Source organism: Schistocerca serialis, unplaced genomic scaffold (assembly GCF_023864345.2).
Source record: "Schistocerca serialis cubense isolate TAMUIC-IGC-003099 unplaced genomic scaffold, iqSchSeri2.2 HiC_scaffold_849, whole genome shotgun sequence".
Classification (NCBI taxonomy): Eukaryota; Metazoa; Arthropoda; class Insecta; order Orthoptera; family Acrididae; genus Schistocerca; species Schistocerca serialis.
The window spans coordinates 10,546,283-10,618,371 of NW_026048462.1; positions in this window are offsets into that span (position 1 = coordinate 10,546,283).

The following is a 72,089-nucleotide window of genomic DNA, read 5'->3' on the forward strand; positions in this document are numbered from 1 at the left end:
AGAAGGTGAAGTCATAGAACCCATACCATATCATAGCGACGCAATTTCTGTGTTAATTCGTCAATGTGATGGAGCGACTGATGAAGCACAGAAGGAACAGTGCATCGGAAAGGAGATACTCGCCTCTCATAAGAAAATCCTGGCGTTTCCATCGAAACGTTACTCCATTTAGAGGGAGAAGGCATAGAACGAATAGTATTTCATAGCGACGACATTTCTGTGTTAATTCGTCAATGTGAGGGAGCGAGGGATGCAGTATAGGAGGAATAGTGCATCGGAAGGGAGATACTCGCCTCGCGAAAAAAAATCCTATCGGTTCCATAGAAACGTAATCCGATTTAGAAGGAGAAATCATAGAATCCATAGTGTAGTGGGACGATATTAAGCGTCAGCCATCCACCAAAGTCAGCCCAGTTTGCAGGTGACTATAAGTTTAATTTAGTTTTGTTTATGTGTTTTTCTTATTATTTGTAATAGATGTGAATTATCTAAAAGTTTGTATTTTTTTTATGTGTTTCATGTACGGAGAGGGCGGCGCAACGAACGGGGACAGTATCTTCGTTGCCCCGACCAGAGAGGAAATTGCTGGCCGCTATACGTCGCGGGTCGACAGCCAAGGAGCAACAGAAGATCCTGGAACCGAGTTGTTGCGTCGTGCTTCTAAAAATTAAAAATGAATTTTTATACTCTTTTTGTACAACAATGACGTCACATAGAGCTTAATCTTATTGAAAAGTCAGTCACTAACTCTCAACGCTCATGTTCACATCTGTATGTGTAGGAAGCTAAGAAAATAGTGTATGCTATTAAAGTTGAAACACGTGTCTTGTAGATTTATTTATGAAGAATTATGTGAACGGATTAATAATATATTTGACAAGATTAGTGATTCTTACGGCGTTCACCGAAACTTTGAATCTCAAAAGTTTATTTAATGTGTGATTCTGATATCGATTAGATCAAGATTACGTGTGTCAATATAATTTCTGAGGAGAAACAAACGAAATTTAAATCGAAAAAGTTACAAAAACCAATTGGCCCAGGTGATGTAATTCTTTGCATACGACTCAACTGATGTTTTACAGTTTCGTTCAAGAACCACTCTATGACAATTTAAAAGGCATATAAATCATTTTTGAAGTGGGTTGTAACTGACGTAGGTGACGAAGTCTGCACATGGTCATACATATATATCAAACGAAAAACTTGCGTCGTTACACTACACCGTGGCGACATTAGAAACAGGACTATGTGTGCAACTAAGGCACACAGGTACGAAACAAAACATGAAGAGTCCTTCGGAAGTTAACGCGAGTTTTCGTGGAGCCTTCACCAGCCAGCGGCGACTTCGCGGGTGTGGGCATCTGACGGAGCGCAGCCAAGCAGTACGGTCACGCAGTTGTTCCACGAGAAGGCGCATCTGTTGGGCAGCAGCTGAACGCTGCAAAACCCGACAACCTTTTTTCTCCCTAAACTAATAGGCCCAGTACGTCAGCTGCGGGGTGTTCCTGCGGCTGGTATTAGAGGTGTTGCTGAGGGCTTCGCCTGTCTACGGCGGTGCCGGGCGTGGTAGCAGCCAGTGACGTTTCCGGTGTTCGACTCAGCGTCCTGCCGGTTGCGGAAGCGGGGTCGCGGCATCTCAGCGGCTGCATCGACGGCTGTTACGTCTGCAGCCCATAGCAGCACACTGATCATCGAGAACTACAAATTACAATATTAGTGTCCGGTGAGTTTGTTTCAAGTTGGAAGTGGAGTGTTGTATATAGGGAGTGTGTTTTTATAGGATTGTTGATTACAAGTCTGCGTGTGTAAATAGTTAATTTCTTACAATAATGTCGGGAAGTGAAATGTCAGACGAAGAGCATTCTATGTCCGATAGGAACATGAGATCCCTTTTTAGAGCGATCGCTAAATTAAAACAATCTAACGGGGATTTTCTAGCTGAATTGAAACAGAATCTGCTGCTAGATTGAAAGAGGAACTAAAACAGGAATTAAAACAGTCTAACGAGGAATCTACTGCTAGATTGAAAGAGGAACTAAAACAGGAGTTAAAACAGTCTAACGAGGAATCTACTGCTAGACTTAAAGGGGAGCTAACAAAATCTACAGACAGGTTACAGGAATATCTTAATGAAACCAGTCGAGAATTAAGTGATAAAATAGAGTCTTCTAAAGTTGAAATCCAGGAAAAATTAGTAGGACATAGTAATAAGATTGCTGATAATTGTAAAAGGTTAGAAGAACATATCCAGGAATCGCGCGAGGAAAAAGCTCGCATGCGAAACGATATTACTGACTTAACCGAGAGACTAGATAGTGTCAATATCTTAGTTGTAAATGAAATACAGAAAAATAACGATATGTTACGAGATGAATTTTCTATGCAAACGGAAACTGTTCGTAGAGAATTATTGGAATCTATTAAAGAGGTCTCTACCAAACCTGTAGAGATTTCTTCAATAGATAATGTAGAATTAGAGATATTAACTCATCAAGTAGAAAAGGACCATACCGAAATCGAAAACATGAAGTTTTTAATTACTGAAATATGCAGTAACCTTGAGACTGCCAAAGATAATAACATTGACGAAGGTACAGAGCGTTCACATCGTGAACACAGTGAAGAATCGATATTAGCTAATCGCGTATCCAATACAGAAATGCGGACACAGGAAATTACTAAACGGTTATCGGAATTAGATAATAATGAAAACGTTTCAAGTAGCAGAGGTAATAACATAATCAGAGACAACAGTCGCATCGAATTTGCTAGCTCGGACGACAACAATATGAATAAAGCAATCACAGCAAGCCAATCCGATGCAACTCCGTCTCTGAAATCAAAACAAAATCCGACTATTTCTCTCGCAGAATGTCTGGATGACATAACGACAAATTCAAATGTAGCAAGTCGATTTCCTGTATTCAAACCAGGAGGCGAACTTCACCCTATAATCTTTATAAAAACTTTTGAAACATCATTATCTCCTAAATGGAGTAATGAAAAACGCATTCAATTTGTAATAGGACATTTAGAAGCAGAAGCTGCGGAATGGGCAGTACTGCATAGAACTGAATTTAGGGACTGGGATGATTTTGTTAAGCAGTTTAAACAAAATTATTGGTCAAGAGGAAAACAACAACACTTAACTTTAGAGTTGTTAGACCCTCCTCCATATTCTAAACGGTGGGGAGGTTATAGGAATTATTTTGAATGGCATTTAAACCGTGCTAAATTAATTGAAGAACCAATTATTGAAAGTCATTTAATACGAGTCCTAATTAGTAGGTTATCGTATTATGTAAAGGAAAGAATGACAGAAAGCGAATGGTCACAGCCGTGCGAATTATTAGGATATTTAGAGCAGTTAGATATACTTAATAGAGAAAAGGAAGACGAGAAGTTTAGATTTGGTAGAAATGACAATCCTCGAAATAATAATAATAATTCAGAACCACGAAAAGCTAATAACAACAATCATAGCCGGTTTTGTTATATAAAGCGTCAATCTAAAGATAAAGAGAGCCAACAAAATCATGGTAATAACTCTAAAGTGCGGAAATTACACAATAAAGATCATGAGATAAATCATCCTCAAGTAATTAATGAAGGTCAAGTGGTAGGTGGCGTCATCATAGAAAGTTCGGAAAACTAGTAAAGTCCTTTAGTACGGGTCAACTAAAGGGAACTGATAGTCAAGATTATACAAGACCCAATTGCAATTCATCATTAAGCTGCCAAAAGGACGGTGACTGGCAACAAGATTTACTTCAGGAAGACAATCAGATAAGAGAGAATATAACTTATAAACCCGTTATTAAAGGTTATGTTAAAGATACCGAAGTAAATATTATAATTGATTCGGGTAGCGAAGTAAGTATTTTATCCAAAGAATTATTTCAGCTTAAAAGAAAATATTGGAATTTCCCAACTTTACCTGTAACTGGGGTGAAAATTATAGGAGTTACTGGTAAAAGAAGTCAAAATATTACTGAGGAAGTTTATGTAACTTTTGAAATTGCTAAACGATTAATTGCTCACTCTGTACTCGTCGTAGCCAACTTAAATGTGGCCATAGTTTTAGATATAGATTGGCTGTGTAAATATAAAGCTATATTAGATTTTAAAGACTCTTTCTTAACTATCCATAAGGAGGCATGTGCTTTTAAAGTGAGGTTTTCTAATAATCAAGTACCTGAAAATTGCTACGAATCCTTACAGATTAAGTACGCACCGACCATGAACCTATTAACAGATTTTAGTGATCTTGAGTATGCAGTATACCAATGTCAGGCTAGTAATAGTATCGAAACTGAAGTGAAAGAAAAATGTTATTCTACGAATTGTCTATCCGAACAAGAAAAGGAAGAGTTGGAATCTTTGATGTTAGAATTTAGAGCCGTCTTCTCAGATGTACCGGAGAGAATTAAAGATTACGTTTGTAAACTTAACATTAAAGATAAAAAACCATTCTTTAAGAAACCTTATCCTATTCCAGTACAATTCAAATAACCGGCTAGTAGAGAAATAAGTAAGATGCTAGAACAAAACATTATCGAACGATCATGTAGCGCTTTTAACAGTCCGTTGTGGGTAGTTAAGAAAGCCACTGGTGGGGTACGACTAGTTCTGGATGCTCGGGAATTAAATAAAATTATAGAGATGGAAAGAGACAGACCTATTCCTATGGAGGACGTACTTCTTAAGATTGCTGGTTCTCGTTATTTGAGTACAGTGGATCTAACCGCCGGCTACCATCAAGTAACATTACACCCGGATTCACGGCAATATACGGCTTTTCTTTTTGAAGGCAGATCATATCAGTTACAAGATTTACCTTTTGGACTTAATATATCAGTTTCAACTTTCATTAGGGCATTAGATTCTGCTTTGGGTCAGCAATTGTTACAAAAGATTATTTTATATGTAGATGATATTTTGGTAGCTACTAAAACGTGGGAAGAACACGTAACGATATTACGGGAATTGTTTAACCGTTTAATTGACAGAGGAGTTACTTTAAAATTATCTAAATCTTACTTCGGAAAGGAGGAAGTGAGATTTTTGGGGCATATAGTGGACAGTAAAGGTATTAGGCCAGACCCAGCACGTATTGAAGCTATTGCTCGCTGCCCGAGTCCTAGAAATCGGAAACAATTGAAATCATTCTTAGGAATGGTAGGATTTCTGAGAAGATTTCATCCAGGGCAGGATATTGTTAATCCTAAATTACTAGATTTATTGAAAGAGAAGTCAGTATGGCTCTGGGGACAAGAGGAAGAGGAAGTTTTTAATAAGATAAAAGGAGCGTTAACCGAAGCCAAAATGTTATACCACCCAGATTTCAATCAGGACTTTTGTATGTGTACGGATGCCTCTGATTATGGTGTGTCTTGTGTAATATTCCAAGGTGATCTGACCAATGAAGAGGGATTATATCGGCCTATTGGGTTCGCTACTCGAACTTTAAATAAACATGAAAGAAATTATTTTGTATCCGAGAAGGAAGCACTCGCAGTGGTATGGAGTTTTCAACGATTTAGAGGATTATTAATGGGAAGAAAAACAATTGTATATACTGATCATCAGGCTTTAATCTTTTTGAACAATTGCTGGTTACTTCACCGTAGGCTATTACGTTGGGTATTATGCTTGCAAGAATTTCAGTACGAAATTAGGTATATAAAAGGATCTCAGAATGTAGTTTCAGATGCTTTGTCGAGGCTTCCCGTAGGAATGGAGAATATTAATATTGCAGAAGAACCAAGAACAAATTACCATGTTTATTTCCTTTTAACTATGGAGAACGAACGTAAGGTTAAACGGATAGTAACTGCTGTTAGATGCAATCAAAGAAACGACGATCAATATAGGGACCTTATACAAAACTTTAATAATGGGGACGAAACAGTTAACATCCGGCGTGTGTGGTTATATTTTAACGACTGGCTGTATTGGAAAGCACAGAGGGAACACCAGAAATGGAAAATCTGCATTCCGAACACTGTTGTGGACGAGTTAATTACTTATATTCATGAAGGTTACGGGCATTTTGGAATTCATAAATGTATTAAACATCTAATGAAGTATTATTATTTCAAAAATATGTCCCGTATTGTGAGAAGTATTATTAGGGCTTGTGAAACCTGTCAAAAGGTTAAAGTTAATAACAAATCTAAGCGTTATAAATTATATGCAGTAATTCCTCGAGGTTTGTGGGATCTACTGTCATTAGGTTTTTTCGGCCCTCTGCCTCGTAGTTCAGGAGGATTAACTTATGTGTTTGTTGTAATGGAATGTTGGTCCAAACATGTGAAGCTATACACTTTGAAACGAGCGAATACAGCAAGCGTTATACGCTGCCTCACCCGAAATTACTTTCTTAACTGGGGCATTCCTAAACGACTTATGTCTGACAACGGTAGTGCCTTTATTAGTCAAAGATTTCAAGATATGATAAAACAATATGGAATCAAACATATCTTAATTTCGAAATATCACCCTCATAGTAATTTAGTAGAAAGAGTCATGAAAGAATTAGGACGATTATGTAGAACTTATTGTGCACATAAACATACTCGGTGAACCAAACTAATTTCTGAATTCGAAAAGATATTAAATGAATTGCCTCACCTAACGACGGGATTATCATCTATAGAAATTTTAGGCAAACGAATTATAGGTGAGCCTTTACTAGCTGCTCTACCTTGGCCACCAGTAAATGAGATCCAACAATGCATTCCAGACGAAAAAGTTTGCGAACAGATTGTAAAAAATGCCGAACGGAGAATTAAAAGTTACAATCAACAGGCTATAGAACCCTCATTTCAGGTAGGAGATCTTGTGTTAGTACTATCTCATCCTAAAAGTTCTAAGATCGGTAAGGAATGTAGAAAATTCTTCTTTATCTTTGAAGGTCCATATGTTGTACATAAGATTGTACATCCCAAAGCATTACTTCTTATGGAACCTTCATCAGGTGTAATTAAAGGATTATATAGTGTTGATCAAACGAAACCCTTCATTCCTAAATAAGTTACTAATTAGTATATGTTACACACGGAAGAGCGTTCATAGTTTATTCATGTGAAGTTTTTCGTGATAGTTACGTATTATTTTAAAGAATGAAACAGAAAGCTTAAACAAGTGTTCTACAATAATCTACTGGTACTTCAAAAAGAGAAAGATAACCAAAAGGGGGATTTATATGGAAGAAATTTTGCTCTTAGGTCAAAAGGAATTTTGCGTATTTTAAATTTACTCGGATAGTAGGAACCAAAGGGGATGGTTAATAGTTTTAGGGACCATGGGCGTCCAGAGCTATATGGCTCACGAGAACATAGCAGAGTGCCTTTCATAGAGGTTTGCAATAGTGTTAATATAGAACACACCAAACGGGGCTCTCTCGCTTGTTTCTCCTAAATAAATGGCCATTACCCAACAAGGTGTCCGAAGGTAAAGAAAGCCGTGCCGAGATTCTAAAGAAAGTTTTGCTTGATTTCCTCTTGACCTCAGGCATAAATAAGGCATTAGGGAAGAGAATGACGTAAAGTAAATAGTACTATTAGTTATTGTGAGAAACTTATTAGTAATATACATTCTTGGAAAGAATAACTCTAGTAAACAAATGAAACTGAAACTAATCTATCACAATTTGAACGCTCTGTCCTAATGTAACAACGTTAAAGAACGTACTAAATTAGTATTTATTAGCAACTATTAAATGAAGAGGAGCAATCTCCCTATATTCGGTTACGAATTACCATAATAGCACAATTAAGAGTAAATGATAAATAGTCACAACAATATCGTATTAAAGATACATCTATCTAAGAGCAAGGACTCTAGGTTACGTAAAATGTGAGGAAAATGTATTAACAGTTAAATATTGTATATTGAAAAGTTTTATTTTCGGTTAAAACCTGACAAACTGAGCTTGTGGGTGGGGTATGTAGTGGGACGAAATTAAGCGTCACCCATCCATCAAAGTCAGCCCAGTTTGCAGGTGACTATAAGTTTAATTTAGTTTTGTTTATATGTTTTTCTTATTATTTGTAATAGATGTGAATTATCTAAAAGTTTGTATTTTTTTTATGTGTTTCATGTACGGAGAGGGCGGCGCAACGAACGGGGACAGTATCTTCGTTGCCGCGACCAGAGAGGAAATTGCTGGCCGCTATACGTCGCGGGTCGACAGCCAAGGAGCAACAGAAGATCCTGGAACCGAGTTGTTGCGTCGTGCTTCTAAAAATTAAAAATGAATTTTTGTACCCTTTTTGTACAACAATGACGTCACATAGAGCTTAATCTTATTGAAAAGTCAGTCACTAACTCTAAACGCTCAAGTTCACATCTGTATGTGTAGGAAGCTAATAAAATAGTGTATGCTATTAAAGTTGAAACACGTGTCTTGAAGATTTATTTATGAAGAATTATGTGCACGGATTAATAATATATTTGACAAGATTAGTGATTCTTACGGCGTTCACCGAAACTTTGAATCTCAAAAGTTTATTTAATGTGTGATTCTGATATCGATTAGATCAAAATAACGTGTGTCAATATAATTTCTGAGGAGAAACAAACGAAATTTAAATCGAAAAAGTTACAAAAACCAATTGGCCCAAGTGATGTAATTCTTTGCATACGACTCAACTGATGTTTTACAGTTTCGTTCAAGAACCACTCTATGACAATTTAAAAGGCATATAAATCATTTTTGAAGTGGGTTGTAACTGACGTAGGTGACGAAGTCTGCACATGGTCATACACATATATCAAACGAAAAACTTGCGTCGTTACACTACAATAGTATTTCATAGCGACGCAATTTCTGACTTAATTCGTCAGTGTGAGGGAGCGTGGGATGCAGTAAAGAAGGAATAGTGCATCGTAAAGTAGATCTCGCCTCCCAAAAGAAAATCCTGTCGTTTCCATAGAAACGTTACTCGATTTTGAAGGAGAAGTCATAGAACACATATTATTTCATAGCGACGCAATTTCAGTTTAAATTCGACAAAGTGAAGGAGTGAGGGATGCAGTAAAGTAGGGAAAAATGCATCGCAAAGGAGATACTCGCCTCCCAAAAGAAAATCCGGTCGTTTCCATAGAAGCGTTACTCGATTTAGAAGGAGAGTCATAGAACCCATAGTATTTCATAGCGACGTAATTTATGTGTTAATTCGTCAATGTGAGGGAGCTAGGGATGCATTAAAGAAGGAAGAGTTTATCGGAGAAAAGATACTCGCCTCTCAAGAGAAAATCCTGTCGTTTCCAGAGAAACGTTACACGATTTAGAAGGAAAATTCATAGAACACATAGTATTTCATAGCGACGCAATTTCTGTGTTAACTCGTCAATGTGAGGGAGTGAGGGATGCAGTAAAGTAGGGAAAAATGCATCGCAAAGGAGATACACGCCTCCAAAAAGAAAATCCGGTCGTTTCCATAGAAACGTTACTCGATTTAGAAGGAGAAGTCATAGAACCCATAGTATTTCATAACGACGTAATTTCTGTGTTAATTCGTCAATCTGAGGGAGCTAGGGATGCATTAAAGAAGGAAGAGTGCATCGGAAAGGAGATACTCGCCTCTCAAAAGAAAATCCTGTCGTTTCCATAGAAACGTTACTCGAATTAGAAGGAGAATTCATAGAACACATAGTATTTCATAGCGACGCAATTTCTGTGTTAATTCGTCAACGTGAGGGAGCGAGGGATGCAGTAAAGAAGGAATATTGCATCGGAAAGAAGATACTCGTATCAGAAAAGAAAATCCTGTCGGTTGCATAGAAACGTTACTCGATTTAGAAGGAGAAGTCATAGAACCCATAGTATTTCATAGCGACTCAATTTCCGTGTCAATTCGTCAATGTGAGGGAGCGAGGGATGCAGTAGAGCAGTAATAGTTCACAGGAAAGGAGATACTCCCCTTCCAAAAGAAAATACTGTCGTTTCTGTGATACTCGATAGAGAAGGAGAAGTTATAGATTCCATAGTATTTCATAGCGAAGCAATTTCTGTGTTAATTCGTCAATGTGAGGCAGCGAGGGATGCAGTACAGAAGGAATGGTGCATTGGAAAGGAGATACTCGCCTCCCAAAGGAAAATCCTGTCGTTTCCATAGAAACGTGACTCGATTTAGAAGGAGAAGTCATAGAACCCATAGTATTTCATAGCGAAGCAATTTCTGTGTTAATACGTCAATGTGACGGTACGAGGTATGCAGTAAAGATCGAATAGTGCATCGGAAAGGAGATACTCGCCTCCCATAAGACAATCCTGTGGTTTCTATAGAATCGTTACTCGAGTCGGAATGAGAAGTCATAGAACCCATAGTACTACATAGCGACTCAATAACTCTCTTAATTTGTCAATGTGAAGGAGCGAGGGATGCAGTAAAGAAGGAATAGAGCATCGGAAAGGAGATACTCGCCTCCAAAAAGAAAATCCTGTAGTTTCCATAGAAACGTAACTCGATTTTGAAGGAGAAGTCGTAGAACCCATAGGGGTCATAGCGACGCACTGTCTGTGTTAATTCGTCAATGTGAGGGAGCGAGGGATGCAGTAAAAAGGAATAGTGCATCGGAAAGCAGATACTCGCCTCTCAAAAGAAAATCCTTTCGTTTCTGTGATTCTCGATTGAGAAGGCGAAGTTATAGAAACCATAGTATTTCATAGTAAAAGCAATTTCTGTGTTAATTCGTCAATGTGAGGGAGCGAGGGATGTAGTAAAGGAGGAATAGTGCTTCGGAAAGGAGATACTCGCCTCACAAAAGAAAATCCTGCCGTTTCCATAGAAACGTTAGTCGATTTAGAAGGAGAAGTCATATAACGCATAGTATTTCATAGCGACTCAATTTCAGTGTTAATTCGTCAATGTGAGGGAGCGAGGGATGCAGTAAAGAATGAATAGTGCATCGGAAAGGACATACCCGCCTCTCCAAAGAAAATCCTGCCGTTTCCATTGAAACGTTACTTGATTTAGAGGGAGATGTCATAGAACCCATAGTATTTCATAGCGAAACAGTTTCTGTGTTACTTCGTCAATGTGAGGGAGCGAGGGATGGAGTAAAGATGGAATAGTGCGTCGGAAAGGAGATACTCGCCTCTCAAAAGAAAATCCAGTAGTTTCCATAGAAACGTTACACGATTTAGAAGGAGAAGTCATAGAACCCATAGTATTTAATAGCGACTAAATTTCCGTATCAATTCGTCAATGTGAGGGAGCGAGGGATGCAGTAAAGAAGTAATAGTGCATCGGAAAGGAGATACTCGCCTCTCAAAAGGAAATCCTGTCGGTTCCATAGAAACGTTACTCGATTTAGAAGGATAAGTCATAGAACCCATACCATATCATAGCGACGCAATTTCAGTGTCAATTCGTCAATGTGAGGGAACGAAGGATGCTGGAAAGAAGGAATAGTGCATCGGTAGGAGATACTCACCGCTCAAATGAAAATCATGTCGGTTCCATAGAAACGTAACTTGATTTAGAAGTAGGAGTCATAGACCCATAGTAATTCATAGCGACTCTATTTCAGTGTTAATTCGTCAATGTGAGGGAGCGTGGGATGCAGAAAAGAAGGAATAGTGCATCGGAAAGGAGATACTCGCCTCTTAAAAGAAAATCCTTTCGTTTCTGTGATTTTCGATTGAGAAGGAGAAGTTATAGGCCCCATGGTATTTCATAGCAAAAGCAATTTCTGTGTTAATTCGTCAATGTGAGGGAGCGAGGGATACAGTAAAAAAGGAATAGTGCATCGGAACGGATATACTCGTATCCCAAAAGAAAAACCTATCGTTTCCATAGAAACGTTACTCAATCTAGAAGGAGATGTCATAGAACTAATAGCATTTCATAGCGACGCAATTTCTGTGTTATTTTCGTCAATGTGAGGGAGCGAGTGATGCAGTAAAGAAGGAATAGTGCATCGGAAAGGAGATACTGGCTTCCCAAAATTAAATCTTGTAGTTTCCATAGAAACGTTATTCGATTTAGAAGAAGAAGTCATAAAACCCATAGTATTTCATAGCGACGCAATTTTTGTGTTAATTCGTCAATGTGAGGGATTGAAGGATGCAGTAAAGAAGGAATAGTGCATCGTAAAGGAGATACTCGCCTCCCAAAAGAAAATCCTGCCGTTTCCATAGAAACGTTACTCGATTTAGAAGGTAAAATCATAGAACCCATAGTATTTCATAGCGACGCAATTTTTGTGTTAATTCGTCAATGTGAGGGATTGAAGGATGCAGAAAAGAAGGAATAGTGCATCGGAAAGAAGATACTCGCCTCCCAAAAGAAAATTCTGTCGTTTCCATAGAAACGTTACTCGATTTAGAAGGAGAAGTTATATAACCCACAGTATTTCATAGCAACGCAATTTCAGTTTTAAATCGACAAAGTGAGGGAGCGAGGGATGCAGTAAAGAAGGAGTAGTGCATCGGAAAGGAGATACTAGCCACTCAAAACAAAATCCTGTCGTTTCCATGGAAACGTTACTCGATTTAGAAGGAGAAGTCATGGAACCCATAGTATTTAATAGCGACGCAATTTCTGTGTTAATTCGTCAATGTGAGGGAGCGAAGGATGCTGTAAAGAAGGAATAGTGCATCGGAAAGGAGATACACGCCTCCCAAAAGAAAATCCTGTCGTTTCCATGAAAACCTTACTCGATTTAGATGGAGGAGCCATAGAACATACAGTATATGATAGCCAGTCTATTTCAGTGCCAATTCGTCAATGTGAGGGGGCGAAGGATGCAGTAAAGGAGGAATAGTGCATCGGAAAGGAGTTACTCGCCCCCCAAAAGAAAATCCATTCGGTTCCGTGGAAACGTTACTCGATTTAGAAGGAGAATTCATAGAACCCATAGTATTTCATAGCGACGCAATGTCTCTGTTAATTCGTCATTGTGAGGGAGCGCGGGATGCAGTAAAGAAAGAATAGTGCATCGCAAAGGAGATACTCGTATCCCAAAAGAAAATCCTGTCGTTTCCATAGAAACGTTACTCGATTTAGAAGGACAATTCATAGAACCCACAGTATTTCGAAGCGACGCAATTTCTGTGTTAATTCGTCAATGTGAGGGAGCCAGGGTTGCAGTAATGAAGGAATAGTGCATCGGAAAGGAAATACTCCCCTCACAAGAGAAAATCTTGACGTTTAAATCGAAACGTTACTCAATTTAGAAGGAGAAGTCATAGAACGAATAGCATTTCATAGCGACGCAATTTCTGTGTGTGAGTGGGAGCGAGGGATGAAATAAAGTAGGAATAGTGCATCGGAACGGAGATACTCGCATCTCAAAAGATAATCCTGTCGTTTCCATAGAAATGTTACTCGATTTAGAAGGAGAAGTCATAGAACACATAGTATTTCACAGCGACACAATTTCTGTGTTAATTCGTCAATAAGAGGGAGCGAGGGATGCAGTAAAGAAGGAATAGTGCACCGGAAAGGAGATACTCGTCTGCCGAAAGAAAATCCTGTCGTTTCCATAGAAACGTTACTCGATTTAGAAGGAGAAATCATATAACCCATAGTATATCATAGCGACGCAATTTCAGATTTAATTCGACAAAGTGCGGGAGCGAGGGATGCAGTAAAGAAGGAACAGTGCATCACAGAGGCGATATTCGCCTCCCAAAAGAAAATCCTGTCGTTTCCATAGAAACGTTACTCGATTTAGTAGGAGAAGTCATAGAACACATAGTATTTCATAGCATTTCTGTGTTAATTCGTCAATGTGAGGGAGCGAGGGATGCAGTAAAGAAGTAAGAGTGCATTGGAAAGCAGAAACTCGCCCCTCAAAAGAAAATCCTGTCGTTTCCATAGAAACGTTGCTTGATTTAGAAGGAGAAGTCATAGAACCCATAGTTTTTCATAGCGACGCAGTTTCTGTGTTAATTCGTCAATGTGAGGGAGCGAGGGATGCAGTAAAGAAGGAATAGCGCACCGGGATAGGAGATACTCGCCTCCCAAAAGAAAGTCCGTTCGGTTCCGTAGAAACGTTACTCGATTTAGAAGGAGAAGTCATAGAACCCATAGTATTTCATAACGACGTAATTTCAGTGTTAATTCGTCAATGTGAGGGAACGAGGGATGCAGTAAAGAAGTAAGAGTGCATCGGAAAGGAGAAACTCGCCTCTCAAAAGAAAATCCTGTTATTTCCATAGAAACGTTACATGATTTAGAAGGAGAAGTCATAGAACCCATAGTATTTCATAGCGACTAAATTTCCGTGTCAATTCGTCAATGTGAGGGAGCGAGGGATGCAGTAAAGAAGTAGTAGTGCAGCGGAAAGACGATACTCGCCTCTCAAAAGGAAATCCTGTCGGTTCCATTGAAACGTTACTCGATTTAGAAGGAGAAGTCATAGAACCCATACCATATCATAGCGACACAATTTCAGTGTCAATTCGTCAATGTGAGGGAACGAGGGATGCTGGAAAGAAGGAATAGGGCATCGGAAAGGAGATACTCACCTCTCAAAAGAAAATCCGGTCGGTTCCATAGAGACGCAACTTGATTTAGAAGTAGGAGTAATAGAACCCATTGTATTTCATAGCGACTCAATTTCAGTGTTAATTCGTCAATGTGAGGGAGCGTGGGATGCAGAAAAGAAGGAATAGTGCATCGGAATGGAGATACTCGCCTGTTAAAAGAAAATCCTTTCTTTTCTGTGATTCTCGATTGAGAAGGAGAAGTTATAGACCCCATAGTATTTCATAGCAAAAGCAATTTCTGTGTTAATTCGTCAATGTGAGGGAGCGAGGGATACAGTAAAAAAGGAATAGTGCATCGGAACGGATATACTCGTATCCCAAAAGAGAATCCTATCTTTTCCATAGAAACGTTACTCGATCTAGAAGGAGATGTCATAGAACTAATAGCATTTTATAGCGACGCAATTTCTGTGTTATTTTCGTCAATGTGAGGGAGCGAGAGATGCAGTGAAGAAGGAATAGTGCATCGGAAAGGAGATACTGGCCTCCCAAAATTAAATCTTGTAGTTTCCATAGAAACGTTATTCGATTTAGAAGGAGAAGTCATAAAACCCATAGTATTTCATAGCGACGCAATTTCTGTTTTAATTCGACAAAGTGAGGGAGCGAGGGATGCTGTAAAGATGGGATAGTGCATCGTAAAGGAGATACTCGCCTCCCAAAAGAAAATCCTGCCGTTTCCATAGAAACGTTACTCGCTTTAGAAGGTGAAATCATAGAACCCATAGTATTTCATAGCGACGCAATTTTTGTGTTAATTCGTCAATGTGAGGGATTGAAGGATGCAGTAAAGAAGGAATAGTGCATCGGAAAGGAGATACTCGCCTCCCAAAAGAAAATTCTGTCGTTTCCATAGAAACGTTACCCGATTTAGAAGGAGAAGTCATATAACCCACAGTATTTCATAGCAACGCAATTTCAGTTTTAAATCGACAAAGTGAGGGAGCGAGGGATGCAGTAAAGAAGGAGTAGTGCATCGGAAAGGAGATACTCGCCACTCAAAACAAAATCCTGTCGATCCCATGGAAACGTTACTCGATTTAGAAGGAGAAGTCATAGAACCCATAGTATTTAATAGCGACGCAATTTCTGTGTTAATTCGTGAATGTGAGGGAGCGAGGGATGCAGTAATGAAAAAATAGTGCATCGCAAAGGAGATCCTCGTCTCCCAAATGAATATCCTGTCGTTTCCATAGAAACGATACTCGATTATGAAAGAGAAGACATAGAACCCACAGTACTTCATAGCGACGCAAGTTCTGTGTAAATTGATAAATGTGAGGGAGCGAGGGATGCTGTAAAGAAGGAATAGTGCATCGGAAAGGAGATACTCGCCTCCCAAAAGAAAATCCTGTCGTTTCCATGAAAACCTTACTCGATTTAGATGGAGAAGCCATAGAACATACAGTATATAATAGCAAGTCTATTTCAGTGTCAATTCGTCAATGTGAGGGGGCGAAGGATGCAGTAAAGGAGGAATAGTGCGTCGGAAAGGCGTTACTCGCCGCCCAAAAGAAAATCCACTCGGTTGCGTGGAAACGTTACTCGATTTAGAAGGAGAATTCATAGAACCCATATTATTTCATAGCGACGCAATGTCTCTGTTAATTCGTCAATGTGAGAGAGCGAGGGATGCAGTAAAGAAAGAATAGTACATCGCAAAGGAGATACTCGTATCCCAAAAGAAAATCCTGTCGTTTCCATAGAAACGTTACTCGATTTAGAAGGACAATTCATAGAACCCACAGTATTTCGAAGCTACGCAATTTCTGTGTTAGTTCGTCAATGTGAGAGAGCCTGGGATGCAGTAATGAAGGAATAGTGCATCGGAAAGGAAATACTCGCCTCACAAGAGAAAATCTTGACGTTTAAATCGAAACGTTACTCCATTTAGAAGGAGAAGTCATAGAACGAATAGCATTTCATAGCGACGCAATTTCTGTGTTAATTCGTCATGTGTGGGAGCGAGGGATGAAATAAAGTAGGAATATTGCATCGGAACGGAGATACTCGCATCTCAAAAGATAACCCTGTCGTTTCCATAGAAAAGTTACTCGATTTAGAAGGAGAAGTCATAGAACACATAGTATTTCATAGCGACAAAATTTCTGTGTTAATTCGTCAATAAGAGGGAGCGAGGGATGCAGTAAAGAAGGAATAGTGCACCGAAAAGGAGATACTCGCCTCCCGAAAGAAAATCCTATCGTTTCCATAGAAACGTTACTCGATTTAGAAGGAGAAGTCATATAACCCATAGTATATCATAGCGACGCAATTTCAGATTTAATTCGACAAAGTGCGGGAGCGAGGGATGCAGTAAAGAAGTAATAGTGCATCGGAAAGAAGATACTCGCGTCTCAAAAGGAAATCCTGTCGGTTCCATTGCAACGTTACTCGATTTAGAAGGAGAAGTCATAGAACCCATACCATACCATAGCGACGCATTTTCAGTGTCAATTCGTCAATGTGAGGGAACGAGGGATGCTGGAAAGAAGGAATAGGGCATCGGAAAGGAGATACTCTCCTCTCAAAAGAAAGTCCGGTCGGTTCCATAGAAACGTAACTTGATTTAGAAGTAGGAGTAATAGAACCCATTGTATTTCATAGCGACTCAATTTCAGTGTTAATTCGTCAATGTGAGGGAGCGAGGGATGCAGAAAAGAAGGAATAGTGCATCGGAAAGGAGATACTCGCCTCCCAAAAGAAAATCCTTTCGTTTCTGTGATTCTTGATTGAGAAGAAGAAGTTATAGACCCCATAGTATTTCATAGCAGAAGCAATTTCTGTGTTAATTCGTCAATGTGAGGGTGCGAGTAATACAGTAAAAAAGGAATAGTGCATCGGAACGGATATACTCGTATCCCAAAAGAAAATCCTATCGTTTCCATAGAAACGTTACTCGATTTAGAAGGAGATGTCATAGAACCCATAGTATTTCATAGCGACGCAATTTCTGTGTTATTTGCGTCAATCTGAGGGAGCCAGGGATACAGAAAAGAACGAATAGTGTATCGGAAAGGAGATACTTGCCTCCCAAAAGAAAATCCTGTCGTTTCCATAGAAACGTTACTCGATTTAGAAGGAGAAGTCATATAACCCACAGTATTTCATAGCAACGCTATTTCAGTTTTAAATCGACAAAGTGAGGGAGCGAGGGATGCAGTAAAGAAGGAAGAGTGCATCGGAAAGGAGATACTCGCCACTCAAAAGAAAATCCTGTCGTTTCCATAGAAACGTTACTCGATTGAGAAGGAGATGTCTAGAACCCATAGTATTTCATAGCGACGCAATTTCTGTGTTATTTTCGTCAGTGTGAGGGAGCCAGGGATGCAGAAAAGAAGGAATAGTGTATCGGAGAGGAGATACTTGCCTCCCGAAAGAAAATAATGTCGTTTCCACAGAAACGTTACTCGATTTAGTAGGAGAAGTCATACAACCCATAGTATTTCACAGCGACGCTATTTCTGTGTTAAATCGTCAATGTGAGGGAGCTAGGGACGCAGTAAAGAAGGAATAGTGCATCGGAAAGGAGATACTCGCCTCCCAAACGAAAATTCTGTCGTCTCCATAGAAACGTTACTCGATTTAGAATGACAATTCATAGAACCCACAGTATTACGAAGCGACGCAATTGCTGTGTTAATTCGTCAATGTGAGGGAGCCAGGGAGGCAGTAAAGAAGGAATAGTGCATCGGAAAGGAGATACTCGCCTCCCCAAAGGAAATCCATTCGGTTCCGTAGAAACGTTACTCGATTTAGAAGGAGAAGTCATACAACCCATAGTATTTCACAGCGTCGCAATTTCAGTTTTAATTCTACCAAGAGGGGGAACCAGGGATACAGTAAAGAAGGAATAGTGCACCGGAAAGGTGATGCTCGCCTCCCAAAAGACAATCCATTCGGTTCCGTAGAAACGTTACTCGATTTAGAAGGAGAAGTCATAGGACCCATAGTATATCATAGCGACGCAATTTCAGATTTAATTCGACAAATTGAGGGAGCGAGGGATGCAGTAAAGAAGGAATAGTGCATCACAAAGGCAATATTCGCCTCCGAAAAGAAAATCCTGTCGTTTCCATAGAAACGTTACTCGATTTAGAAGGAGAAGTCATAGAACCCATAGTATTTCATAGCGACGTAATTTCTGTGTTAATTCGTCAATGTGAGGGAGCGAGGGATGCAGTAAAGAAGTAAGATTGCATCGGAAAGGAGAAACTCGCCTCTCAAAAGAAAATCCTGTCGTTTCCATAGAAACGTTACTTGATTTAGAAGGAGAAGTCGTAGAACCCATAATATTTCATAGCAACGCAATTTCAGTTTTAATTCGTAATATTGAGGGAGCGAGGGATGCAGTAAAGAAGGAATAGTGCATCGGAAAGGAGATAATCGCCACACAAAACAAAATCCTGTCGTTTCTGTGATGGTCGATTGGGAAGGAGAAGTTGTAGACCCCAAAGTAATCCTTAGCGACGCAATTTCTGTGTTAATTCGACAATGTGAGGGAGCGAGGGATGCAGTATAGAAGGAATAGTGCACCGGAAAGGAGATACTCGTCTGCCGAAAGAAAATCCTGTCGTTTCCATAGAAACGTTACTCGATTTAGAAGGAGAAGTCATATAACCCATAGTATATCATAGCGACGCAATTTCAGATTTAATTCGACAAAGTGCGGGAGCGAGGGATGCAGTAAAGAAAGAACAGTGCATCACAGAGGCGATATTCGCCTCCCAAAAGAAAATCCTGTCGTTTCCATAGAAACGTTACTCGATTTAGTAGGAGAAGTCATAGAACACATAGTATTTCATAGCATTTCTGTGTTAATTCGTCAATGTGAGGGAGCGAGGGATGCAGTAAAGAAGTAAGAGTGCATTGGAAAGCAGAAACTCGCCCCTCAAAAGAAAATCCTTTCGTTTCCATAGAAACGTTGCTTGATTTAGAAGGAGAAGTCATAGAACCCATAGTTTTTCATAGTGACGCAGTTTCTGTGTTAATTCGTCAATGTGAGGGAGCGAAGGATGCAGTAAAGAAGGAATAGCGCACCGGGATAGGAGATACTCGCCTCCCAAAAGAAAGTCCGTTCGGTTCCGTAGAAACGTTACTCGATTTAGAAGGAGAAGTCATAGAACCCATAGTATTTCATAGCGTCGAAATTTCAGTTTTAATTCTACCAAGAGAGGGAGCATGGGACACAGTAAGGAAGGAATAGTGCACAGGAAAGGTGATGCTCGCCTCCCAAAAGACAATCCATTCGGTTCCGTAGAAACGTTACTCGATTTAGAAGGAGAAGTCATGGGACCCATAGTATATCATAGCGACGCAATTTCAGATTTAATTCGACAAAATGAGGGTGCGAGGGATGCAGTAAAGAAGGAATAGTGCATCACAAAGGCGATATTCGCCTCCGAAAAGAAAATCCTGTCGTTTCCATAGAAACGTAACTCGATTTAGTAGGAGAAGTCATAGAACCCATAATATTTCATAGCGCCGCAATTTCTGTGTTAATTTGTCAATGTGAGGGAGCGAGGGATGCAGTAAAGAAGGAATAGTGCACCGGAAAGGAGATACTCGCCTCCCAAAAGAAAATCCAGTCGGTTCCATAGAAACATTACTCGATTTAGATGGAGAAGTCATAGAACCCATAGTGTATCATAGTGACGCTATTTTAGATTTAATTCGACAAAGTGAGGGAGCGAGGGATGCAGTAAACAAGGAATAGAGCATCGCAAAGGAGATATTCCCCTCCCAAAAGAAAATCGTATCGTTTCCATTGAAACGTTACTCGATTTAGAAGGAGAAGTAATAGAACCCATAGTATTTCATAACGACGTAATTTCTGTGTTAATTCGTCAATGTGAGGGAACGAGGGATGCAGTAAAGAAGTAAGAGTGCATCGGAAATGAGAAACTCGCATCTCAAAAGAAAATCCTGTTATTTCCATAGAAACGTTACATGATTTAGAAGGAGAAGTCATAGAACCCATAGTATTTGATAGCGACTAAATTTCCGTGTCAATTCGTCAATGTGAGGGAGCGAGGGATGCAGTAAAGAAGTAGTAGTGCAGCGGAAAGACGATACTCGCCTCTCAAAAGGAAATCCTGTCGGTTCCATTGAAACGTTACTCGATTTAGAAGGAGAAGTCATAGAACCCATACCATATCATAGCGACACAATTTCAGTGTCAATTCGTCAATGTGAGGGAACGAGGGATGCTGGAAAGAAGGAATAGGGCATCGGAAAGGAGATACTCACCTCTCAAAAGAAAATCCGGTCGGTTCCATAGAGACGCAACTTGATTTAGAAGTAGGAGTAATAGAACCCATTGTATTTCATAGCGACTCAATTTCAGTGTTAATTCGTCAATGTGAGGGAGCGTGGGATGCAGAAAAGAAGGAATAGTGCATCGGAATAGAGATACTCGCCTGTTAAAAGAAAATCCTTTCTTTTCTGTGATTCTCGATTGAGAAGGAGAAGTTATAGACCCCATAGTATTTCATAGCAAAAGCAATTTCTGTGTTAATTCGTCAATGTGAGGGAGCGAGGGATACAGTAAAAAAGGAATAGTGCATCGGAACGGATATACTCGTATCCCAAAAGAGAATCCTATCGTTTCCATAGAAACGTTACTCGATCTAGAAGGAGATGTCACAGAACTAATAGCATTTTATAGCGACGCAATTTCTGTGTTATTTTCGTCAATGTGAGGGAGCGAGGGATGGAGTGAAGAAGGAATAGTGCATCGGAAAGGAGATACTGGCCTCCCAAAATTAAATCTTGTAGTTTCCATAGAAACGTTATTCGATTTAGAAGGAGAAGTCATAAAACCCATAGAATTTCATAGCGACGCAATTTCTGTTTTAATTCGACAAAGTGAGGGAGCGAGGGATGCTGTAAAGAAGGGATAGTGCATCGTAAAGGAGATACTCGCCTCCCAAAAGAAAATCCTGCCGTTTCCATAGAAACGTTACTCGATTTAGAAGGTGAAATCATAGAACCCATAGTATTTCATAGCGACGCAATTTTTGTGTTAATTCGTCAATGTGAGGGATTGAAGGATGCAGTAAAGAAGGAATAGTGCATCGGAAAGGAGATACTCGCCTCCCAAAAGAAAATTCTGTCGTTTCCATAGAAACGTTACTCGATTTAGAAGGAGAAGTCATATAACCCACAGTATTTCATAGTAACGCAATTTCAGTTTTAAATCGACAAAGTGAGGGAGCGAGGGATGCAGTAAAGAAGGAGTAGTGCATCGGAAAGGAGATACTCGCCACTCAAAACAAAATCCAGTCGATTCCATGGAAACGTTACTCGATTTAGAAGGAGAAGTCATAGAACCCATAGTATTTAATAGCGACGCAATTTCTGTGTTAATTCGTCAATGTGAGGGAGCGAGGGATGCAAAAATGAAAAAATAGTGCATCGCAAAGGAGATCCTCGTCTCCCAAATGAATATCCTGTCGTTTCCATAGAAACGATACTCGATTATGAAAGAGAAGACATAGAACCCACAGTACTTCATAGCGACGCAAGTTCTGTGTAAATTGATAAATGAGAGGGAGCGAGGGATGCTGTAAAGAAGGAATAGTGCATCGGAAAGGAGATACTCGCCTCCCAAAAGAAAATCCAGTCGTTTCCATGAAAACCTTACTCGATTTAGATGGAGAAGCAATAGAACATACAGTATATAATAGCCAGTCTATTTCAGTGTCAATTCGTCAATGTGAGGGGGCGAAGGATGCAGTAAAGGAGGAATAGTGCGTCGGAAAGGAGTTACTCGCCGCCCAAAAGAAAATCCATTCGGTTGCGTGGAAACGTTACTCGATTTAGAAGGAGAATTCATAGAACCCATAGTATTTCATAGCGACGCAATGTCTCTGTTAATTCGTCAATGTGAGAGAGCGAGGGATGCAGTAAAGAAAGAATAGTGCATCGCAAAGGAGATACTCGTATCCCAAAAGAAAATCCTGTCGTTTCCATAGAAACGTTACTCGATTTAGAAGGACAATTCATAGAACCCACAGTATTTCGAAGCTACGCAATTTCTGTGTTAATTCGTCAATGTGAGAGAGCCTGGGATGCAGTAATGAAGGAATAGTGCATCGGAAAGGAAATACTCGCCTCACAAGAGAAAATCTTGACGTTTAAATCGAAACGTTACTCCATTTAGAAGGAGAAGTCATAGAACGAATAGCATTTCATAGCGACGCAATTTCTGTGTTAATTCGTCAATAAGAGGGAGCGAGGGATGCAGTAAAGAAGGAATAGTGCACCGAAAAGGAGATACTCGCCTCCCGAGAGAAAATCCTGTCGTTTCCATAGAAACGTTACTCGATTTAGAAGGAGAAGTCATATAACCCATAGTATATCATAGCGACGCAATTTCAGATTTAATTCGACAAAGTGCGGGAGCGAGGGATGCAGTAAAGAAGGAACAGTGCATCACAGAGGCGATATTCGCCTCCCAAAAGAAATTCCTGGCGTTTCCATAGAAACGTTACTCGATTTAGTAGGAGAAGTCATAGAACCCATAGTATTTCATAACGACGTAATTTCTGTGTTAATTCATCAATGTGAGGGAACGAGGGATGCAGTAAAGAAGTAAGAGTGCATTGGAAAGGAGAAACTCGCCTCTCAAAAGAAAATCCTGTCATTTCCATAGAAACGTTACTTAATTTAGAAGGTGAAGTCGTAGAACGCTTAGTTTTTCATAGCGACGCAGTTTCTGTGTTAATTCGTCAATGTGAGGGAGCGAATGATGAAGTAAAGAAGGAATAGTGCATCGGAAAGGACATACTCGCCTCTCAAAAGGAAATCCTGTTATTTCCATAGAAACGTTACATGATTTAGAAGGAGAAGTCATAGAACCCATAGTATTTCATAGCGACGCAATTTCCGTGTCAATTCGTCAATGTGAGGGAGCGAGGGATGCAGTAAAGAAGTAATAGTGCATCGGAAAGAAGATACTCGCGTCTCAAAAGGAAATCCTGTCGGTTCCATTGCAACGTTACTCGATTTAGAAGGAGAAGTCATAGAACCCATACCATACCATAGCGACGCATTTTCAGTGTCAATTCGTCAATGTGAGGGAACGAGGGATGCTGGAAAGAAGGAATAGGGCATCGGAAAGGAGATACTCACCTCTCAAAAGAAAATCCGGTCGGTTCCATAGAAACGTAACTTGATTTAGAAGTAGGAGTAATAGAACCCATTGTATTTCATAGCGACTCAATTTCAGTGTTAATTCGTCAATGTGAGGGAGCGAGGGATGCAGAAAAGAAGGAATAGTGCATCGGAAAGGAGATACTCGCCTCCCAAAAGAAAATCCTTTCGTTTCTGTGATTCTTGATTGAGAAGAAGAAGTTATAGACCCCATAGTATTTCATAGCAGAAGCAATTTCTGTGTTAATTCGTCAATGTGAGGGTGCGAGTAATACAGTAAAAAAGGAATAGTGCATCGGAACGGATATACTCGTATCCCAAAAGAAAATCCTATCGTTTCCATAGAAACGTTACTCGATTTAGAAGGAGATGTCATAGAACCCATAGTATTTCATAGCGACGCAATTTCTGTGTTATTTGCGTCAATCTGAGGGAGCCAGGGATACAGAAAAGAACGAATAGTGTATCGGAAAGGAGATACTTGCCTCCCAAAAGAAAATCCTGTCGTTTCCATAGAAACGTTACTCGATTTAGAAGGTGAAGTCATAGAACCCATAGTATTTCATAGCGACGCAATTTTTGTGTTAATTCGTCAATGTAAGGGATTGAAGGATGCAGTAAATAAGGAATAGTGCATCGGAAAAGAGATACTCGCCTCCCAAAAGAAAATTCTATCGTTACCATAGAAACGTTACTCGATTTAGAAGGAGAAGTCATATAACCAACAGTATTTCATAGCAACGCTATTTCAGTTTTAAATCGACAAAGTGAGGGAGCGAGGGATGCAGTAAAGAAGGAAGAGTGCATCGGAAAGGAGATACTCGCCACTCAAAAGAAAATCCTGTCGTTTCCATAGAAACGTTACTCGATTGAGAAGGAGATGTCTAGAACCCATAGTATTTCATAGCGACGCAATTTCTGTGTTATTTTCGTCAGTGTGAGGGAGCCAGGGATGCAGAAAAGAAGGAAAAGTGTATCGGAGATGAGATACTTGCCTCCCGAAAGAAAATAATGTCGTTTCCACAGAAACGTTACTCGATTTAGTAGGAGAAGTCATACAACCCATAGTATTTCATAGCGACGCTATTTCTGTGTTAAATCGTCAATGTGAGGGAGCTAGGGACGCAGTAAAGAAGGAATAGTGCATCGGAAAGGAGATACTCGCCTCCCCAAAGGAAATCCATTCGGTTCCGTAGAAACGTTACACGATTTACAAGGAGAAGTCATACAACCCATAGTATTTCATAGCGTCGCAATTTCAGTTTTAATTCTACCAAGAGGGGGAACCAGGGATACAGTAAAGAAGGAATAGTGCACCGGAAAGGTGATGCTCGCCTCCCAAAAGACAATCCATTCGGTTCCGTAGAAACGTTACTCGATTTAGAAGGAGAAGTCATAGGACCCATAGTATATCATAGCGACGCAATTTCAGATTTAATTCGACAAATTGAGGGAGCGAGGGATGCAGTAAAGAAGGAATAGTGCATCACAAAGGCAATATTCGCCTCCGAAAAGAAAATCCTGTCGTTTCCATAGAAACGTTACTCGATTTAGAAGGAGAAGTCATAGAACCCATAGTATTTCATAGCGACGTAATTTCTGTGTTAATTCGTCAATGTGAGGGAGCGAGGGATGCAGTAAAGAAGTAAGATTGCATCGGAAAGGAGAAACTCGCCTCTCAAAAGAAAATCCTGTCGTTTCCATAGAAACGTTACTTGATTTAGAAGGAGAAGTCGTAGAACCCATAATATTTCATAGCAACGCAATTTCAGTTTTAATTCGTAACATTGAGGGAGCGAGGGATGCAGTAAAGAAGGAATAGTGCATCGGAAAGGAGATAATCGCCACACAAAACAAAATCCTGTCGTTTCTGTGATGGTCGATTGGGAAGGAGAAGTTGTAGACCCCAAAGTAATCCTTAGCGTCGCAATTTCTGTGTTAATTCGACAATGTGAGGGAGCGAGGGATGCAGTAAAAAATGAATAGTGCATCGGTATGCAGATACTCGCATCCCAAAAGAAAATCCTTTCGCTTCCATACAAATGTTACTCGATTTAGAAGGAGATGTCATAGAACCCATAGTATTTCATAGCGACGCAATTTCTGTGTTATTTTCGTCAATGTGAGGGAGCCAGGGATGCAGAAAAGAAGGAGTAGTGTATCGGAATGGAGATACTTGCCTCCCAAAAGAAAATCCTGTCGTTTCCATAGAAACGTAACTCGATTTAGTAGGAGAAGTCATAGAACCCATAGTATTTCATAGCGACGCAATTTCTGTGTTAAATCGTCAATGTGAGGGAGCTAGGGACGCAGTAATGAAGGAATAGTCCATCGGAAAGGAGATACACGAGTCCTATAGGAAAATCCTGTTGTTTCCATAGAAACATTACTCGATTTAGAAGGAGAAGTCATATAACCCACAGTATATCGTAGCGACGCTATTTCAGTTTTAATTCGACAAGAAGAGGGAACGAGGGACGCAGTAAAGAAGGAATAGTGCATCGCAAAGGGAATACACGCCTCCCAAATGAAAATAATGTCGTTTCCATAGCAACGTTACACGAATTAGAAGGAGAAGTCATAGAACACATAGTATTTAATAGCGACTCTATTTCTGTGTTAATTCGTCCAAGTGAGGGAGCGAGGGATGCAGTAAAGAAGGAATAGTGCATCGGAAAGGAGATACTCGCCTCCCAAAAGAAAATACTGTTGTTGCCATAGAAACGTTACTCGATTTTGAATGAGAAGACATATGACCCATAGTAGTTCATAGCGACGCAATTTCTGTGTTAATTTGTCAATGTTAGGGAGCCAGGGATGCAGTAAAGGAGGAATAGTGCATCGGAACGGATATACTCGCCTCCCATAAGAAAATCCTTTCGTTTCTATAAAACGCAACTCGATTTAAAAGGAGAAGTCATACAACCCATAGTATTACATAGCAACGCAATTTATGTGTTAATTCGTCAATGTGAGGGAGCGAGGGATGCTGTAAAGAAGGAATAGTGCATCGGAAGGGAGATACTCGCCTCCCTAAAGAAAATCCTGTCATTTCCATCGAAACGTTACTCGATATAGAAGGAGAATTCACATTACACATAGTATTTCATGGCGACGCAATTTCAGTTTTAATTCGACAAAGTGAGGGAGCGAGGGATGCAGTTAAGAAGGAATAGTGTATCGCAAAGGAGATACTCGCCTCCCAAAAGGAAATCCTTTCGTTTCCATAGAAACGTTACTCGATTTAGAAGGAGAAGTCATAGAAACCACAGTAGTTCATAGCGACGCAATTTCTGTGTTAATTCGACAATGTGAGGGAGCGAGGGATGCAGTAAAGAAGGAATAGTGCATCGGAACGGAGATACTCGCATCCCAAAAGAAAATCCTTTCGCTTCCGTAGAAACGTTACTCGATTTAGAAGGAGAAGTCATGTAACCCATAGTATTTCATAGCGACGCAATCTCAGTGTTAATTCGTCAATGTGAGGGTGCGAGGGATGCAGTAAAGAAAGAATTGTGCTTCGGAAAGGAGAAACTCGCCTCACAAAAGAAAATCTTCGCGTTTCCATAGAAACGTTACTTAATTTAGAAGGTGAAGTCATAGAACGCATAGTTTTCATAGCGACGCAGTTTCTGTGTTAATTCGCCAATGTGACGGAGCGAGGGATGAAGTAAAGAAGGAATAGTGCATCGCAAAGGAAATACACGCCTCCCAAAGGAAAATACTGTCGTTTCCATAGCAAGGTTACTCGATTTGGAAGGAGAAGTAATAGTACCCAAAGTATTCCATAGCGACCCAATTTCTGTGTCAATTCGTCAATGTGACGGTGCGAGAGATGCAGTAAAGAAGGAATAGTGCACAGGAAAGGAGATATTCGCCTCCCAAAAGAAAATCATATCGGTTACATAGAAACGTTACTCGATTTAGAAGGAGAAGTCATAGAAACCATAGTTTTTCATAGCGACGCAGTATCAGTGTTAATTCGTCAATGTGTGAGCGAGGGATGCAGTAAAGAAGGAATAGTGCATCGGAAAGGAGATACTCGCCTCCCAAAAGAAAATACTGTCGTTGCCATAGAAACGTTACTCGATTTTGAATGAGAAGACATAGAACCCATAGTAGTTCATAGCGACGCAATTTCTGTGTTAATTTGTCAATGTTAGGGAGCCAGGGATGCAGTAAAGGAGGAATAGTGCATCGGAACGGATATACTCGCCTCCCATAAGAAAATCCTTTCATTACTATAAAACGCAACTCGATTTAAAAGGAGAAGTCGTACAATCCATAGTATTATATAGCAACGCCATTTCTGTGTAAATTCGTCAATGTGAGGGAGCGAGGGATGCTGTAAAGAAGGAATAGTGCATCGGAAGGGAGATACTCGCCTCCCTAAAGAAAATCCTGTCATTTCCATCGAAACGTTACACGATATAGAAGGGGAAGCCACATTACACATAGTATTTCATGGCGACGCAATTTCAGTTTTAATTCGACAAAGTGAGGGAGCGAGGGATGCAGTTAAGAAGGAATAGTGCATCGCAAAGGAGATACTCGCCTCCCAAACGAAAAACCTTTCGTTTCCATAGAAACGTTACTCGATTTAGAAGGAGAAGTCATAGGAACCACAGTAGTTCATAGCGACTCAATTTCAGTGTTAATTCGTCAATGTGAGGGAGCGAGGGATGCAGTAAAGAAGGAATAGTGCATCGGAAAGGAAATACTCGCCTCCAAAAAGACAATCCTCTCGTTTAATAAAAACGTACTCGATTTAGAAGGAGAAGTCATAGAACACACAGTATTTCATAGCGACTCAATTTCAGTGTTAATTCGTCAATGTTAGGGAGCGAGAGATGCAGTAAAGAAGGAATAGTGCATCGGAAAGGAGATACTCGCCTCAAAAAAAGAGAATCCTCTCGTTTCCATAGAAACCTTACTCGATTTGGAAGGAGAATTCATAAAACCCATAGTATTTCATAACGACGCAATTTCAGTTTTAATTCTACAAAGTGAGGGAGCGAGGGATGCAGTAAAGAAGGAATAGTGCATCGCAAAGGAGATACTCGCCTCCCAAAGGAAAATCCTGTTGATACCATCGAAAAGTTACTCGATTTAGAAGGAGAAGTCATAGAACCCATAGTATTTCATAGCGACGCAATTTTAGTGTTAATTCGTCAATATGAGGGAGGGAGGGATGCAGTAAAGAAGGAATAGTGCATCGGAAGGGAGATACTCGCTTACCAAAAGAAAATCCTGTCGTTTGCACAAAATCGTTACTCGATTTAGAAGACGAAAGCAAAGAACCCATAGTATTCCATAGCGACTCAATTTCTGTGTTAATTCGTCAATGAGAGGGAGCGAGGGATGCATTAAAGAAGGAATAGTGCATCGGAAAGGAGATACTCGCCTCCCAAAAGAAAATCCAGTCGTTTCCATAGAAAATTACTCGATTTTGAAGGAGAAGTCATAGAACCCACAGTATTTCATAGCGACACAATTTCATTGTTAAATCGTCATTGTTAGGGAGCGAGGGATGCAGTAAAGAAGGAATAGTGCATCGGAAAGGAGATACTCGCCTCCCAAAACAAAATCCTGTCGTTTCCATAGAAACGTTACTCGATATAGAAGGAGAAATAATATAACCCATAGTATTTCATAGCGACGCAATTTCAGTTTTAATTCGACAAAGTGAGGGAGTGAGGGATGCAGTTAAGAACGAATAGTGCATCGCAAAGGAGATACTCGCCTCCCAAAAGAAAATCCATTCGGTTCCGTAGAAACGTTACTCGATTTAGAAGGAGAACTCATAGAACCCATAGTATTTCGAAGCGACGCAATTTCTGTGTTAATTCGTCAATGTGAGGGAGCCAGGGATGAAGTAAAGAAGGAATAGTGAATCGGAAAGGAGATACTCGCCTCCCAAAAGAAAATCCTGACGTTCCCATAGAAACGTTACTCGATTAAAAGGCGAAGTTGTATAAGCCATAGTATTTCATAGCGACGCAATTTCAGTTTTAATTCGACAAAGTGAGGGAGTGAGGGATGCAGTAAAGATGGAATAGTGCATCGGAACGGAGATACTCGTCTCCCAAAACAAAATCCTGTCGTTTCCATAGAAACGTTACTCGGTTTAGCCGGAGATGTCACGGAACCCATAGTATTTCATAGCGACGCAATTTCTCTGTTATTTTCGTCAGTGCGAGGGAGCCAGGGATGCAGAAAAGAAGGAATAGTGTATCGGAGAGGAGATACTTGCCTCCCAAAAGAAAATAATGTCGTTTCCATAGAATCGTAACTCGATTTAGTAGGAGAAGTCATAGAACCCATAGTATTTCACAGCGACGCTATTTCTGTGTTAAATCGTCAATGTGAGGGAGCTAGAGACGCAGTAAAGAAGGAATAGTGCATCTGAAAGGAGCTACTCGCCACCCAAAAGAAAATCCTATCGTTGCTGTGATACTCGATTGAGAAGGAGAAGTTTTAGATCCCTAAGTATTCCATAGCGAAGCAATTTCAGTTTTAATTCGTAAAAGTGAGGGAGCCAGGGATGCAGAAAAGAAGGAGTAGTGTATCGGAATGGAGATACTTGCTCCCAAAAGAAAATCCTCTCGTTTCCATAGAAACGTAACTCGATTTAGTAGGAGAAGTCATAGAACTCATAGTATTTCATAGCGACGCAATATCTGTGTCAAATCGTCAATGTGAGGGAGCTAGGGACGCAGTAATGAAGGAAAAGTGCATCGGAAAGGAGATACTCGTTTCCCAAACGAAAATTCTGTCTTTTCCACAGGAACGTTACTCGATTTAGAAGGAGAAGTCATATAACCCATAGTATTTCATAGAGACGCAATATCAGTGTTAATTCGTCAAAATGAGGGTGCGAGGGATGCAGTAAAGAAAGAATAGTGCTTCGGAAAGGAGATACTCGCCTCACAAAAGAAAATCTTGACGTTTCCATCCAAACGTTATTCAATTTAGAAGGAGAAGTCATAGAACCCACAGTATTTCATAGCGACTCAATTTCAGTGTTAAATCGACAATGTTAGGGAGCGAGGGATGCAGTAAAGAAGGAATAGTGCATCGGAAAGGAGTTACTCGCCTCCCAAAAGAAAATCCTGTCGTTTCGATAGAAACGTTACTCAATTTTGAAAGAGACGTCATAGAACGCATAGTATTTCTTAGCGACGCAATTTCTGTGTTAATTTGCCAATGTGAGGGAGCCAGGGATGCAGTAAAGGAGGAATAGTGCATCGGAACGGATATACTCGCCTCCCATAAGAAAATCCTGTCGTTTCTATAAAACGCAACTCGATTTAGATGGAGAAGTCACACAAACCATAGTATTAAATAGCAACGCAATTTCTGTTTAAATTCGCCAATGTGAGGGAGCGAGGGATGCTGTAAAGAAGGAATAGTGCATCGGAAGGGAGATACTCGCCTCCCAAAAGAAAATCCAGTCGGTTCCATAGAAACGTTACTCGATTTCGAAGGAGAAGTCATAGAACGAATAGTATTTCATAGCGACGCAATTTCTGTGTTAATTTCTCAATGTGAGGGAGCGAGGGATGCAGTAAAGAAGGAATATTGCACGGGAAAGGAGATACTCGCCTCCCAAAAGAAAATCCAGTCGGTTCCATAGAAACGTTACTCGATTTAGAAGGAGAAGTCATAGAATCCATAGTATATCATAGCGACGCAATTTCAGATTTAATTCGACAAAGGGAGGGAGTGAGGGATGCAGTAAAGAAGGAATAGTGCATCGCAAAGGAGATGTTCGCCTCCCAAAAGAAAATCGTGTTGTTTCCATAGAAACGTTACTCGATTTAGGAGAAGTCATAGAACCCATAGTATTTCATAGCGACGTAATTTCTGTGTTAATTCGTCAATGTGAGGGAACGAGGGATGCAGTTAAGAAGTAAGAGTGCATCGGAAATGAGAAACTCGCCTCTCAAAAGAAAATCCTGTCGTTTCCATAGAAACGTTACTTAATTTAGAAGGTGAAGTCATAGAACGCATAGTTTTTCATAGCGACGCAGTTTCTGTGTTAATTCGTCAATGAGAGGGAGCGTGGGATGCAGTAAAGAAGGAATAGTGCATCGTAAAGGTAATACTCGCCTCCAAAAAAAAAATCCTGACTTTTTCTAAGAAACGTTACTCGATTTAGAAGGAGAAGTCATATAACGCACAGTATATCATAGCGACGCTATTTCAGTTTTAATTAGACAAAAAGAGGGATCGAGGGATGCAGATCAGAAGGAATAGTGCATCGGAAAGGAGATACTCGCCTCCCAAAAGAAAATCCTGTCGTTTCCATAGAAACGTTACTCGATTTAGAAGGAGAAATCATATCACCCACAGTATATCATAGCGACGCTATTTCAGTTTTAATTCGACAAAAAGAATGAGCGAGGGATGCAGTAAAGAAGGAATAGTGCATCGCAAAGGAAATACACGCCTCCCAAAAGAAAATTCTGTCGTTTCCGTAGCAACGTTACTTGATTTACAAGGAGAAGTCATAGTACCCAAAGTATTCCATAGCGACCCAATTTCTGTGTCAATTAGTCAATGTGAGGGAGCGAAAGATGCAGCAAAGAAGGAATAGTGCACAGGAAAGGAGATATTCGCCTCCCAAAAGAAAATCCATTCGGTTCCGTAGAAACGTTACTCGATTTAGAAGGAGAAGTCATAGAAACCATAGTTTTTCATAGCGACGCAGTATCAGTGTTAATTCGTCAATGTGTGCGAGCGAGGGATGCAGTAAAGAAGGAATAGTGCATGGCAAAGGAGTTACTCGTATCCCAAGAGAAAATCCTGTCGTTCCATAGAAACGTTACACGAATTAGAAGTAGAAGTGATAGAACACATAGTATTTAATAGCGACGCAATTTCTGTGTTAATTCGTCAATGTGAGGGAGCGAGGGATGCAGTAAACAAGGAATAGTGCATCGGAAAGGAGATACTCGCCTCCCAAAAGAAAATCTTGTCGTTTCCATAGAAAAGTTACTCGATTTTAAATGAGAAGACATAGAACCCATAGTATTTCATAGCGACGCAATTTCTGTGTAAATTCGTCAATGTGAGGGAGCGAAGGATGCCGTAAAAAGGAATATTGCATCGGAAGGGAGATACGCGCGTCCCTAAAGAAAATCCTGTCTTTTCCTTCGAAACGTTACTCGATATAGAAGGAGAAATCATATCACCCATAGTATCTCATAGCGACGCAATTTCAGTTTTAATTCGACAAAGTGAGGGAGCGAGGGATGCAGTTAAGAACGAATAGTGCATCGCAAAGGAGATACTCGCCTCCCAAAAGAAAATCCTGTCGTTTCCATAGAAACGTTACTCGATTTTGAAAGAGACGTCATAGAACGAATAGTATTTCATAGCGACGCAATTTCTGAGTTAATTCGTAAATGAGAGGAAGCGAGGAATGCAGTAAGGAAGGAATAGTGCATCGAAAAGGAGATACTCGCCTCCCAAAAGAAAATCCTGTCGTTTCCATAGAAACGTTACTCGATTTTGAATGAGAAGACATAGAACCCATAGTATTTCATAGCGACGCAATTTCTGTGTAAATTCGTCAATGTGAGGGAGCGAAGGATGCTGTAAAGAAGGAATATCTCATCAGAAGGGAGATACGCGCGTCCCTAAAGAAAATCCTGTCTTTTCCATCGAGACGTTACTCGATATAGAAGGAGAAATCATATAACCCATAGTTTTTCATAGCGACGCAATTTCAGTTTTAATTCGACACAGTGAGGGAGCGAGGGATGCAGTTAAGAACGAATAGTGCATCGCAAAGGAGATACTCGCCTCCCAAAAGAAAATCCTGTCGTGTCCATGGAAACGTTACTGATTTTGAAAGAGACGTCATAGAACGCATAGTATTTCATAGCGACGCAATTTCTGAGTTAATTCTTAAATGTGAAGAAGCGAGGGATGCAGTAAGGAAGGAATAGAGCATCGGAAAGGAGATACTCGCCTCCCAAAAGAAAATTCTGTCGTTTCCATAGAAACGTTACTCGATTTAGAAGGAGAAGACACAAAACCCACAGTATTTCATAGCGATGCAATTTCAGATTTAATTCGACAAAGTGAGGGAGCGAGGGATGCAGTAAAGAAGGAATAGTGCATCGCAAAGGAGATATTCGCCTCCCAATAGAAAATCGTGTCGTTTCCATAGACACGTTACAAGATTTTGAAGGAGAAGTCATAGAACCCATAGTATTTCATAGCGACGTAATGTCTGTGTTAATTCGTCAATGTGAGGGAACGAGGGATGCAGTAAAGAAGTAAGAGTGCATCGGAAAGGAGAAACTCTCCTCTCAAAAGAAAATCTTGTCGTTTCCATAGAATTGTTAATTAATTTAGAAGGTGAAGTCATAGAACGCATAGTTTTTCATAGCGACGCAGTTTCTGTGTTAATTCTTCAATGTGAGGGAGCGAGGGATGCAGTAAAGAAGGAATAGTGCTTCGGAAAGGAAAAATTCGCCTCCCAAAAGAAAATCCTAACGTTTCCATAGAAACGTAACTCGATTTAGAACGAGAAGTCATAGAACCCATACAATTTCATAGCGACGCAATTTCAATGTTAATTCGTCATTGTGAGGGAGCGAAGGATGCAGATAAGAAGGAATAGTGCATCGGAAAGGTAAAACTCGCCTCCAAAAAGAAAATCCTGACTTTTTCTTAGAAACTTTACTCGATTTAGAAGAAGAAGTCATATAACTCACAGTATATCATAGCGACGCTATTTCAGTTTTAATTCGACAACAAGACGGAGCGAGGGATGCAGATAAGAAGGAATAGTGCATCGGAAAGGAGATACTCGCCTCCCAAAAGAAAATCCTGTCGTTTCCATAGAAACGTTACTCGATTTTGAAGGAGAAGTCATATGACCCACAGTATATCATAGAGACGCTATTTCATTTTTTAATCGACAAAAAGAATGAGCGTGGGATGCAGTAAAGAAGGAATAGTGCATCGCAAAGGAAATACACGCCCCCCAAAAGAATATTCTATCGTTTCCGTAGCAACGTTACTCGTTTTAGAAGGAGAAGTCATAGTACCCAAAGTATTCCATAGCGACCCAATTTCTGTGTCAATTCGTCAATGTGAGTTAGCGAGAGATGCAGTAAAGAAGGAATAGCGCACAGGAAAGGAGATATTCGCGTCCCAAAAGAAAATCCATTCGGTTCCATAGAAACGTTACTTGATTTAGAAGGAGAAGTCATAGAAAACATAGTTTTTCATAGCGACGACGTATCAGTGTTAATTTGTCAATGTGTGCGAGCGAAGGATGCAGTAACGAAGGAATAGTGCATGGCAAAGGAGATACTCGTATCCCAAGAGAAAATCCTGTCGTTTCCATGGAAACGTTACACGAATTAGAAGGAGAAGTCATAGAACACATAGTATTTAATAGCGACGCAATTTCTGTGTTAATTCGTGAATGTGAGGGAGCGAGGGATGCAGTAAAGAAGGAATAGTGCATCGGAAAGGAGATAATCGCCTCCCAAAAGAAAATCCTGTCGTTTCCATAGAAACGTTACTCGATTTTGAATGAGAAAACATAGAACCTATAGTATTTCATAGCGACGCAATTTCTGTGTTAATTTGTCAATGTGAGGAAGCCAAGGATGCAGTAAAGGAGGAATAGTGCATCGGAACGGATATACTCGCCTCCCATAATAAAATCCTGTCGTTTCTATAAAACGCAACTCGATTTAAATGGAAAAGTCATGCAACCCATAGTATTACATAGCAACGCAATTTCTGTGTAAATTCGTCAATGTGAGGGAGCGAGGGATGCTGTAAAGAAGGAATAGTGCATCGGAAGGGAGATCCTCGCCTCCCAAAATAAAATCCTGTCGCTTGCATAAAATCGTTACTCGATTTAGAAGAAGAAGCCAAAGAACCCATAGTATTCCATGGCGACTCAATTTTGTGTTAATTCCTCAATGTGAGGGAGCGAGGGATGCAGTAAAGAAGGAATAGTGCATCGCAAAGGAGATACTCTCCTCCCAGGAGAAAATCCAGTCGTTTGCATAAAATCGTTACTCGATTTAGAAGAAGAAGCCAAAGAATCCATAGTATTCCATAGCGACTCAATTTCTGTGTTAATTCGTCAATGTGAAGGAACGAGGGATGCAGTAAAGAAGGAATATTACATCGGAAAGGAGTTACTCGCCTCCTAAATGAAAATCCTGTCGTTTCCATTGAAACGTTATTCGATTTAGAAGAAGAAGTCATACAACCCATAGTACTCAATAGCGACGCGATTTCTGTGTTAATTCGTCAATGTGAGGGAGCAAGGGATGCAGAAATGAAGGAATAGTGCATCGGAAAGGAGATACTCGCCTCCGAAAAGAAAATCCTGTCGTATCCATAGAAACGTTACTCGATTTAGAAGGAGAAGACACAAAACCCATAGTATTTCATAGCGATGTAATTTCAGTTTTAATTCGACAAAGTGAGGGAGCGTGGGATGCAGTAAAGAAGCAATAGTGCATCGCATAGGAGATACTCGCCTCCCAAAAGATAATCCTGTCGTTTCCATAGAAATATTACTCGATTTAGAAGGAGAAGCCATAGAACGCATAGTATTACATAGCGGCGCAATTTCTGTGTTAATTCGTCAATGTGAGAGAGCGAGGGATGCAGAAAACAAGGAATAGTGCATCGGAAAAGAGATACTCGCCTCCCAAAAGTAAAAATCCTGTCGCTTCCATAGAAACGTTACTCGATTTACAAGAAGAAGTCATAGAACCCATAGTATTTCATAGCGACGCTATCTCAGTTTTAATTCGACAAAGTGAGGGAGCGAGGGATGCAGTAAAGAAGGAATAGTGCATCGTAAAGGAGATACTCGCCTCCCAAAGGAAAATCCTGTCGTTTCCAGATAAACGTTACTCGATTTAGATGGAGATGTCATAGAACGAGTAGTATTTTATAGCGACGCAATTTCTGTGTTAATACGTCAATGTGAGGGAACGAGGGATGAAGTAAAGAAGGAATAGTGCATAGGAAAGGCAATACTCGCATCTCAAAAGAAAATCCTGTCGTTTCCATAGAAACGTTACTCGATTAAGAAGGAGAAGTCATAGAACCCATAGTATTCCATAGCGACGCAATTTCTGTGTTAATTCGTCAATGTGAGGGAACGAGTGATGAAGTAATGAAGGAATAGTGCATCGGAAACGAAATACTCGCATCTCAAAAGAAAATCCTGTCGTTTCCATAGAAACGTTACTCGATCTAGAAGGAGAAGTCATATAAGCTACAGAATTTCATTGCGACGCAATTTCAGTTTTAATTCGACAAAGTGAGGTTGCGAGGAATGCAGTAAAGAACTAATAGTGCATCGGAAAGGAGATACACGTATCCCAAAAGAAAATCCTGTCGTTTCCATAGAAATGTTACTCGACTTAGAAGGAGAAGTCATGGAGCCCAAAGTATTTGATAGCGACGCAATTTCTGTGTTATTTCGTCAATGTGAGGGAGCGAGGGATGCAGTAAAGAAGGAATAGTGCATCACAAAGGAGATACTCGCCTCCCAAAAGAAAATCCTGTCGTTTCGATAGAAACGTTACTCGATTTTGAAAGAGACGTCATAGAACGCATAGTATTTCTTAGCGACGCAATTTCTGAGTTAATTCGTTAATGTGAGGAAGCGAGGGATGCAGTAAGGAAGGAATAGTGCATCGGAAAGGAGATACTCGCCTCCCAAAAGAAAATCCTGTCGTTTCCATAGAAACGTTACTCGATTTTGAATGAGAAGACATAGAATCCATAGTATTTCATAGCGACGCAATTTCTGTGTTAATTTGCCAATGTGAGGGAGCCAGGGATGCAGTAAAGGAGGAATAGTGCATCGGAACGGATATACTCGCCTCCCATAAGAAAATCCTGTCGTTTCTATAAAACGCAACTCGATTTAGATGGAGAAGTCACACAAACCATAGTATTAAATAGCAACGCAATTTCTGTTTAAATTCGCCAATGTGAGGGAGCGAGGGATGCTGTAAAGAAGGAATAGTGCATCGGAAGGAAGATACTCGCCTCCCAAAAGAAAATCCAGTCGGTTCCATAGAAACGTTACTCGATTTCGAAGGAGAAGTCATAGAACGAATAGTATTTCATAGCGACGCAATTTCTGTGTTAATTTCTCAATGTGAGGGAGCGAGGGATGCAGTAAAGAAGGAATATTGCACGGGAAAGGAGATACTCGCCTCCCAAAAGAAAATCCAGTCGGTTCCATAGAAACGTTACTCGATTTAGAAGGAGAAGTCATAGAATCCATAGTATATCATAGCGACGCAATTTCAGATTTAATTCGACAAAGGGAGGGAGTGAGGGATGCAGTAAAGAAGGAATAGTGCATCGCAAAGGAGATGTTCGCCTCCCAAAAGAAAATCGTGTTGTTTCCATAGAAACGTTACTCGATTTAGGAGAAGTCATAGAACCCATAGTATTTCATAGCGACGTAATTTCTGTGTTAATTCGTCAATGTGAGGGAACGAGGGATGCAGTTAAGAAGTAAGAGTGCATCGGAAATGAGAAACTCGCCTCTCAAAAGAAAATCCTGTCGTTTCCATAGAAACGTTACTTAATTTAGAAGGTGAAGTCATAGAACGCATAGTTTTTCATAGCGACGCAGTTTCTGTGTTAATTCGTCAATGTGAGGGAGCGTGGGATGCAGTAAAGAAGGAATAGTGCATCGTAAAGGTAATACTCGCCTCCAAAAAAAAAATCCTGACTTTTTCTAAGAAACGTTACTCGATTTAGAAGGAGAAGTCATATAACGCACAGTATATCATAGCGACGCTATTTCAGTTTTAATTAGACAAAAAGAGGGATCGAGGGATGCAGATCAGAAGGAATAGTGCATCGGAAAGGAGATACTCGCCTCCCAAAAGAAAATCCTGTCGTTTCCATAGAAACGTTACTCGATTTAGAAGGAGAAATCATATCACCCACACTATATCATAGCGACGCTATTTCAGTTTTAATTCGACAAAAAGAATGAGCGAGGGATGCAGTAAAGAAGGAATAGTGCATCGCAAAGGAAATACACGCCTCCCAAAAGAAAATTCTGTCGTTTCCGTAGCAACGTTACTTGATTTACAAGGAGAAGTCATAGTACCCAAAGTATTCCATAGCGACCCAATTTCTGTGTCAATTAGTCAATGTGAGGGAGCGAAAGATGCAGCAAAGAAGGAATAGTGCACAGGAAAGGAGATATTCGCCTCCCAAAAGAAAATCCATTCGGTTCCGTAGAAACGTTACTCGATTTAGAAGGAGAAGTCATAGAAACCATAGTTTTTCATAGCGACGCAGTATCAGTGTTAATTCGTCAATGTGTGCGAGCGAGGGATGCAGTAAAGAAGGAATAGTGCATGGCAAAGGAGTTACTCGTATCCCAAGAGAAAATCCTGTCGTTCCATAGAAACGTTACACGAATTAGAAGTAGAAGTGATAGAACACATAGTATTTAATAGCGACGCAATTTCTGTGTTAATTCGTCAATGTGAGGGAGCGAGGGATGCAGTAAACAAGGAATAGTGCATCGGAAAGGAGATACTCGCCTCCCAAAAGAAAATCTTGTCGTTTCCATAGAAAAGTTACTCGATTTTAAATGAGAAGACATAGAACCCATAGTATTTCATAGCGACGCAATTTCTGTGTAAATTCGTCAATGTGAGGGAGCGAAGGATGCCGTAAAAAGGAATATTGCATCGGAAGGGAGATACGCGCGTCCCTAAAGAAAATCCTGTCTTTTCCTTCGAAACGTTACTCGATATAGAAGGAGAAATCATATCACCCATAGTATCTCATAGCGACGCAATTTCAGTTTTAATTCGACAAAGTGAGGGAGCGAGGGATGCAGTTAAGAACGAATAGTGCATCGCAAAGGAGATACTCGCCTCCCAAAAGAAAATCCTGTCGTTTCCATAGAAACGTTACTCGATTTTGAAAGAGACGTCATAGAACGAATAGTATTTCATAGCGACGCAATTTCTGAGTTAATTCGTAAATGAGAGGAAGCGAGGAATGCAGTAAGGAAGGAATAGTGCATCGAAAGGGAGATACTCGCCTCCCAAAAGAAAATCCTGTCGTTTCCATAGAAACGTTACTCGATTTTGAATGAGAAGACATAGAACCCATAGTATTTCATAGCGACGCAATTTCTGTGTAAATTCGTCAATGTGAGGGAGCGAAGGATGCTGTAAAGAAGGAATATCTCATCAGAAGGGAGATACGCGCGTCCCTAAAGAAAATCCTGTCTTTTCCATCGAGACGTTACTCGATATAGAAGGAGAAATCATATAACCCATAGTTTTTCATAGCGACGCAATTTCAGTTTTAATTCGACACAGTGAGGGAGCGAGGGATGCAGTTAAGAACGAATAGTGCATCGCAAAGGAGATACTCGCCTCCCAAAAGAAAATCCTGTCGTGTCCATGGAAACGTTACTCGATTTTGAAAGAGACGTCATAGAACGCATAGTATTTCATAGCGACGCAATTTCTGAGTTAATTCTTAAATGTGAAGAAGCGAGGGATGCAGTAAGGAAGGAATAGAGCATCGGAAAGGAGATACTCGCCTCCCAAAAGAAAATTCTGTCGTTTCCATAGAAACGTTACTCGATTTAGAAGGAGAAGACACAAAACCCACAGTATTTCATAGCGATGCAATTTCAGATTTAATTCGACAAAATGAGGGAGCGAGGGATGCAGTAAAGAAGGAATAGTGCATCGCAAAGGAGATATTCGCCTCCCAATAGAAAATCGTGTCGTTTCCATAGACACGTTACAAGATTTTGAAGGAGAAGTCATAGAACCCATAGTATTTCATAGCGACGTAATGTCTGTGTTAATTCGTCAATGTGAGGGAACGAGGGATGCAGTAAAGAAGTAAGAGTGCATCGGAAAGGAGAAACTCTCCTCTCAAAAGAAAATCTTGTCGTTTCCATAGAATTGTTAATTAATTTAGAAGGTGAAGTCATAGAACGCATAGTTTTTCATAGCGACGCAGTTTGTGTGTTAATTCTTCAATGTGAGGGAGCGAGGGATGCAGTAAAGAAGGAATAGTGCTTCGGAAAGGAAAAATTCGCCTCCCAAAAGAAAATCCTAACGTTTCCATAGAAACGTAACTCGATTTAGAACGAGAAGTCATAGAACCCATACAATTTCATAGCGACGCAATTTCAATTTTAATTCGTCATTGTGAGGGAGCGAAGGATGCAGATAAGAAGGAATAGTGCATCGGAAAGGTAAAACTCGCCTCCAAAAAGAAAATCCTGACTTTTTCTTAGAAACTTTACTCGATTTAGAAGAAGAAGTCATATAACTCACAGTATATCATAGCGACGCTATTTCAGTTTTAATTCGACAACAAGACGGAGCGAGGGATGCAGGTAAGAAGGAATAGTGCATCGGAAAGGAGATACTCGCCTCCCAAAAGAAAATCCTGTCGTTTCCATAGAAACGTTACTCGATTTTGAAGGAGAAGTCATATGACCCACAGTATATCATAGAGACGCTATTTCATTTTTTAATCGACAAAAAGAATGAGCGTGGGATGCAGTAAAGAAGGAATAGTGCATCGCAAAGGAAATACACGCCCCCCAAAAGAATATTCTATCGTTTCCGTAGCAACGTTACTCGTTTTAGAAGGAGAAGTCATAGTACCCAAAGTATTCCATAGCGACCCAATTTCTGTGTCAATTCGTCAATGTGAGTTAGCGAGAGATGCAGTAAAGAAGGAATAGCGCACAGGAAAGGAGATATTCGCGTCCCAAAAGAAAATCCATTCGGTTCCATAGAAACGTTACTTGATTTAGAAGGAGAAGTCATAGAAATAATAGTTTTTCATAGCGACGACGTATCAGTGTTAATTTGTCAATGTGTGCGAGCGAAGGATGCAGTAACGAAGGAATAGTGCATGGCAAAGGAGATACTCGTATCCCAAGAGAAAATCCTGTCGTTTCCATGGAAACGTTACACGAATTAGAAGGAGAAGTCATAGAACACATAGTATTTAATAGCGACGCAATTTCTGTGTTAATTCGTGAATGTGAGGGAGCGAGGGATGCAGTAAAGAAGGAATAGTGCATCGGAAAAGAGATAATCGCCTCCCAAAAGAAAATCCTGTCGTTTCCATAGAAACGTTACTCGATTTTGAATGAGAAAACACAGAACCTATAGTATTTCATAGCGACGCAATTTCTGTGTTAATTTGTCAATGTGAGGAAGCCAAGGATGCAGTAAAGGAGGAATAGTGCATCGGAACGGATATACTCGCCTCCCATAATAAAATCCTGTCGTTTCTATAAAACGCAACTCGATTTAAATGGAAAAGTCATGCAACCCATAGTATTACATAGCAACGCAATTTCTGTGTAAATTCGTCAATGTGAGGGAGCGAGGGATGCTGTAAAGAAGGAATAGTGCATCGGAAGGGAGATCCTCGCCTCCCAAAATAAAATCCTGTCGCTTGCATAAAATCGTTACTCGATTTAGAAGAAGAAGCCAAAGAACCCATAGTATTCCATGGCGACTCAATTTTGTGTTAATTCCTCAATGTGAGGGAGCGAGGGATGCAGTAAAGAAGGAATAGTGCATCGCAAAGGAGATACTCTCCTCCCAGGAGAAAATCCAGTCGTTTGCATAAAATCGTTACTCGATTTAGAAGAAGAAGCCAAAGAATCCATAGTATTCCATAGCGACTCAATTTCTGTGTTAATTCGTCAATGTGAAAGAACGACGGATGCAGTAAAGAAGGAATATTACATCGGAAAGGAGTTACTCGCCTCCTAAATGAAAATCCTGTCGTTTCCATTGAAACGTTACTCGATTTAGAAGAAGAAGTCATACAACCCATAGTACTCAATAGCGACGCGATTTCTGTGTTAATTCGTCAATGTGAGGGAGCAAGGGATGCAGAAATGAAGGAATAGTGCATCGGAAAGGAGATACTCGCCTCCGAAAAGAAAATCCTGTCGTTTCCATAGAAACGTTACTCGATTTAGAAGGAGAAGACACAAAACCCATAGTATTTCATAGCGATGTAATTTCAGTTTTAATTCGACAAAGTGAGGGAGCGTGGGATGCAGTAAAGAAGCAATAGTGCATCGCATAGGAGATACTCGCCTCCCAAAAGATAATCCTGTCGTTTCCATAGAAATATTACTCGATTTAGAAGGAGAAGCCATAGAACGCATAGTATTACATAGCGGCGCAATTTCTGTGTTAATTCGTCAATGTGAGGGAGCGAGGGATGCAGAAAACAAGGAATAGTGCATCGGAAAAGAGATACTCGCCTCCCAAAAGTAAAAATCCTGTCGCTTCCATAGAAACGTTACTCGATTTACAAGAAGAAGTCATAGAACCCATAGTATTTCATAGCGACGCTATCTCAGTTTTAATTCGACAAAGTGAGGGAGCGAGGGATGCAGTAAAGAAGGAATAGAGCATCGTAAAGGAGATACTCGCCTCCCAAAGGAAAATCCTGTCGTTTCCAGATAAACGTTACTCGATTTAGAAGGAGATGTCATAGAACGAGTAGTATTTCATAGCGACGCAATTTCTGTGTTAATACGTCAATGTGAGGGAACGAGGGATGAAGTAAAGAAGGAATAGTGCATCGGAAAGGCAATACTCGCATCTCAAAAGAAAATCCTGTCGTTTCCATAGAAACGTTACTCGATTAAGAAGGAAAAGTCATAGAACCCATAGTATTCCATAGCGACGCAATTTCTGTGTTAATTCGTCAATGTGAGGGAACGAGTGATGAAGTAATGAAGGAATAGTGCATCGGAAAGGAAATACTCGCATCTCAAAAGAAAATCCTGTCGTTTCCATAGAAACGTTACTCGATCTAGAAGGAGAAGTCATATAACCTACAGTATTTCATTGCGACGCAATTTCAGTTTTAATTCGACAAAGTGAGGTTGCGAGGAATGCAGTAAAGAACTAATAGTGCATCGGAAAGGAGATACTCGTATCCCAAAAGAAAATCCTGTCGTTTCCATAGAAATGTTACTCGACTTAGAAGGAGAAGTCATGGAGCCCAAAGTATTTGATAGCGACGCAATTTCTGTGTTATTTCGTCAATGTGAGGGAGCGAGGGATGCAGTAAAGAAGGAATAGTGCATCACAAAGGAGATACTCGCCTCCCAAAAGAAAATCCTGTCGATTCCATTGAAACGTACTCGATTTAGAAGGAGTAGTCATAGAACCCACAGTATTTCATAGCGACGCAATTTCGGAATTAATTCGAACAAGTGAGGGAGCGAGGGAAGCAGTAAAGAAGAATAGTGCATCGCAAAGAGGATACTCGCCTCCCAAAAGAAGATGCTGTAGTTTCCATAGCAACGTTACTCGATTTAGAAGGAGAAGTCATAGAACCCATAGTATTTAATAGCGGCGAAATATCTGAGTTAATTCGTCAGTGTGAGAGAGCGCGGGATGCAGTAAAGAAGGAATAGTGCATCGCAAGGGAGATACTCGCTCCCATAAGAAAATCCTGTCGTTTCTGTGAAACTCAATTCGGTGTAGAAGGAGAAGTCATAGAGCCCATATTATTTCACAGCGACGCAATTACTGTGTTAATTCGTAAATGTGAGGGAGCGTGGGATGCAGTAAAGAAGGAATAGTGCATCGGAAGGAGATACTCGCCTCCCAAAAGAAAATCCTGTCGTTTCCATTGAAACGTACTCGATTTAGAAGGAGTAGTCATAGAACCCACAGTATTTCATAGCGACTCAATTTCAGTGTTAGGTCGTCAATTTTAGGGAGCGAGGGATCCAGAAAAGAAGGAATAATGCATCGGATAAGAGGTACCCGCTTCATGAAAGAAAATCATGTCGTTTCCATAGCAACGTTACTCGATTTAGAAGGCGAAGTCATAAAACCCATGGAATTTCATTGCGACGCAATTTCAGTATTAATTCGACCAAGTGAGAGAGTGCGGGATGCAGTAAAGAAGGAATAGTGCATCACAAAGGAGATACTCGCCTCCCAAAAGGAAATCCTGTAGCTTCCATAGCAACGTTACTCGATTTAGAAGGAGAAGTCATAGAACCCATAGTATTTCATAGCGACGAAATTTCTGTGTTAATTCCACAATGTGAGGGAGCGAGGGATGCAGTAAAGAAGGAATAGTGCATCGGAAAGGAGATACTCGCCTTCCAAAAGAAAATCCTCTCGTTTCCATAGAAACGTTACTCGATGTAGAAGGAGAAGTCATACAACCAACAGTAGTTCATAGCGACACAATTTCAGTGTTAATTTGTCAATGTGATGGAGCGAGGGATGCAGTAAAGAAGGAATAGTGCATCGCAAAGGAGATACTCGCCTCCCAAAAGAAAATCCTGTCGTTTCCATTGAAACGTTACTCGATTTAGAAGGAGATGTCATAGAACCCACAGTATTTCATAGCGCCGAAATTTCAGGTTTAATTCGACTAAGTGTGGGAGCGAGGGATGCAGAAAAGAAGGAATAGTGCTTCGTAAAGGCTATACTGTCTTCCCAAAAGAAAATTATTTCGTTTCCATAGGAAAGTTACTCGATTTAGAAGGAGAAGTCATAGAACCCATAGAATTTCATAGCGACGCAATTTCTGTGTGAAATCGTCAATGTGAGGGAGCTGGGGATGCAGTAAAGAAGGAATAGTGCATCGGAAAGGAGATAGTTGCCTCCCAAAAGAAAATTCTGTCGTCTCCATAGAAACGTCACTCGATTTAGAAGGAGAAGTCATAGAACACAAACTATTTCATAGCGACGCAATTTCTGTGTTAATTCGTCATTGTGAGGGAGCGAGGGATGTAGTAAAGAAGGAATAGTGCATCGGAAAGGTGATACTCGCCTTCCAAAAGCAAATCCTGTCGTCTCCATAGAAACGTTACTCGATTTAGAAGGAGAAGACATGAAACCCATGGTATTTCATAGCGATGCATAATCAGTTTTTATTCGACAAAGTGAGGGAGCGAGGGATGCAGTAAAGAAGGAATAGTGCATCGTAAAGGAGATACTCGTCTCCCAAAAGAAAATCCTGCGGTTTCCAAAGAAACGTTAATCGAAATAGAAGGAGAAGTCATTGATCGAATAGTATTTCGTAGCGACGCAGTTTCTGTATTAATTCGTCAATGTGAGGGAACGAGCTGTGAAGTAAAGAAGGAATAGTGCATCGGAAAGGAGATACTCGTCTCCCAAAAGAAAATCCTGTCGTTTCCAGAGAAACGTTACTCGATTTAGAAGGAGAAGTCATAGAACGAGTAGTATTTCATAGCGACGCAATATCTGTGTCAATACGTCAATGTGAGGAAACTAGGGATGAAGTAAAGAAGGAATAGTTCATCGGAAGGAAATACCCGCATCTCAAAAGAAAATCCTGTCGTTCCCATAGAAACGTTACTCGATTTAGAAGGTGAAGTCATAGAACCCATAGTATTCCATAGCGACGCAATTACTGTGTTAATTCGTCAATGTGAGGAAACGAGGGATGACGTAAAGAAGATATAGTGCATCGGAAAGGAAATACTCGCAGCTCAAAAGAAAACCCTGTCGTTTCCATAGAAACGTTACTCGATCTAGAAGGAGAAGTCATATAACCTACAGTATTTCATTGCGACGCAATTTCAGTTTTAATTCGACCAAGTGAGGGTGCGAGGAATGCAGTAAAGAAGGAATAGTGCATCGCAAAAGGAGATACTCTGACCCCAAACGAAAAGCATGTCGTTTCCATAGAAATGTTACTCGATTTAGAAGAAGAAGTCATAGATCCCATAGTATTTCATAGCGACTCAATTTCTGTTTTAATTCGTCAATGTGAGGGAGCGAGGGATGCAGTAAAGAAGGAATAGTGCATCGGAAAGGAGATACTCGCCTCCCAAAAGAAAATCCTGTCGTTTCCATAGAAACGTTACTCGATTTAGAAGGAGAAGTCATATAACAAATAGTATTTCATAGGGACGCAATTTCAGAATTAATTCGAACAAGTGAGGGAGCGAGGGAAGCAGTAAAGAAGGAATAGTGCATCGCAAAGGAGATACTCGCCTTCCAAAGGAAAATCCTCTCGTCTCCATAGAAACGTTACTCGATGTAGAAGGAGAAGTCATACAAACCACAGTAGTTCATAGCGACACAATTTCAGTGTTAATTTGTCAATGTGATGGAGCGAGGGATGCAGTAAAGAAGGAATAGTGCATCGCAAAGGAGATACTCGCCTCCCAAAAGAAAATCCTATCGTATCCATAGAAACGTTACTCGATTTAGAAGGAAAGGTCACAGAAAATATAGTAATTCATAGCGATGCAATTTCAGTGTTAATTCGTCAGTGTGAGGGAGGGAGTGATGCAGTAAAGAAGGAATAGTGCATCGGAAAGGAGATACACGCCTCCCAATATAAAATCCTGTCGTTCCATAGAAACGTTACTCGATTTTGAAGGAGAAGTCATATAACCCACAGTATTTCATTGCGAGGCAATTTTAGTTTTAATTCGACAAAGAGAGGGAGCGAGGGATGCAGTAAAGTAGGAATAGTGCATCCCAAAGGAGAACCTCTCCTCCCAAAAGAAAATGCAGTCGTTTCCATAGAAACGTTACTCTATCTAGAAGAAGAAGTCATAGAACATATAGTATATCATAGCGACTCAAATTCTGTGTTAATTCGTCAATGTGAGGGAGCGAGGGATGCAGTAAAGAAGGAATAGTGCATCGGAAAGGAGATACTAGCCCCCCCAAAAGAAAATCCAGTCATATCCATAGAAACGTTACTCGAATTAGAAGGAGAAGTCATATAACCCATAGTATTTCATAGCGACGCAATTTAAGTATTAATTCGACCAAGTGAGGGAGCGCGGGATGCAGTAAAGAAGGAATAGTGCATCACAAAGGAGATACTCGCCTCCCAAAAGGAAATCCTGTCGCTTCCATAGCAACGTTACTCGATATAGAAGGAGAAGTAATAGAACCCATAGTATTTCATAGCGACGAAATTTCTGTGTTAATTCGACAATGTGAGGGAGCGAGGGATGCAGTAAAGAAGGAATAGTGCATCGAAAAGGAGATACTCGCCTTCCAAAGGAAAATCCTCTCGTTTCCATAGAAACGTTACTCGATGTAGAAGGAGAAGTCATACAAACCACAGTAGTTCATAGCGACACAATATCAGTGCTAATTTGTCAATGTGATGGAGCGAGGGATGCAGTAAAGAAGGAATAGTGCATCGAAAGGGAGATATTCGCCTCCCCAAAGCAAATCCATTCGTATCCATAGCATCGTTACTCGATTTAGAAGGAGAAGTCATTGAACCTTAGTATTTCATAGCGACGAAATTTCTGTGTTAATTCGTCAATGTGAGGGAGCGAGGGATTCAATAAAGAAGGATTAGTGCATCGGAAAGGAGATACTCGCCTCCTAAAAGAAAATCCTGTCGTTTCCATAGAATCGTTACTCGATTTAGAAAGGGAAGTCATAGAAACCATAGTCTTTCATAGCGACGCAATTTCTGTGTTAATTCGTCAATGTGAGGGAGCGAGGAATGCCGTAAAGAAGGAATAGTGCATCGGAAAGGAGATACTCGCCTTCCAAAAGAAAATCCTCTTGTTTCCATAGAAACGTTACTCGATTTAGAAGGGGAAGTCCTAAAACCCATTGTATTTCATAGCGATGCAATTTCAGTTTTCATTCGACAAAGTGAGGGAGCGAGGGCTGCAGTAGAGAAGGAATAGTGCATCGCAAAGGAGATACTCGCCTTCCAAAAGAAAATCCTGTCGTTTCCATAGCAACGTTAATCGATTTAGAAGGAGAAGTCATAGAACACATAGTATTTCACAGCGGCGCAATATCTGTGTTAATTCGTGAATGTGAGGGAGCTTGGTATGCAGTGAAGAAGGAATAGTGCATCGCAAAGGAGATACTAGCCTTCCAAAAGAAAATCCTGTCGTTTCCATTGAAACGTTACTCGATTTAGAAGGAGAAGTCATAGAACCCATACTATTTCATAGCGGCGCAATATCTGTGTTAATTCGTCAATGTGAGGTAGCGAGGGATGCAGTAAAGAAGAAATAGTGCATCGTAAAGGAGATACTCGCCTCCCAAAAGGAAATCCTGTAGTTTCCATAGAAACGTTACTCGATATAGAAGGAGAAGTCGTAAAACCCATAGTATTTCATAGCGATGCAATTTCAGATTTACTTTGACAAAGTGAGGGAGCGAGGAATGCAGTAAAGAAGGAGTTGTGCATCGCAAAGGAGATACTCGCCTCCCAAAAGAAAATACTTTCGTTTCCATTGAAACGTTACTCGATGTAGAAGGAGAGGTCATAGAACGCATAGTATATCAGAGCGACGCCAATTCTGTGTTAATCCGTCAATGTGAGGGAGCGAGGGATGCAGAAAAGAAGGAATAGTGCATCGGAAAGGAGATACTCGCCTCCCAAAAGAAAATCCTGCCGTTTCCATAGAAACGTTACTCGATTTAGAAGGAAAAGTCATAGAAACCATAGTATTCCATAGCGACGCTATTTCTGTGTTAATTCGTGATTGTGAGGGAGCGTTGGATGCAGTAAAGAAGGAATAGTGCATCGCAAAGGAAATACTCTCCTCCCATAAGAAAATCCCTTCGTTTCCATAGAAACGTTACTCGATTTTGGAAGGTGAAGTCATAGAACCCATAGTATTTCATACCGACTCAATTTCAATGTTAATTCGTGAATGTGAGGGAGCGAGGGATGCAGTAAAGAAGGAATAGTGCATCGGAAGGGAGATGCGGCCCCAAAGCTAATCCTGTCGTTTCCATAGCATCGTTATTCGATTTAGAAGGAGAAGTCATAGAATCATAGTATTTCTTAGCGACGCAAATTCTGTGTTAATTCATCAATGTGAGGGAGCGAGGGATGCAGTAAAGAAGGAACAGTGCATCGGAAAGGAGATCTTGCCTCCCAAAAGAAAATTCTGTAGTTTCCATAGAAACGTTACTCGATTTAGAAGGAGAAGTCATAAAACCCATAGTATTTCATAGCGATGCAATTTCAGTTTTAATTTGACCAAGTGAGGGAGCGTGGGATGCAGTAAAGAAGGAATAGTGCATCGCATAGGAGATACTCGCCTCCCAAAACAAAATCCTGTCTTTTCCAGAGAAACGTTACTCGATTTAGAAGGAGAAGTATTAGAACGAGTAGTACTTCATAGCGACGCAAATTCTGTGTTAATTCGTCAATGTGAGGGAGCAAGGGATGCAGTAAAGAAGGAATAGTGCATCGGAAAGGAAATACTCGCCTCTTAAAAGAAAATACTCTAGTTTCCATAGAATCGTTACTCGATTTAGAAGGAGAAGCCATAGAAGCCATAGTGTTTCATAGCGACTCAATTTCAGTGTTAATTCGTCAATGTGAGGGAGCGAGGGATGCAGTAAAGAAGGAATAGTGCAACGGAAAGGAGATACACGCCACTCAAAAGAAAATCCTTTCGCTTCCATAGAAACGTTACTCGATTTAGAAGGAGAATTCATAGAACCCATATATTTCCTAGCGATGCAATTTCTGTGTTAATTCGTCAATGTGAGGGAGCGAGGGATGCAGTAAAGAAGGAATAGTGCTTCGGAAAGGAGATACTCGCCTCCCAAAAGAAAATCCTGTCGTTTCCATAGAAACGTTACTTGATTAAGAAGGAGATGTCATATAACGAACAGTATTTCATAGAGACGCAATTCCAGTTTTAATTCGACAAAGTAAGGGAGCGAGGGATGCCGAAAAGAAGGCATAGTGCATCGCAAAGGAGATACTCGCCTCCCCAAAGAAAATCCTTTCGTTTCCTTAGAAACGTCACTCGATTTAGAAGGAGAAGTCATAGAAGGCATAGTATTTCAGAGCGACGCAATTTCTGTGTTAATTCGTCAATGTGAGGGGGCGAGGGATGCAGAAAAGAGGAAATAGGGCATCGGAAAGGAGATACTCGCCTCCAAAAAGAAAATACTTTCGTTTCCATTGAAACGTTACTCGATTTACAAGGAGAAGTCATAGAACCATAGTACCTCACAGCGACCCAATTTCTGTGTTAATTCGTCAATGTGAGGGAGCGAGGGATGCAGTAATAATGAAATAGTGCATCGCAAAGGAGATACTCGCCTCCCAATATTAAAAATCCTGTCGCTTCCATAGAAACGTTACTCGATTTAAAAGGAGAAGTCATAGAACCCACAGTATTTCATAGCGACGAAATTTCAGTTTTAATTCGACAAAGTGTGGGAGCGAGGGATGCAGTAAACAAGGAATAGTGCATCGGAAGGGAGATACCCGCCTCCCAAAGGAAAATTCTGTATTTTCCATAGAAACGTTACTCGATTTAGAAGGAGAAGTCATAAGACCCACAGTTTTTCATAGCGATGCAATTTCAGTTTTAATTAAACAAAGTGAGGGAGCGAGGGATGCAGTAAAGATGGAATTGTGCATCGCATATGAGATACTCGCCTCCCAAAAGAAAATCCTGTCTTTTCCATTGAAACGTTACACGATTTAGAAGGAGAAGTCATAGAACGCATAGAATTTCATAGCGGCGCAATTTCTGTGTTAATTCGCCAATGTGAGTGAGCGAGGGATGCAGAAAAGAAGGAATAGTGCATCGCAAAGGAGATACTCGCCTCCCAAAAGTAAAAATCCTGTCGCTTCCATAGAAACGTTACTCGATATAAAAGGAGAAGTCATAGAACCCACAGTATTTCATAGCGACGAAATTTGAGTTTTAATTCGACAAAGTGTGGGGGCGAGGGATGCAGAAAAGAAGGAATAGTACATCGTGAAGGAGATACCGACCTCCCAAAAGAAAATCATGTCGTTTCCATTGGGACGTTAATCGATTTAGAAGGAGAAGTCATAGAACCCATAGAATTTCATAGCGACGCAATTTCTCTGTTAATTCGACAATGTGAGGGAGCGAGGAATGCAGTAAAGAAGGAATAGTGCATCGGAAAGGAGATACTCGCTTCCTAAAAGAAATTCCTGTCGTCTCCATAGAAACGTCACTCGATTTAGAAGAAGAAGAAATAGAACCAAAACTATTTCATAGCGACGCAATTTCTGTGTGAATTCGTCCATGTGAGGAAGCGAGGGATGCTGCAAAGAAGGAATAGTGCATCTGAAAGGAGATACTCGCCTCCCAAAAGAATATCTTGTCGTTTCCATAGAAACGTTACTCGATTTAGAAGGAGAAGTCATATAACCCACAGTATTTCATAGCGACGCAATTTCAGTTTTAATTCGACAAAGTGAGGGAGCGAGGGATGCAGTGAAGAGGGAATAGTGCATCGTAAAGGAGATACTCGCCTCCCAAAAGAAAATACTTTCGTTTCCATTGAAACGTTACTCGATTTAGAAGGAGAAGTCATAGAACCATAGTATCTCACAGCGACCCAATTTCTGTGTTAATTCGTCATTGTGAGGGAGCGAGGGATGCAGTTAAGACGGAATAGCGCATCGGAAAGGAGATACTCGCCTCCCAAAAGAAAATCCTGTCGTTTCCATAGAAACGTTACTCGATTTAGAAGGAGAAGACATAAAACCCATAGTATTTCATAGCGATGCAATTTCAGTTTTAATTCGACAAAGTGAGGGAGCCAGGGATGCAGTGAAGAGGGAATAGTGCATCGTAAAGGAGATACTCGCCTCCCAAAAGAAAATCCTGTGGTTTCCAGAGAAACGTTACTCGATTTAGAAGGAGAAGTCATAGAACGCATAGTATTCCATAGCGACGCAATATCTGTGTTAACTCGACAATGAGAGGGAGCGAGGGATGCAGTAAAGAAGGAATAGTGCATCGGAAGGGAGACACTCGCCTCCCAAAAGAAAATCCTGTATTTTCCATAGAAACGTTACTCGGTTTAGAAGGAGAAGACATAAAACCCATAGTATTTCATAACGATGCAATTTCCATTTTAATTCGACAAAGTGAGGGAGCGAGGTATGCAGTAAAGAAGGAATAGTGCATCGCATAGGAAATACTCGCCTCCCAAAACAAAATCCAGTCGTTTCCAAAGAAACGTTACTCGATTTCGAAGGAGAAGTCATAGAACCCATATATTTCATAGCGCGCAATTTCTGTGTTAATTCATCAATGTGAGGGATCGAGGGATGCAGTAAAGAAGGAATAGCGCATCGCAGAGGTGGTACTCGCCTCCCAAAAGAAAATCCAGTCGTTTCCATAGAAACGTTACTCGATTAAGAAGGGGATGACATACAACCCATAGTATTTAATAGTGACGCAATTTAAGTTTTAATTCGCCAAAGTGAGGGAGCGACGGATGCAGTAAAGATGGAATAGCGCATCGCAATGGAGATACTCTCCTCCCAAACGAAAATACTTTCGTTTCCATAGAAACGTTACTCGATTTAGAAGGAGAAGTCATAGAACCATAGTATCTCACAGCGAACCAATTTCTGTGTTAATTCGTAAATGTGAGGGAGCGATGGATGCAGTAAAGAAGGATTGGTGCATCGGAAAGGAGATACTCGGCTCCCAAAAGAAAATCCTGTCGTTTGCATAGAATCGTTACTCGATTTAGAAGGAGAAGTTATGGAGCCCACAGTATTTCATAGCGACTCAAATTCAGTGTTAATTCGTCAATGTGAGGGAGCGAGTGATGCAGTAAAGAAGGAATAGTGCATCGGAAGGGAGATACCCGCCTCCGAAAGGAAAATCCTGTATTTTCCATAGAAACGTTACTCGATTTAGAAGGAGAAGTCATAAAACCCATAGTTTTTCATAGCGATGCAATTTCAGTTTTAATTCGACAAAGTGAGGGAGCGAGGGATGCAGTAAAGATGGAATAGTGAATCGCATATGAGATACTCGCCTCCCAAAAGAAAATCCTGTCTTTTCCATTGAAGCGTTACACGATTTAGAAGGAGAAGTCATAGAACCCACAGTATATCATAGCGACGAAATTTCAGTTTTAATCCGACAAAGTGTGGGAGCGAGGGATGCAGAAAAGAAGAAATAGTGCATCGTAAAGAAGATACTGACCTCCCAAAAGAAAATCATGTCGTTTCCATAGCAACGTTACTCGATTTAGAAGGAGAAGTCAAAGAACCCATAGAAATTCATAGCGACGCAATTTCTCTGTTAATTCGTCAATGTGAGGGAGTGAGGGATGCAGTAAAGAAGGAATAGTGCATCGGAAAGGAGATACTCGCCTCCCAAAAGAAAATCCTCTCTTTTCCATTGAAACGTTACACGATTTAGAAGGAGAAGCCATAGAACCCACAGTATTTCATAGCGACGCAATTTCAGATTTTATTCGACAAAGGGAGGGAGCGACGGATGCAGTAAAGAAGGAATAGCGCATCGCAAAGGAGATACTCTCCTCCCAAACGAAAATACTTTCGTTTCCATAGAAACGTTACTCGATTGAGAAGGAGAAGTCATAGAACCATAGTATCTCATAGCGACCCAATTTCTGTGTTAATTCGTCAATGTGAGGAGCGAGGGATGCAGTTAAGACGGAATAGTGCATCGGAAAGGAGATACTCGCCTCCAAAAAGAAAATCCTGTCGTTTCCATAGAAACGTTACTCGATTTAGAAGGAGAAAACATAAAACCCATAGTATTTCACAGCGATTCAATTTTAGTTTTAATTCGACAAAGTGAGGGAGCGAGGGATGCAGTGAAGAGGGAATAGCGCATCGTAAACGAGATACGCGCATCCCAAAAGAAAATCCTGTGGTTTCCAGAGAAACGTTACTCGAATTAGAAGGAGTAGTCATTGATCGAATAGTATTTCATAGCGACGCAATTTCTGTGTTAATTCGTCAATGTGAGGGAACGAGTTGTGAAGTAAAGAAGGAATAGTGCATCGGAAAGGAGATACTCGCCTCCCAAAAGAAAATCCTCTCGTTTCCACAGAAACGTTACTCGATTTAGAAGGAGAAGTCATATAACCCATAGTAATTCGTACCACCGCAATCTTAGTTTTAATTCGACCAAGTGAGGGAGCGAGGGATGCAGAAAAGAATGAATACTGCATCGGAAAGCAGATACTCGCCTCTCAAAGGAAAATCCTGTTGTTTCCATAGAAACGCTACTGGATTTAGTAGGAGAAGTCATACAACCCAATGTATTCCATAGCGACGCGATTTCTGTGTTAATTTGTCAATGTGAGGGAGCGAGGGATGAAGTAAAGAAGGAATAGTGCATCGGAAAGGAGTTACTCGCCTCCCCAAAGAAAATACTCTAGTTTCCATTGAAACGTTACCGATTTAGAAGGAAAAGTCATAGAACCCAGAGAATTCCATAGCGACGCTATTTCTGTGTTAATTCGTGAATGTGAGGGAGCGAGGGATGCAGTAAAGAAGGAATACTGCATCGGAAGGGAGATACTCGCCTCCCCAAACCAAATCCTTTCGTTTCCATAGCATCGTTACTCGATTTAGAAGGAGAAGTCATAGAACCCATAGTATTTCATAGCGACACAATTTCTGTGTTAATTCGTCAATGTGAAGGAGCGAGGGATGCAGTAAAGAAGGAATAGTGCATCGGAAGGGAGATACCCGCCTCCTAAAGGAAAATCCTGTACTTTCCATAGAAACGTTACTCGATTTAGAAGGAGAAGTCATAAAACCCATAGTTTTTCATAGCGATGCAATTTCAGTTTTAATTCGACAAAGTGAGGGAGCGAGGGATGCAGTAAAGAAGGAATAGTGCATCGCATATGTGATACTTGCCTCCCAAAAGAAAATCCTGTCTTTTTCATTGAAACGTTACTCGATTTAGAAGGAGAAGTCATAGAACGCATAGTATTTCATAGCGGCGCAATTTCTGTGTTAATTCGTCAATGTGAGGGAGCGAGGGATGCAGAAAAGAAGGAATAGTGCATCGCAAAGGAGATACTCGCCTCCCAAAAGTAAAAATCCTGTCGCATCCATAGAAACGTTAGTCGATTTAAAAGGAGAAGTCATAGAACCCACAGTATTTCATAGGGACGAAATTTCAGTTTTAATTCGACAAAGTGTGGGAACGAGGGGTGCATAAAAGAAGGAATAGTGCATCGTAAAGGAGATACTGTCCTCCCAAAAGAAAATCATGTCTTTTCCATAGGAACGGTACTCGATTTAGAAGGAGAAGTCATAGAACCCATAGAATTTCATAGCGACGCAATTTCACTGTTAATTCGTCAATGTGAGGGAGCGAGGGATGCAGTAAAGAAGGAATAGTGCATCGGAAAGGAGATACTCGCCACCCAAAAGAAATTCCTGTCGTCTCCATAGAAACGTCACTCGATTTAGAAGAAGAAGCCATAGAACCCGAACTATTTCATAGCGACGCAATTTCTGTGTTAATTCGTCCATGTGAGGGAGCGATGTATGCTGTAAAGAAGGAATAGTGCATCGGAATGGAGATACTCAACTCCCAGAAGAACATCCTGTCGTTTCCATAGAAACGTTACTCGATTTAGAAGGAGAAGTCATATAACCTACAGTATTTCATAGCGACGCAATTTCAGATTTTATTCGACAAAATGCGGGAGCGACGGATGTAGTAAAGAAGGAATAGCGCATCGCAAAGGAAATACTCTCCTCCCAAACGAAAATACTTTCGTTTCCATAGAAACGTTACTCGATTTAGAAGGAGAAGTCATATAACCTACAGTATTTCATAGCGACGCAATTTCAGATTTTATTCGACAAAATGCGGGAGCGACGGATGTAGTAAAGAAGGAATAGCGCATCGCAAAGGAAATACTCTCCTCCCAAACGAAAATACTTTCGTTTCCATAGAAACGTTACTCGATTTAGAACGAGAAGTCACAGAACCATACTATCTCATAGCGACCCAATTTCTGTGTTGATTCGTCAATGTGAGGGAGCGAGGGATGCAGTGAAGACGGAATAGTTCATCAGAAAGGAGATACTCGCCCCCGAAAAGAAAATCCTGTCGTTTCCATAGAAACGTTACTCGATTTAGAAGGAGATGACATAAAACCCATAGTATTTCATAGCGATGCAATTTCAGTTTTAATTCGAAAAAGTGAGGAAGCGAGGGATGCAGTAAAGAAGGAATGGTGCATCGTAAAGGAGATACTCGCCTCCCAAAAGAAAATCCTGTGGTTTTCAGAAACGTTACTCGAATTAGAAGGAGAAGGCATAGAACCCATAGTAATTCATAGCGACGCATTTCCTGTTTTAATTCGACAAAGTGGGGGAGCGAGGGATGCAGAAAATAAGGAATAGTGCATCGCATAGGAGATACTCGCCTCCCAAAAGAAAATCCTGTCGTGTCCAAAGAAACGTTACTCGATTTAGAAGGAGAAGTCATAGAACCCATATATTTCATAGCGACGCAATTTCTGTGTTAATTCATCAATGTGAGGGATCGAAGGATGCAGTAATGAAGGAATAGCGCATCGCAGAGGAGGTACTCGCCTCCCAAAAGAAAATCCTGTCGTTTCCATAGAAACGTTACTCGATTAAGAAGGAGATGTCATTTAACCCATAGTATTTCGTAATGACGCAAATTAAGTTATAATTCGACAAAGTGAGGGAGCGAGGGATGCAGTAAAGAAGGAATAGTGCATCGCAAAGGAGATACTCGCCTCCCAAAAGAAAATCCTGTAGTTTCCATAGAAACATTACTCGATATTGGAGGAGAAGTCATAGAACACATAGTATTTCATAGCGACGCAATTTCTGTGTTAATTCGTAAATGTGAGGGAGCGAGGGATGCAGTAAAGAAGGAATAGTGCATCGGAAAGGAGATACTCGCCTCCCAAAAGAAAATTCTGTCGTTTCCACAGAAACGTAACTCGATTTAGAAAGAGAAGTCATAGAACCCACAGTATTTCATAGCGACTCAACTTCAGTGTTAATTTGCCAATGTGAGGGAGCGAGGGATGCAGTAAAGAAGGAGTAGTGCATCGGAAAGGAGATACTCGCCTCCCAAAAGAAAATCCTGTCGTTTCCATAGAAACGTTACTGGATTTAGAAGGAGAAGCCATTGAAACCATAGGTTTTCATAACGACTCAATTTCTGTGTTAATACGTCATTGTGCGGGAGCGAGGGATGTAGTAAAGAAGGAATAGTGCATCGGAAAGGTGATACACGCGTCCCAAAAGCAAATCCTGTCGTTTCCATAGAAACGGTACTCGATTATGAAGGAGAAGTCATATAACCCATAGTAATTCATACCACCGCAATTTAAGTTTTAATTCGAACAAGTGAGGGAGAGAGGGATGCAGAAAAGAATGAATACTGCATCGGAAAGCAGATACTCGCCTCCCAAAAGAAAATCCTGTAGTTTCCATAGAAACGTTACTCGATTCAGAAGGAGAAGTCATACAACCCATAGTATTCCATAGCGACGTGACTTCTGTAATAATTTGTCAATGTGAGGGAGCGAGGGATGCAGTAAAGAAGGAATAGTGCAACGGAAAGCAGATACTCGCCACTCAAAAGAAAATCCTTTCGTTTCCATAGAAACGTTACTCGATTTAGAAGGAGAAGTCATAGAACCCATATATTTCCTAGCGACGCAATTTCTGTGTTAATTCGTCAATGTGAGGGAGCGAGGGATGCAGTAAAGAAGGAATAGTGCTTCGGAAAGGAGATACTCGCCTCCCAAAAGAAAATCCTGTTGTTTCCATAGAAACGTTACTCGATTAAGAAGGAGATGTCATATAACAAACACTATTTCATAGAGACGCAATTTCAGTTTTAATTCGACAAAGTAAGGGAGCGAGGAATGCAGTAAAGTAGGAATAGTGCATCGCAAAGGAGATACTCGCCTCCCAAAAGAAAATCCTGTCGTTTCCATTGAAATGTTACTCGATTTAGAAGGTTAAGTTATAGAACGCATAGTATTTCAGAGCGACGCAATTTCTCTGTTAATTCGTCAATGTGAGGGAGCGAGGGATGCAGAAAAGAGGGAATAGTGCATCGGAATGGAGATACTCGCCCTCAAAGAGAAAATCATCTCGTTTCCATAGAAACGTCACTCGATTTAGAAGAAGCAGTCATAGAACCCAAACTACTTCATAGCGACGCAATTTCTGAGTTATTTCGTCCATGTGAGGGAGGGAGCGATGCTGTAAAGAAGGAATAGTGCATCGGAAAGGAGATACTCGCCGCCCAAAAGAAAATACTGTCGTTTCCATAGAAACGTTACTCGATTTAGAAGGAGAAGACATAAAACCCATAGTATTTTATAGCGAGGCAATTTCAGTTTTAATTCGACAAAGTGGGGGAGCGAGGGATGCAGTAAAGAAGGAATAGAGCATCGTAAAGGAGATACTCGCCTCCCAAAAGAAAATCCTGCGGTTTCCAGAGAAACGTTACTCGAATTAGAATGAGAAGTCATTGATCGAAAAGTATTTCATAGCGACGCAATCTCTGTGTTAATTCGTCAATGTGAGGGATCGAGTTGTGAAGTAAAGAAGGAATAGTGCATCGGAAAGGAGATACTCGCCTCCCAAAAGAAAATCCTCTCGTTTCCATAGAAACGTTACACGATTTAGAAGGAGAAATCATAGAACGCATAGTATTCCATAGCGACGCAAATTCTGTGTTAACTCGACAATGTGAAGGAGCGAGGGATGCAGTAAAGAAGGAATAGTGCATCGGAAGGGAGACACTCGCCTCCCAAAAGAAAATCCTGTATTTTCCATAGAAACGTTACGCGGTTTAGAAGGAGAAGACATAAAACCCATAGTATTTCATAGCGATGCAATTTCAGTTTTAATTCGACAAAGTGAGGGAGCGAGGGATGCAGTAAAGAAGGAATAGTGCATCGCATAGGAGATACTCGCCTCCCAAAAGAAAATCCTGTCGTTTCCAAAGAAACGTTACTCGATTTAGAAGGAGAAGTCATAGAACGCATATATTTCATAGCGACGCAATTTCTGTGTTAATTCATCAATGTGAGGGATCGAGGGATGCAGTAAAGAAGGAATAGCGCATCGCAGAAGAGGTACACGCCTCCCAAAAGAAAATCCAGTCGTTTCCATAGAAACGTTACTCGATTAAGAAGGGGATGTCATATAACCCATAGTATTTAATAGTGACGCAATTTAAGATTTAATTCGACAAAGTGAAGGAGCGAGGTATGCAGTAAAAATGGAATAGTGCATCGCAAAGGAGATACTCGCATCCCATAAGAAAATCCGGTCGTTTCGATAAAACGTTACTCGATTTTGGAGGAGAAGTCATAGAACCCATAGTATTTCATAGCGACGCAATTTCTGTGTTAATTCGTAAATGTGAGGGAGCGAGCGATGCAGTAAAGAAGGAATGGTGCATCGGAAAAAAGATACTCGGCTCCCAAAAAAAAATCCTGTCGTTTCCATAGAATCGATACTCGATTTAGAAGGAGAAGTCATGGAGCCCACGGTATTTCATAGCGACTCAAATTCAGTGTTAATTCGTCAATGTGAGGGAGCGAGGTAAGCAGTAAAGAAGGAATAGTGCATCGGAAAGGAGATACTCGCCTCCCAAAAGAAAATCATGTCGTTTCCATAGAAACGTTACTCGATATTGGAGGACAAGTCATGGAACCCATAGTATTTCATAGCGACGCAATTTCTGTGTTAATTCGTCAATGTGAGGGAGCGAGTGATGCAGTAAAGAAGGAATAGTGCATCGGAAGGGAGATACCCGCCTCCGAAAGGAAAATCCTGTATTTTCCATAGAAACGTTACTCGATTTAGAAGGAGAAGTCATAAAACCCATAGTTTTTCATAGCGATGCAATTTCAGTTTTAATTCGACAAAGTGAGGGAGCGAGGGATGCAGTAAAGATGGAATAGTGAATCGCATATGAGATACTCGCCTCCCAAAAGAAAATCCTGTCTTTTCCATTGAAGCGTTACACGATTTAGAAGGAGAAGTCATAGAACCCACAGTATATCATAGCGACGAAATTTCAGTTTTAATCCGACAAAGTGTGGGAGCGAGGGATGCAGAAAAGAAGAAATAGTGCATCGTAAAGAAGATACTGACCTCCCAAAAGAAAATCATGTCGTTTCCATAGCAACGTTACTCGATTTAGAAGGAGAAGTCAAAGAACCCATAGAAATTCATAGCGACGCAATTTCTCTGTTAATTCGTCAATGTGAGGGAGTGAGGGATGCAGTAAAGAAGGAATAGTGCATCGGAAAGGAGATACTCGCCTCCCAAAAGAAAATCCTCTCTTTTCCATTGAAACGTTACACGATTTAGAAGGAGAAGCCATAGAACCCACAGTATTTCATAGCGACGCAATTTCAGATTTTATTCGACAAAGGGAGGGAGCGACGGATGCAGTAAAGAAGGAATAGCGCATCGCAAAGGAGATACTCTCCTCCCAAACGAAAATACTTTCGTTTCCATAGAAACGTTACTCGATTGAGAAGGAGAAGTCATAGAACCATAGTATCTCATAGCGACCCAATTTCTGTGTTAATTCGTCAATGTGAGGAGCGAGGGATGCAGTTAAGACGGAATAGTGCATCGGAAAGGAGATACTCGCCTCCAAAAAGAAAATCCTGTCGTTTCCATAGAAACGTTACACGATTTAGAAGGAGAAAACATAAAACCCATAGTATTTCATAGCGATTCAATTTTAGTTTTAATTCGACAAAGTGAGGGAGCGAGGGATGCAGTGAAGAGGGAATAGCGCATCGTAAACGAGATACGCGCATCCCAAAAGAAAATCCTGTGGTTTCCAGAGAAACGTTACTCGAATTAGAAGGAGTAGTCATTGATCGACTAGTATTTCATAGCGACGCAATTTCTGTTTTAATTCGTCAATGTGAGGGAACGAGTTGTGAAGTAAAGAAGGAATAGTGCATCGGAAAGGAGATACTCGCCTCCCAAAAGAAAATCCTCTCGTTTCCATAGAAACGTTACTCGATTTAGAAGGAGAAGTCATATAACCCATAGTAATTCGTACCACCGCAATCTTAGTTTTAATTCGACCAAGTGAGGGAGCGAGGGATGCAGAAAAGAATGAATACTGCATCGGAAAGCAGATACTCGCCTCTCAAAGGAAAATCCTGTTGTTTCCATAGAAACGCTACTGGATTTAGTAGGAGAAGTCATACAACCCAATGAATTCCATAGCGACGCGATTTCTGTGTTAATTTGTCAATGTGAGGGAGCGAGGGATGAAGTAAAGAAGGAATAGTGCATCGGAAAGGAGTTACTCGCCTCCCCAAAGAAAATACTCTAGTTTCCATTGAAACGTTACCGATTTAGAAGGAAAAGTCATAGAACCCAGAGAGTTCCATAGCGACGCTATTTCTGTGTTAATTCGTGAATGTGAGGGAGCGAGGGATGCAGTAAAGAAGGAATACTGCATCGGAAGGGAGATACTCGCCTCCCCAAACCAAATCCTTTCGTTTCCATAGCATCGTTACTCGATTTAGAAGGAGAAGTCATAGAACCCATAGTATTTCATAGCGACACAATTTCTGTGTTAATTCGTCAATGTGAAGGAGCGAGGGATGCAGTAAAGAAGGAATAGTGCATCGGAAGGGAGATACCCGCCTCCTAAAGGAAAATCCTGTACTTTCCATAGAAACGTTACTCGATTTAGAAGGAGAAGTCATAAAACCCATAGTTTTTCATAGCGATGCAATTTCAGTTTTAATTCGACAAAGTGAGGGAGCGAGGGATGCAGTAAAGAAGGAATAGTGCATCGCATATGTGATACTTGCCTCCCAAAAGAAAATCCTGTCTTTTTCATTGAAACGTTACTCGATTTAGAAGGAGAAGTCATAGAACGCATAGTATTTCATAGCGGCGCAATTTCTGTGTTAATTCGTCAATGTGAGGGAGCGAGGGATGCAGAAAAGAAGGAATAGTGCATCGCAAAGGAGATACTCGCCTCCCAAAAGTAAAAATCCTGTCGCTTCCATAGAAACGTTAGTCGATTTAAAAGGAGAAGTCATAGAACCCACAGTATTTCATAGGGACGAAATTTCAGTTTTAATTCGACAAAGTGTGGGAACGAGGGGTGCATAAAAGAAGGAATAGTGCATCGTAAAGGAGATACTGTCCTCCCAAAAGAAAATCATGTCTTTTCCATAGGAACGGTACTCGATTTAGAAGGAGAAGTCATAGAACCCATAGAATTTCATAGCGACGCAATTTCACTGTTAATTCGTCAATGTGAGGGAGCGAGGGATGCAGTAAAGAAGGAATAGTGCATCGGAAAGGAGATACTCGCCACCCAAAAGAAATTCCTGTCGTCTCCATAGAAACGTCACTCGATTTAGAAGAAGAAGCCATAGAACCCGAACTATTTCATAGCGACGCAATTTCTGTGTTAATTCGTCCATGTGAGGGAGCGATGTATGCTGTAAAGAAGGAATAGTGCATCGGAATGGAGATACTCAACTCCCAGAAGAACATCCTGTCGTTTCCATAGAAACGTTACTCGATTTAGAAGGAGAAGTCATATAACCTACAGTATTTCATAGCGACGCAATTTCAGATTTTATTCGACAAAATGCGGGAGCGACGGATGTAGTAAAGAAGGAATAGCGCATCGCAAAGGAAATACTCTCCTCCCAAACGAAAATACTTTCGTTTCCATAGAAACGTTACTCGATTTAGAAGGAGAAGTCATATAACCTACAGTATTTCATAGCGACGCAATTTCAGATTTTATTCGACAAAATGCGGGAGCGACGGATGTAGTAAAGAAGGAATAGCGCATCGCAAAGGAAATACTCTCCTCCCAAACGAAAATACTTTCGTTTCCATAGAAACGTTACTCGATTTAGAACGAGAAGTCACAGAACCATACTATCTCATAGCGACCCAATTTCTGTGTTGATTCGTCAATGTGAGGGAGCGAGGGATGCAGTGAAGACGGAATAGTTCATCAGAAAGGAGATACTCGCCCCCGAAAAGAAAATCCTGTCGTTTCCATAGAAACGTTACTGGATTTAGAAGGAGAAGCCATTGAAACCATAGGTTTTCATAACGACTCAATTTCTGTGTTAATACGTCATTGTGCGGGAGCGAGGGATGTAGTAAAGAAGGAATAGTGCATCGGAAAGGTGATACACGCGTCCCAAAAGCAAATCCTGTCGTTTCCATAGAAACGGTACTCGATTATGAAGGAGAAGTCATATAACCCATAGTAATTCATACCACCGCAATTTAAGTTTTAATTCGAACAAGTGAGGGAGAGAGGGATGCAGAAAAGAATGAATACTGCATCGGAAAGCAGATACTCGCCTCCCAAAAGAAAATCCTGTAGTTTCCATAGAAACGTTACTCGATTCAGAAGGAGAAGTCATACAACCCATAGTATTCCATAGCGACGTGACTTCTGTAATAATTTGTCAATGTGAGGGAGCGAGGGATGCAGTAAAGAAGGAATAGTGCAACGGAAAGCAGATACTCGCCACTCAAAAGAAAATCCTTTCGTTTCCATAGAAACGTTACTCGATTTAGAAGGAGAAGTCATAGAACCCATATATTTCCTAGCGACGCAATTTCTGTGTTAATTCGTCAATGTGAGGGAGCGAGGGATGCAGTAAAGAAGGAATAGTGCTTCGGAAAGGAGATACTCGCCTCCCAAAAGAAAATCCTGTTGTTTCCATAGAAACGTTACTCGATTAAGAAGGAGATGTCATATAACAAACACTATTTCATAGAGACGCAATTTCAGTTTTAATTCGACAAAGTAAGGGAGCGAGGGATGCCGCAAAGAAGGAATAGTGCATCGCAAAGGAGATACTCGCCACCCAAAAGAAAATCCTGTCGTTTCCATAGATACGTTACTCGTTTTAGAACGAGAAGTCATAAAGACCATAGTATCTCATAGCGAAGCAATTTTAGTTTTAATTGGACAAAGTGAGGGAGCGAGGAATGCAGTAAAGTAGGAATAGTGCATCGCAAAGGAGATACTCGCCTCCCAAAAGAAAATCCTGTCGTTTCCATTGAAATGTTACTCGATTTAGAAGGTTAAGTTATAGAACGCATAGTATTTCAGAGCGACGCAATTTCTCTGTTAATTCGTCAATGTGAGGGAGCGAGGGATGCAGAAAAGAGGGAATAGTGCATCGGAATGGAGATACTCGCCCTCAAAAAGAAAATCATCTCGTTTCCATAGAAACGTCACTCGATTTAGAAGAAGCAGTCATAGAACCCAAACTACTTCATAGCGACGCAATTTCTGAGTTATTTCGTCCATGTGAGGGAGGGAGCGATGCTGTAAAGAAGGAATAGTGCATCGGAAAGGAGATACTCGCCGCCCAAAAGAAAATACTGTCGTTTCCATAGAAACGTTACGCGGTTTAGAAGGAGAAGACATATAACCCATAGTATTTAATAGTGACGCAATTTAAGATTTAATTCGACAAAGTGAAGGAGCGAGGTATGCAGTAAAAATGGAATAGTGCATCGCAAAGGAGATACTCGCATCCCATAAGAAAATCCGGTCGTTTCGATAAAACGTGACTCGATTTTGGAGGAGAAGTCATAGAACCCATAGTATTTCATAGCGACGCAATTTCTGTGTTAATTCGTAAATGTGAGGGAGCGAGCGATGCAGTAGAGAAGGAATGGTGCATCGGAAAAAAGATACTCGGCTCCCAAAAAAAAATCCTGTCGTTTCCATAGAATCGATACTCGATTTAGAAGGAGAAGTCATGGAGCCCACGGTATTTCATAGCGACTCAAATTCAGTGTTAATTCGTCAATGTGAGGGAGCGAGGTAAGCAGTAAAGAAGGAATAGTGCATCGGAAAGGAGATACTCGCCTCCCAAAAGAAAATCATGTCGTTTCCATAGAAACGTTACTCGATATTGGAGGACAAGTCATGGAACCCATAGTATTTCATAGCGACGCAATTTCTGTGTTAATTCGTCAATGTGAGGGAGCGAGGGATGCAGTAAAGAAGGAATAGTGCATCGGAAAGGAGATACTCGCCTCCCAAAAACAATCCTGTCGTTTCCATAGAAACGTCACTCGATTTAGAAGGAGAAGTCATTGAACCCGCCTATTTCATAGCGACGCAATATCTGTGTTAATTCGTCAATGTGAGGGACCAAGAGATGCAGAAAAGAAGGAATAGTGCATCGGAAAGGAGATACTCGCCTCCCAAAAGAAATTCCTGCCGTTTCCATAGAAACGTTACTCGATTTAGTAGGAGGTGCCATATAATCCACAGTATTTCATAGCGACGATATTTCAGTTTTAATTAGACAAAGAGAGGGAGCGAGGGATGTAGTAAAGAAGGAGTAGTGCATCGTAAAGGAGATACTCGCCTCCCAAAAGAAAATCCTGTAGTTTCCAGAGAAACGTTTCTCGAATTAGAAGGAGAATTCATAGAACCCCAGTATTCCATAGCGTCGCAATTTCTGTATTAACTCCACACTGTGAGGGAGCGAGGGATGCAGTAAAGAAGGAATAGTGCATCGTAAGGGAGATACTCGCCTCCCCAAAGCAAATCCTGTCGATTCCATATCATCGTTACTCGATTTACAAGGAGAAGTCTTAGAAACCATAGTATTTCATAGCGACGCAATATCTGTGTTAATTCGCCAATGTGAGGGAGCGAGGTATGCAGTAAAGAAGGAATAGTGCATCGGAAAGGAGATACTCGCCTCATAAAAGAAAATCCTATCGTTTCCATAGCAACGTTTTTCGTTTTAGAAGGAGAAGTCGTAAAACCTATAGTATTTCATAACGACACAATTTCAGTTTTAATTCGACAAAGTTAGGGAGTGAGGGATGCAGTAAAGTAGGAATACGGCATCGCAAAGGAGATACTCGGTTCTCAAAAGAAAATCCTGCCGTTTCCATTGAAACGTTACCCGATTTAGAAGGTGATGTTATAGAACCCATTGTATGTCATAGCGACGCAATTTCTGCGTTAATTCGTCCATGTGAGGGAGGGAGGAATGCAGTAATGAAGGAATAGTGCATCGGAAAAGAGATACTCGTATACGAAAAGAAAATTCTGTCGTTTCCATAGAAACGTTACTCGAATTAGAAGGAGAAGCCATAGAAAACATCATATTCCATAGCGACAAAATTTCTGTGTTAATTCGTCAATGTGAGGGAGCGAGGGATGCAGAAAAGAAGGAATAGTTCATCGGAAAATAGATGCTCGCCTCTCAAAAGAAAATCCTGACAATTCCACAGAAACGTTACTCGATTAAGAAGGAGAAGTCATAGAACCCATAGTATTTCCTAGCTACGCAAATTCTGTGTTAATTCGTCAATGTGAGGGAGCGAGGTATGAAGTAAAGAAGGAATACTTCATCGGAAGTGAGATACTCGCCTCCCAAAAGCAAATCCCGTAGCTTCCATTGAAACGTCATTCGATTTAGAAGGAGAAGTCATATAACCCATAGCATTTCAAAGCGACGCATTTTCAGGTTTAATTCGACCAAGTGAGGGAGCGAGGGATGCAGAAAAGAAGGAATAGTGCACCGGAAAGGAGATACTCGCCTCCCAAAAGAAAATCCTGCCGTTTCCATAGAAACGTTACTCGATTAGAAGGAGGTGCCATATAATCCACAGTATTTCATAGCGACGATATTTCAGTTTTAATTCGATAAAGAGAGGGAGCGAGGGATGTAGCAAAGAAGGAATAGTGCATCGTAAAGGAGATACTCGCCTCCCAAAAGAAAATCCTGTAGTTTCCAGAGAAACGTTACTCGAATTGGAAGGAGAAGCCACAGAACACATCATATTCCATAGCGACAAAATTTCTGTGTTAATTCGTCAATTTGAGGGAGCGAGGGATGCAGTAAAGAAGGAATAGTGCATCGGAAAAGAGAGAGAGATGCAGTAAAGAAGGAATAGTGCAACGGAAAGGAGATACTCGACTCCCAAAAGAAAATTCTGTCGTTTCCATAGAAACGTTACTCGATTAAGAAGGAGAAGTCATAGAACCCATAGTATTTAATAGCGTCGAAATTTCAGTTTTAATTCGACAGAGTGAGCTACCGAGGGAAGCAGTAGACAAGGAATAGTGCATCGTAAAGGATATACTCGCCTTCCAAAAGAAAATCCTGTCTTTTCCAGAGAAACGTTACTCGAATAAGAAGGTGAAGTCATAGAACGAATAGTATTTCATAGCGACGCAATTTCTGTGTTAATTCGTAAATGTGAGGGAACGAGGGATGAAGTAAGGAAGGAATAGCGCATCGGAAAGGAGATACTCGCATCTCAAAAGAAAATCCAGTCGTTTCCATTGAAACGTTACTCGATTTTGTAGGAGAAGTCATAGAACCCGTAGTATTTCATAGTGACGCAATTTCTGTGTTAATTCGTCAATGTGAGGGAGGGAGGGATGCAGTAATGAAGGAATAGTGCATCGGAATGAAGATACTTGCCTCCCAAAAGAAAATCCTTTCGTTTCCATAGAAACGTTAGTCGATTTAGAAGGAGATGTCATAGAACCCATTCAGTTCCATAGCGACACAATTTCTGTGTTAATTCGGCATTGTGAGGGAGCGAGGGATGCAGTGAAGAAAGAATAGTGCATTGGAAAGGTGATACTCACCTGAGAAAAGCAAATCCTGTCGTTTCCATAGAAACGTTACTCGATTTAGAAGGAGAAGTCATATAACCCATAGTATTTCATAGCGACGCAATATCTGTGTTAATTCGCCAATGTGAGGGAACAAGGGATGCAGTAAAGAAGGAATAGTGCATCGCAAATAAGATACCCGCCTCCCAAAAGAAAATCCTGTCGTTTCCATAGCAACGTTAATCGATTTAGAAGGAGAAGTCATAGAACGCATTGTAATTTATAGCGTCGCAATTTCTGTGTTAATTCGTCAATGTGAGGCAGCTAGGGATCTAGTGAAGAAGGAATAGTGAATCGGAAAGGAAATACTCGCCTCCCAAAAGATAATCCTGCCGCTTCCATAGGAACGTTACTAGATATAGAAGGAGGTGCCATATAACCCACAGTATTTCATAGCGACGCAATTTCAGTTTTAATTCGACAAAGAGAGGGAGCGAGGGATGCAGTAAAGAAGGAATAGTGCATCGTAAAGGAGATACTCGCCTCCCAAAAGAAAATCCTGTAGTTTCCAGAGAAACGTTACTCGAATTAGAAGTCATAGAACCCATAGTATTCCATAGCGTCGCAATTTCTGTATCACCTCGACAATGTGAGGGAGCGAGAGATGCAGTAAAGCAGGAATAGTGCATCGGAAGGGAGATAATCGCCTTCCCAAAGCAAATCCTGTCGATTCCATAGCATCGTTACTCGATTTAGAAGGAGAAGTCTAAGAAACCATAGTATTTCACAGCGACGCAATATCAGTGTTAATTGGCCAATGTGAGGGAGCGAGGGATGCGGTAAAGAAGGAATAGTGCATCGGAAAGGAGATACTCGCCTCATAAAAGAAAATCCTGTCGTTTCCATAGCATCTTTACTCGTTTTAGAAGGAGAAGTCATAAAACCTATAGTATTTCATAGCGACGCATTTTCAGTTTTAATTCGACAAAGTGAGGGAGTGAGGGATGCAGTAAAGTAGGAATAGGGCATCGCAAAGGAGATACTCGGCTCCCAAAAGAAAATCCTGTCGTTTCTATTGAAACGTTACTCGATTTAGAAGGTGATGTTATAGAACCCATTGTATTTCAGAGCGACGCAATTTCTGTGTTAATTCGTCCATGTGAGGGAGGGAGGGATGCGGTAAAGAAGGAATAGTGCATCGGAAAGGAGATACTCGCCTCCCAAAAGAACATCCTGTAGTTTCCATAGAGACGTTACTCGATTTAGAGGGAGAAGTCATAGATCCCATAGAATTTCATTGAGACGCAATTTCTGTGTTAATTCGTCAGTGTGAGGGAGCAAGGGATGCAGAAGAGAAGGAATAGCGCATCGGAAAGGAGATACTCGCATCCTAAAAGAAAATATTGTCGTTTCCAGAGAAAGGTTACTCGATTGAGAAGGAGAAGGCATAGCGAGAATAGTATTTCATAGCGACGCAGTTTCTGTGTTAATTCGTCAATGTGAGGCAACAAGGGATGAAGTAAAGAAGGAATAGTGAATCGGAAAGGAAAAACTCGCATCTCAAAAGAAAATCCCGTCGTTTTCATAGAAACGTTACTCGAATTAGAAGGAGAAGCCATAGAACACATCATATTCCATAGCGACAATATTGCTGTGTTAATTCGTCAATGTGAGAGAGCGAGGGATGCAGAAAAGAAGGAATAGTGCATCGGAAAGGAGATAATCGCCTCCCAAAAGAAAATCCTGTAGTTTCCATAGAAACGTTTCTCGAATTAGAGGGAGAAGTCATAGAATCCAATGTATTACATGGTGACGCAATTTCTGTGTTAATTCGCCAATGTGAGGGAGCAAGGGATGCAGTAAAGAAGGAATAATGCATCGGAAAGGAGATACTTGCCTCCCAAAAGAATATCCTGTCGCTTCCATAGACACGTTACTCGATTTAGAAGGAGAAGTCATAGAACACATAGTATACCATGGCGACGCAATTTCTGTGTTAATTCGACAATGTGAGAGAGCGAAGGATGCAAAAAAGGAGGAATAGTGCATCGGAAAGGAGATACTCGTCTCCCAAAAGAAAATCCTGTCGTTTCCATAGCATCGTTACTCGATTAAGAAAGAGAAGTCATAGAACCAACAGCATTTCATAATGACACAATTTCTGTGTTAATTCGTCAATGTGAGGGAGCGAGGGATGCAGTAAAGAGGGAATAGTGAATCGGAAAGGAGATACTAGCCTCCCAAAAGAAAAACCAGTCGTTTCCATAGAAACGCTACTCGATTACGAAGGAGAAGACATAGAACCTATAGTATTTAATAGCGACGGAATTTCAGTTTTAATTCGACAAAGTGAGGGACCTGGGGAAGCAGTAAAGAAGGAATAGTGCACCGTAAAGGATATACTCGCCTCCCAAAAGAAAATCCTGTCGTTTCCATAGAAACGTTACTCGATTTAGAAGGAGAAATTATAGAACTGATAGTATTCCATTTCGACGCAATTCCAGTTTTAATTCGACAAAGTGAGGGAGCGAGGGATGCAGTAAATGAGGAATAGTGCATCGCATAAGTGATACTCGCCCCCCAAAAGAAAATCCTGTCGTTTCAACAGAAACGTAACTCGATTCAGAAGGAGAAGTCACAGAACCCATAGTATTTGATGGGATGCAATTTCTGTGTTAATTAGTCAACGTGAGGGAGCGAGGGATGCAGTAAAGAATGAATAGTGCATCGTAAAGGAGATACTCGCATATCAATAGATAATCCTGTCGTATCCATAGAAACGTTACTCGATTTAAAAAGAGAAGTCATTGGACCCAAAGTATTTCATAGCGACGCAATTTCTGTGTTAATTCGTCAATACGAGGGAGCGAGAGATGCAGTAAAGAAGGAATAGTGCATGGGAAAGGAGATACTCGCCGCATAAAAGAAAATCCTGTCGTTTCCCCAGAAACGTTACTGGATTTAGAAGGAGAAGTCATAGAATACACAGTATTTCATAGCGACTCAATTTAAGTGTTAATTCGTCAATGTGAGGTAGCGAGGGATGTAGTAAAGAAAGAATAAAGCATCGAAAAGCGCCACCCAAAAGAAAATCCTGTCGTTTCCCTAGAAACGTTACTCGATTCAGAAGGAAAAGTCATAGAACCCACAGTATTTCATAGCGACTCAATTTCTTTGTTAATTACTCAACTTGAGGGAGCGAGGGATGCAGTAAAGAGGGAATAGTGCATGGGAAAGGAGATACTCGCCGCATAAAAGAAAATCCTGTCGTTTCCACAGAAACGTTACTCGATTTGGAAGGAGAAGTCTTAAACCCATAGTATTTCATAGCGACGCCATTTCAGTTTTAATTCGACAAAGTGAGGAAACGCGGGATGCAGTAAAGATGGAATAATGCATCGTAAAGAACATACTCACCTCCGAAAAGAAAATCCTGTCGTTTCCATAGAAACGTTATTCGATTTAGAAGGAGAAGTCATAGAACCTATAGTATTTCTTAGCGGCGCAATTTCTGAGTTAATTCGTCAATGTGAGGGAGCGAGGGATGCAGTAAAGAAGGGATGGTGCACCGGAATGGAGATACACGCCTCCCAAAAGAAAATCCATTCGGTTCTATAGAAACGTTACTCGATTTAGAAGGAGATGCCATAGAACTCATAGTATTTCATAGCGACGCAATTTCAGTTTTAATTCGACAAAGTGAGGGAGCGAGTGATGCAGTAAATGAGGAATAGTGCATCGCATAACAGATACTCTCCTCCTAAAGAAAATCCTGTCGTTTCCATAGAAACGTTACTCGACTTAGAGTGAGAAGTGATAGAACCCAAAGTATTTCATAGCGACGCAATTTCTGTGTTAATTCGTCAATACGAGGGAGGAAGAGATGCAGTAAAGAAGGAATAGTGCATCGGAAAGGAGATACTCACCTCCCAAAAGAAATTCTGTCGTATCCATAGAAACGTT